This window comes from Tinamus guttatus, unplaced genomic scaffold, assembly GCF_059628265.1.
Source record: "Tinamus guttatus ecotype Peru unplaced genomic scaffold, ASM5962826v1 Tinamus_guttatus_pri_ptg000866l, whole genome shotgun sequence".
NCBI lineage: Eukaryota > Metazoa > Chordata > Aves > Tinamiformes > Tinamidae > Tinamus > Tinamus guttatus.
In genome coordinates, this window is record NW_028289400.1 from 630,976 (window position 1) to 697,320 (window position 66,345).

At 57.4% G+C, this 66,345-nt stretch overlaps 7 protein-coding genes across 7 annotated transcripts in view; 4 read left to right on the forward strand and 3 right to left on the reverse strand.

Annotated features, from left to right (window-relative positions):
* LOC148591301 (methylcytosine dioxygenase TET3-like) overlaps positions 1–1,411 on the forward strand; it is an 8,631-nt gene extending 7,220 nt beyond the window's left edge. Inside the window, exon 9 of the mRNA XM_088537858.1 lies at positions 255–1,411. Coding sequence (XP_088393984.1) covers positions 255–1,411 — 1,157 coding nt within the window. The remainder of the gene's footprint in view (positions 1–254) is intronic.
* A 7,097-nt stretch (positions 1,412–8,508) lies between these two features.
* Positions 8,509–10,201, forward strand: BOLA3 (bolA family member 3). Its single transcript, XM_088537823.1, has 4 exons — positions 8,509–8,541; positions 9,091–9,211; positions 9,898–9,986; positions 10,091–10,201. Exons 1-4 carry the CDS (start codon positions 8,509–8,511, stop codon positions 10,199–10,201), a joined length of 354 nt encoding a protein of 117 aa, XP_088393949.1.
* A 567-nt stretch (positions 10,202–10,768) lies between these two features.
* On the reverse strand, positions 10,769–15,400 carry MOB1A (MOB kinase activator 1A). The gene is made up of 6 exons (XM_088537815.1): positions 15,296–15,400; positions 13,214–13,380; positions 12,600–12,693; positions 11,557–11,690; positions 11,306–11,469; positions 10,769–10,871 (listed from the first exon to the last, which is right to left on the reverse strand). The coding sequence occupies exons 1-6, from the start codon at positions 15,307–15,309 to the stop codon at positions 10,794–10,796; spliced, it is 651 nt and encodes a 216-aa protein (XP_088393941.1). The 5' UTR covers positions 15,310–15,400; the 3' UTR covers positions 10,769–10,793.
* A 650-nt stretch (positions 15,401–16,050) lies between these two features.
* Positions 16,051–21,935, forward strand: MTHFD2 (methylenetetrahydrofolate dehydrogenase (NADP+ dependent) 2, methenyltetrahydrofolate cyclohydrolase). The gene is made up of 8 exons (XM_088537782.1): positions 16,051–16,171; positions 17,966–18,150; positions 18,732–18,854; positions 19,246–19,398; positions 19,471–19,578; positions 20,157–20,249; positions 21,253–21,378; positions 21,713–21,935. Exons 1-8 carry the CDS (start codon positions 16,077–16,079, stop codon positions 21,850–21,852), a joined length of 1,023 nt encoding a protein of 340 aa, XP_088393908.1. The 5' UTR covers positions 16,051–16,076; the 3' UTR covers positions 21,853–21,935.
* Positions 21,936–24,480: 2,545 nt separating this feature from the next.
* On the reverse strand, positions 24,481–42,424 carry SLC4A5 (solute carrier family 4 member 5). Its single transcript, XM_088537810.1, has 25 exons — positions 42,355–42,424; positions 42,087–42,272; positions 37,590–37,719; positions 36,578–36,738; positions 36,321–36,476; positions 35,181–35,276; positions 34,876–34,931; positions 33,556–33,713; positions 33,289–33,376; positions 32,948–33,116; positions 32,298–32,527; positions 31,884–32,017; positions 30,833–31,104; positions 28,602–28,663; positions 28,255–28,455; positions 27,506–27,619; positions 27,096–27,209; positions 26,755–26,916; positions 26,504–26,682; positions 26,352–26,424; positions 26,167–26,235; positions 25,880–26,053; positions 25,645–25,809; positions 24,782–24,849; positions 24,481–24,687 (listed from the first exon to the last, which is right to left on the reverse strand). Exons 1-25 carry the CDS (start codon positions 42,422–42,424, stop codon positions 24,522–24,524), a joined length of 3,453 nt encoding a protein of 1,150 aa, XP_088393936.1. The 3' UTR covers positions 24,481–24,521.
* Positions 42,425–45,598: 3,174 nt separating this feature from the next.
* LOC104570354 (tetraspanin-15) lies at positions 45,599–55,221 on the reverse strand. Its single transcript, XM_088537824.1, has 8 exons — positions 55,120–55,221; positions 54,064–54,249; positions 51,735–51,809; positions 51,468–51,563; positions 50,379–50,495; positions 49,146–49,196; positions 48,604–48,720; positions 45,599–45,832 (listed from the first exon to the last, which is right to left on the reverse strand). Exons 1-8 carry the CDS (start codon positions 55,204–55,206, stop codon positions 45,599–45,601), a joined length of 963 nt encoding a protein of 320 aa, XP_088393950.1. The 5' UTR covers positions 55,207–55,221.
* A 6,712-nt stretch (positions 55,222–61,933) lies between these two features.
* TACR1 (tachykinin receptor 1) overlaps positions 61,934–66,345 on the forward strand; it is a 7,004-nt gene continuing 2,592 nt past the window's right edge. Inside the window, exons 1-2 of the mRNA XM_088537771.1 lie at positions 61,934–62,329; positions 65,862–66,056. Coding sequence (XP_088393897.1) covers positions 61,959–62,329; positions 65,862–66,056 — 566 coding nt within the window. The 5' untranslated portion in view covers positions 61,934–61,958. The remainder of the gene's footprint in view (positions 62,330–65,861; positions 66,057–66,345) is intronic.

The window sequence follows — 66,345 nt, forward strand, 5'->3', positions numbered from 1 at the left end:
TGCTGCAGGGATGCACGGGAGCGGTGCCGGAGCGATGCAGGGCAGCGGCGCGGTGGCGGCAGGGATGCACGGTGCCGGTGCAGCAACCCCAGGGATGCACGCGGCCGGCACGGCTCCGGCAGCGATGCCTGGAGCCGCCGCGGCTCCGGCGGCCGTGCATGGAGCTGGTGCATCTCCAGCAGCCATGCATGGAGCTGGTGCATCTCCAGCAGCGATGCATGGAGCCGGAGCAGCTCCCACAGCCATGCACGGAGCCGGAGCAGCTCCTGCAGCCATGCATGGAGCCGGAGCGGCTCCCACCGCCATGCATGGAGCCGGAGCAGCTCCCGCAGCCGTGCACGGAGCCGGAGCGGCTCCTGCCGCCATGCATGGAGCTGGATCGGCTCCGGCATCCCTGCTCGGTGCCGGCACGTCTCCGGCATTGCTGCACGGAGCCGATGCAGCTCCAGCACTGATGCCCGGAGCTGGCACAGCTCTGTCAGCGATGCCCGGAGCCGGCACGGCTCCGACGCGGATGCACGGAGCTGATGCGGCTCCGGCGCCGATGCCCGCGGCCGGCGCCGCGGCGGCGCCGCTCCCCTGCTGCGGCGGCCGGGCCATCAAGCAGGAGCCGGTGGAGTCGCCGGTGGCCGCCGGCGTCCCCGTGGCCGCGCGCAACGGGGCGCCCGAGCCGCCCTGGGCTCCCCGCGCGCCGGCCTCGCCGCAGAGGACTAGCAGCGGGCGCGAGGCGGGCGAGCAGCGCTGGCGGCCGCGCGGCGCCGCGTGGAGCCCCGCGCTCGAGCCGTGGGCGTCCGCGCTGCCCGACAAGCCGTGGCCGAGCCCGGCGCCCTGGGAGCCCTTCGGCACCGCCGAGGAGCTGCCGGAGAAAGCGGCCAAGGCGGAGGAGGAGGAGGAGGAGGACGAGGAGGACGAGGAGGAGGAGGAGGAGGAGGAAGAGTGGTCGGACAGCGAGCACAACTTCCTGGACGAGAACATCGGCGGCGTGGCCGTGGCGCCGGCGCACGGCTCCATCCTCATCGAGTGCGCGCGCCGCGAGCTGCACGCCACGACGCCGCTCAAGAAGCCCAACCGCTGCCACCCGACCCGCATCTCCCTGGTCTTCTACCAGCACAAGAACCTCAACCAGCCCAACCACGGCCTGGCCCTGTGGGAGGCCAAGATGAAGCAGCTGGCGGAGCGGGCGCGCGCGCGCCAGGAGGAGGCCGCGCGACTCGGCCTCGGCGCCGACGCCGCCAAGGCCTTCGGCAAGAAGCGCAAATGGGGCGGGGGGCTCCTGGCCGAGCCGCCCCCCAAGGAGCGCCGGGACCAGGTCCCCACGCGGCAGGCGGTGGCGCTGCCCACGGACACGGCCATCACCGTCTCCTCCTACGCCTACACCAAGGTGACCGGTCCCTACAGCCGCTGGGTGTGACGGCCCGGCGGCCTCTTACCTCAACAGCCGGCGGCACCGCCGTGCCGCCCCCGTGGTGCTTTCTGCATGTAGGAGAAGAAGACGAACAGAAGAATATATATATAAATATATATACACACCTTAAAAAAAAACAAAAAAAAAAGAGAAAAAAATACCTTCCACTCGAGTGCAAAACCCTTGGGAAACGGAAAAAAAAAAAATCCTGCACTTTGCGAGTTTTAAAAAAAAAGCGAACTGAAAACTAGGGGGAAAAAAAGAAGAAAATTTTAAAAAATGGAACCACGCCGTTAAGGTTTTTTTTGGGTAATCGACTATTTATAATGACGCCGCGTTTTTTTAAACAGCGATCCTTGTACGTCGCGGGAGTGGAGAGAAGAGTTTATAACGTCCTTTCGCAACGGAGAGGTTTTTAATTCCATTTGCAAATGTGTATTTATTGGATTCTTCTTTTTTTGTGTTGTTTTTTGGGTTGTTTCGTTTTTCTTTTTTAACCATTCACGACAGCGGCGGAGCCGGAAGGGAGCGGAGGGGAAATCCCGCTGCCGACGGCGAGCGATCCGCGTTCCGCCTCCCGCACGGATGCCGTTATCCCGCTCATCTCATCCCGCGACGGGATTCCCTATGGTGCTTTTTATTCCGGAGCCGGGGCGGCCGGAAGCTGCAGGAAACGGGTGTGAGCGGCGGCGGGGACTGCGGGAAAACGCTGTGGGAAGCGGATCCGAGCAGCGACGGAAATCATGGGAAATGCCGTGGGATACGAGTCCAAACCGTGTCCAAGACCGCGGGAAACGCTGCAGGGAACGTTGTGGGAAATGGCTCCGAGCGGTGGTGGAAACGCTGCGGGAAGCGGATCCGAGCGGCAGCGGCGACGGCAGGAAACGCCGCAGGAAACGGCTCCGAGCGGCATCAGGGACCACGGGAAGCGCCGCGGATCCCGCCGCCCCGAACGCCCTCTTCTCCGGCGCCGCTTTTTCCCGGTGCTTCCGGCGCGGCAAGAAGAGGAGCGGAGGCGGCTCCGGCATCCGTGAGGAGCCGGGAAAACCCCGATTCCCCCCGTGCAAACTGTGAAGCGGCGCCAGGCTCCGCACGGCGCTCCGGCTGGTGCTCCCGGCATCCCGGGAACTTCCCCTCTCTCCGAGCAGCTCCGGGAAGAGCCGACCCGCTCGGCGCTCCCGTTTCCCCGAGGTGCACGCGCCGTGCAAAACCCTGGCCCCCGCGGGGCTTCCCGGTGCCATTCCCGATCCTCACCCGTTCCTCCTGCAAAAACAGGAAGCAAAAGAAGAAAAAATAGGAAAAAAAATGGTGCTTTTTAATGTTTTCCCCCCGCATTTTTCCCCATCCCACTGGATCTGCGAGCTCGCGGGGTGCCAGCGACCTCGGCCGTCGGTTTTTGCACTTTCCGGTGCCTTTCGGAACCTCCGCGAACCCCCCTGGACCTGCACCCCGGTCGGCTTTGGACCCCCCCACTGTAAATAGCGAAAAGATTTTGGGATTTTTTTTTTTAATTTTTAATTATTTCTTCGGTTTTTACAAGCACTTTCACCTAGATTTAACGAGGAAAAGACAAAAAAAAAAGAAAAATAAGAAGAAAAACCCCGGCGGCTTCCACGCGGCCCGTCGCAAAGCGGATCCATCGCGGGAGAACTGTAAATACGGCGGAATGATTCGCGCGCTTTGTCCGTCCTTCGTCTTACTCATTTTTCCCCCCTTTTTATCTTTTTTTTAATCTTTTTTATTCTGTTTTTCGCCCGCCGCTCGCTCTCTTTCCCGCGGGGCCTGGTGCCGCTTTCCCTTGGGATTTGCCCCGTTTTGGGAGCGGCGGATCCATCCCGCCGGCAACCGTGGAGCGCCGGAGCCTGGTTCGTTCTCCCTTGGGAAAGGGCGATATCGGGCGGCCTCATCCCAGCGAAACCCACGGCGGGGCCAAAATTGGGGGGGAAAAAAAAGGGGAAAAAACCCATGGAATGGCAGGGGGGGTGTTGGAAACGGTCGGCGCGTCCTGTCTGAGTCCTGCTTCCGCGGGGGGTTCCCGTGCCGGAGGGGACGCGGACGCGGCGCCGCCGTCCCCCCGCTCACACTACAGACGCCTGAAGCTACCTCAGCCCGCGGCCGCCGCGGGGGAATCTATGCACGGCCGCGCGGCCCTTGCTGCTCAGAGCCTGGCCCAGGGCTTCGGGGGGGGGAAATTGGCTTTTTTTGGGGGGGTTCGGTTGATTTCTGGGCGCTTTCGCCCCGTTTTCCAAGCGCGCCGCCCTCGGCGAGGCCCGCGGAGGCCGGAGCGGGCGGCGGCGTCCCTTGATATCACGGATTTTAAAAGCTTGCAATTGCAATTAAAATTTGCAATTGCAATCTGCAATTCTTGGGGGGGGCGGGATTTATGATGATGATTATAATTATTATTATTGTTGTTTCTGTGGTTTCGGCGCGGTGGACTCGCTCGCGGCAGGTATAACCCAACCATGGTGCTACAACAACACGCGGTGCAAACCCCTCTGGAGCGGAGGGACCTCGACGGGTTATTTGCAAAGAGTTTTCACTTTAAGGGTTGTTTTATTTTGGGTTATTTTTTTTTTGCTTTGCTCCCAGGAAATCTGTCTCACGGGGAAAAATGCAAATCCCCGGCTCGGTGCTCCCGGAGGCTCCCGTGTCCTCCCGGATTGCGGCTGCATCCCGGCGGCGGTGCAAAAATCCCCGAGGTGCCTCCACCCGCCGGGGGGTTCTTTTCCTTTGGATCCTGGAGGATTTGCTTGGCTCCCCAGGGAATTTTGGGAAATCTTCGGTGCTGGAGCGCGGCCTCGGCCCGGCTCCGTCCCGCCCCGGTGCTACTTGTGTCCGTAGGGACCCGCGGACGCTTCGGCGTTCGCTTTGCCATAACGGCGCGCGCGGCGGATCCGGTCGCGCTCCTGCAAACGGGAATCGGTGCTGGACCTCGGAACGCGCGACGGCTTCGCGCGGGGGCTCTTGCTGGTGCTGGGCCGCCGGTGCGGGGTGTGCAGGAAGGGTGTGTGTGCAAGGTGTGTGTGTGCATGGTGTGCATTGTGCGTGTGCAAGGTGTGCATGCATGGTGTGTCTGCATGGTCTGTGTGCAAGGTCTGTGCATGGTGTGTGTGCAAGGTGCACGTGCATGGTGTGCATTCTGTGCGTGCAAGGTGTGCGTGCATGGTGTGTGTGCAAGGTGCACGTGCATGGTGTGCATTCTGTGTGTGCAAGGTGTGCGTGCATGGTGTGTGTGCAAGGTGTGCGTGCAAGGTGTGCATGCATGGTGTGTGTGCAAGGTCTGTGCATGGTGTGTGTGCAAGGGGCACGTGCATGGTGTGCATTCTGTGCGTGCAAGGTGTGCGTGCATGGTGTGTGTGCAAGGTGTGCGTGCAAGGTGTGCATGCATGGTGTGTGTGCATGGTCTGTGTGCAAGGTCTGTGCATGGTGTGTGTGCAAGGTGCACGTGCATGGTGTGCATTCTGTGTGTGCAAGGTGTGCGTGCATGGTGTGTGTGCAAGGGGTGCGTGCAAGGTGTGCATGCATGGTGTGTGTGCATGGTCTGTGTGCAAGGTCTGTGCATGGTGTGTGTGCAAGGTGCACGTGCATGGTGTGCATTCTGTGCATGCAAGGTGTGCGTGCATGGTGTGTGTGCATGGTCTGTGTGCAAGGTGTGCATGCATGGCGTGCATGCAAGGTGTGTGTGCATGGTGCGTGCGTGGTGTGCGTGCATGGTGTGCGTGTGGGTGGTGCATGCAGGGTGTGCGTGCATGCTGTGGGGTGCATGGTGTGTGGATATGGAGCATGGAAACAATGCGCACATGGTGTGTGTGCACAGTGCGTGTGCATGGTGTACGTGCACGGTGTTCATGCATGGTGTGTGTGCAAGGTGCGTGTGCCTGGTATACGTGCAAGGTGTGCATGCAAGGTGTAGGTGCATGTTGTGCGCATGGTTTGTGCATGCATGGTGTGCATGCAGGGTGTGCGTGCACGCTATGGGGTGCACGGCGTGCGTGCAAGGTGCACAGAAAAAGTGTGCGTGCATGGTATGTGTGGGGAGGTTGTGCATGCACGCTGCGCGTGTGGGTTGTGTGTGCATGGTGTGCGTGCACGCTATGGGGTGCATGGTGTGTGTGGAGCATGGGAAGGTGTGCATGCCTGGTGTGCGTGCAAGGTGTGTGTGCATGCTACGGGGTGCATGGTGTGCATGGTGCTCAGGAAAGGTGTGTGTGCACAGTACGTGTGCTTGGAGTACCTGTGTGGTATGCGTGCGTGCTGTGCATGTACGCTGTGCATATGTGGTGTGCATGCACAGTGTGCATTCATGGTGCGCGTGCATGGTGCACAGGAAAGGTGTGCGTGCAGGGTTTGCAGATGTGGTGTGCATGCACGGTGCTCATGCACAGGACACGTGCATGGTGTGTGTGCATGGTGCACGGGAAGGGTGTGAGTGCAGGGTGAGTGTGCACGGTGCGTGTGCATGGTGTGTGCATGATGTCCAGAAAGGGTGTGTGTGCAGGGTCAGTTGCATCATGCATGCACACCGTGCATAGGTACCGCCTACACACGGTGTGCAGCACGGTGCATGCACACCCTGCAAAGACAAGGGGTATGGACACAGTGTGCGGCACGGTGTGTGCACACCATGCACAGGAAAGGTGTATGTGCACGGTGTGCGGGCACAGTGCACGGCACGGGGTTGCAGCACTCTGTGGAAGAACAGGGTGTGGACACAGTGCGTGGGAAGCGCGCATGCAGGGAGTGCGTGCACCAGATGCTCATGCAAGGTGCATGCATGGTGCATGCACTGCGTGCTCCTGCAAGGTGCTTGTACTCCGTGCTCGTGCAAGGTGCTTGCGTGGTGCATGCACCATGTGCCCATGCAAGGTGCTTGTACGGTGCATGCACCGCGTGCTCGTGCAAGGTGCTCGTGCGGTGCATGCACCACGTGCTCGTGCAAGGTGCTCATGCGGTGCATGCACCATGTGCTCATGCAAGGTGCTTGTACGGTGCATGCACCGCGTGCTCGTGCAAGGTGCTCGTGCGGTGCATGCACCATGTGCTCATGCAAGGTGCTTGTACGGTGCATGCACCGCATGCTCGTGCAAGGTGCTTTCACGGTGCATGCACCATGTGCTCATGCAAGGTGCTTGTACGGTGCATGCACCACGTGCTCGTGCAAGGTGCTCGTGCGGTGCATGCACCATGTGCTCATGCAAGGTGCTTGTGCGGTTCATGCACCGCGTGCTCGTGCACGGGCAGCGCGCAGCACGTTGCACACTGCAAACTCCACGCTCGCACCCCAGCATCATCATCCCCCCTTTTAATTTTTCTCCCACGGTTTTATGGGTGCTACTCACTCTCCTCGGGGTCCCTGTGCTCGGAGGCTGCTGGGGCGCTGTCAAAAAAGGCAAATACCTCAAAATCACGTAAAAAAAATCAGCGAATCCAACCCAGGAAGGGAGCGCGGCGGCGCCCGCGGGGCAGCGGGGACCCCCCGGCTCTGCCCTCAGGGATCCTTTTTTGGGGGGGGGGTTGATGCCCCGGGGTGGTGCTGGGGGCAGTATCAATATATACATTTAGATGTATATCTCTTTTGGGGTTTTTTGGTCCTTTTTCCGGGTTTCTGCCCTCCTTTCGCCCCCATCGTTCAGGGAGGGGGCGCCGCTGGCGGCCTCGCGGCGTCCGTCCGTCCGTCCAGCGCGGGGCGGCCGGCGGCTGCCGTGGCGCCGTTGTCCTGGCGTTCGGCGAGCGCGCTCGTCCGCCTGGCTTTGCCCCCTGCTTTCTTTTTTATTTTCTTTTATTTTCTTTTTTTCCTTTTTTTTTTTTGCTTTTCCTTTGCATTTCCTTTGTATTCCCCATGCATTTCTTTTGCATTTCATTTGCTATTCCCTTGCATTTCCTTTGCCTTTATTTTACTTTTCCTCTGCTTCTCTTTTGCTTTTCCTGTGCATTTCTTTTCCACTTCCTTTGTGCATCCTTTGCATTTTCTTTGCATTTCCTTTGCATTTCCTTTGCATTTTTTTGCATTTCCTTTGCATTCCCTTTCTTTTGCATTTCCTTTGCATTCCCTTTGCATTTTCTTTTGCATTTTCTTTGCATTCCCTTTGCATTCCCTTTGCATTTTCTTTTGCATTTTCTTTGCATTCCCTTTGCACTTCCTTTGCATTTCTTTTGCATTTCTTTACATTTGCTTTACATTTCTTTTGCATTTCATTGTTTTTTTTCTCTCCTTTTTTTTTCTTTTTGCTTTCTCTCTTTTTTCCCCATTTTGCAAGCCTCGTGGTGCGGAGGCCACCGTGGGACCCGGCTCTCTCGCCCCTCAACAGCGGCGACCTTGTGATTCACACTTGAAGATTTAACTTTTTTCTTTTCCTTTTTTTTTGTGTTTTTCCTTTTTTCCTTTAATTTCTCCTTATAATTCTCGTCGACTTGTGACTGTGGTTACTTGAAATGAAGTTTTCTCCGGGGGTTGAGTGACGGGCAGTAGATCTTTACAATGTCTCAAGGCAATAGGATTAATGTGTATTAAACTGTAGATACTACTAGTACAGTAAATTTATGCCGATAATTTTATTTTGTATAATTTCCCCCTTCTTTTGTTGGTGTTTTTATCTTACACTTTTTTCCCTCCCAACCCTTCCAGCGTTTCGGTAAATTTATTTTTAGGAGGCCTAAAAAAAAAAATTGCAAGTTTGGATCCTTCCCTCTCTTTATTATTATTTTTTTTTTAATTTGTATTTTATTCTGAGTTACACACCGCCAGCTGGTTGGTGAAATGTATTATTCCTGATATCTTTAAAATATTGTGGGTGTTTTAATAAATTTTATATTTATTTTTTGCACTCAAATTCAGCGGCTCTTTTTGGTTGCTGTTTCACGGGGGGGCGGGGTCTCCCGACCTGGGGGCGTGGCTTGAGTGTGGGCGTGGCCTGGCGGGGTGTGGGCGTGGCCTGGCGGGGTGTGGGCGTGGCCTGCCCGGTTCCGCCGCGCCGCCGGAGGGCGCCGCGCGCCGGGGACGCCCCGCCCCTCCCGTGACGTGGCGCGCGGCCATTGGGCGGGCGCCGTGTGACCCCGCGGGACGGCGCCGCGAGCGGCAGCGGGCGCGCGCGCCGCCCACCATGGCCGCCGCGGGGCTGCTGCGCCGCCCGCCCGTGAGTGTCCCCGTGTTTCCCCCCCCGTGTCCCCGCGTCTGTCCCCGTGTCCCCTCCCGTGTCCGTCCGTGTGTCACTGCCCCCCTCCCAGTCCAGGGGGCGGGGCGCTTTGTCCGTGTCCGAGACCCCCTTCCCTTATCCGGGGGTCTCCCCGTGTCTCCCTCTGTGTCTCCAACCCCCTCATCCCCGGTAACGGAGCCTCCTCGCTGCCTCCCGGTCGCGGTGACGGGGCCCTGCGGCCAAGCGGTGGCCGCTCCCCCTCAAGGGCACCTTCCCCCCCCCGGCCCCGCTGTTTAACGGCGACGACCCCGGCGAGGCCCCGGTAACGGCGACGGAACCGCCCCCCCCCCGCTTCCTGGGTTCCCGGTCCCGATAATGGTGACCGAGCCCCCTTCCCGGTCCGGTAACGCCCCCGGGGGGCGGTTCCTGGCAGCCCCCGAGCAGCCTTGTTGCCCCCCCCCCCCCCCCCGCCCCCGCGCGGTACCGGCGGAGGAGCCACCGCCGGTTCCGGTGCCGGTTCCGGGCGCTGAGCGGCGGCTCCGTGTCCAGCTGCTGCTCCGCGGCGCGTGGCGGCCGCTGTCGGCGCAGAGCGACGGCGAGGCCCGAGTGACCCGCGCGCTGCGCGAGCGCTTCCCGCGCGCCGCGGCCATCCGCGTGGTGGACATCTCGGGTGAGACGAGCGGCCCGCGCCCTTTCCCCGTCCTCCGGTTACCCCCTGCTTCCCCCCTCTTCCTCCGCTTCTTTTCTTCCTTCTTTTCTCCCCTTTTTCCTCTGCTTCTTTTCTCCCCTTTCCTTTTTTTCCCCCGCCTTTTCTCCCCTCTTCTCCCCTTTCCTTTTTTCCCCTGCTTCTTTTCTCCCCTTTCCTTTTCCCCCCGCTTCTTTTCTCCCCTTTCCTGTTTTTTTTGCCTCCTTTCTCCCTTCTGCTATTTTTATTCCCCCCTTCTTTTTCCTTTTTCCTCCCCGTGCCTTTTTCACCCCCTTTTCCACTTGCCTTTTTCTCATCCCTTTTCTCTCCTTGTCCCTTTTCCACCCCCTTCTCCCCTTTCTTCTGCCCCCCCGCCCATTTTTTCACCCCCTTCTCTCCTTGACTTTTTCCTCTTTTTTTTTAACTCCCTCTCCCTTTGCTGTTTTTTTCACCTGTTTTTTACCCCTTCCTGCCTGACTTCTTCCCCTCCATTCCTTGTCTCCCTCTTCCCTTTTATTCTTTTCACTTTTTTCTTTCCCAACTAGGCCACACATTTTGGAACAGGGAACTTGTCCTGTGTAACTTTACGCACACAGGATAGTTAAGGAGGGGACAGGGACATCTGCTGCCATCCAGCGTGTGACACGTTGGCGCCTCGATTTCCTTTGCAGGTGGCTGCGGGGCCATGTATGAAATCCACATTGAATCCGAGGAATTCCGGGAGAAGCGGATGGTGCAGCAGCACCAGATGGTGAATCAGGTGGGGGACAGAGCCCCACGTTTGAAGGGGGCTGCTGCTCTCGGAGCTTGGGGACTTTGGAGCCCCTTTTTTGGTGACCTGACCTGGTGCCTCTCTGCCCGCAGGCGCTGAGCGAGGAGATCAAGGCCATGCACGGCCTGCGCATCTTCACCTCCATCCCCAAGGAGCTGCCTCCGGCCAAGAGCTTGTGCCAGGAGCGGGAAAATGGGAAGTGACCTCAATAAAGCTGCTGTGTCCGTGTGTTGGGCTCAAGTGCTGCATTTCAAAGCTCAAACGCAGCCAGGGATACATGGAGGGTTTGGGGTGCAAACACAGAACACGAATGGGAAGGAGAAACTTTATTATTGCCTTTTTGAGGAGGAGGGTCCCTGCTCCCCCTTCCCAAGGTTGCACATAGAAAAGCTGCTGCTGGAGGCCCCTGCCCGGGCAGGGAGGCGGCCCCAGCACTGAGGCACTTTGTCCACCCGTGTCCCGCTCCCACCCCAAGCTGCCAGGAAGGGGCTTTAAGGCTCATTGTCAAGAAGCAGTTCGGATAAGCGAGGCTGCCGGCTCTTCCCGGGCACCCAGCGCCGGGCTTGGCTTCCGTGGCCGAGTCCAGAGGGAAATTGCAGCTGTTTTGCTCCAAAGTCACAGCTGCTTCCTTGGAAAGCTGCACGCTGAGCCCCGTTCTAGAGCAGGCTGGAATGACACAGCTGAACGGGACTCACTAGCTGCAGATTCTAGCGAGGTTTTGCCGAGGCCTCAAGTTGGGCTCTGCCGAGTGCCCTCCGGCTTCTCCGGGAGAGCGAAGCGGGAAGCGGCGCCGCGTTATCTGTCCTTGGAGCCCAGCTTCTCGATGAGCTCCTGCAGCGGGGCCAGCTCGCGCCTGTCGATCAGGTTGAACTCCTGGGGGAAACGGAGAAAGAGCTGCTGGAAAACGCCCAACTCGAGCTCCGGACGCTGCCTCCATCGTTCCGAGCGCTCCAGACACCGCGCTCCAGCTCCTTTCCCTACTGCCCATCAGCTTGGAGGGGAGAAAGGGGGGAAGAGAATAGAATGGGGGGGAAGAAAAAATAGAAAAAAATGGGAACAGAATAGAACGGAGAGGAAAAGAGTTAAAAAAGGGGAGAGAAAACAGTAAGAAATCAAGGGGGAAGGAAAAGAATAGAAAACAGGTGGAGAAAGGAAAATAGTAGAAAGAGCAGGGAAAGGAAAAGAGTCAAAAAAGAGAGGGGAAACAGGAAAAGAGTAAAAAAACAAGGAGGGGGGATAGACTAAAAAAAAAAGGGGCGGGGGGGAGAAAAGAGTAGAAAAGAGGGAAAGGAAAATCAGCTGCTGACCTGCACGAAGAAGATGAAGTGCTTGAAGGAGGTGTTGAGATGCGCCTCCTCCTGCAGCCGCATGACCGAGTCGAAGTGCTGGTGGTAGATGTGCGCGTAGACGCGGAACAGCCGCTTCAGGATCGTCTTGGCCACCGACATGAAGTTCTTGGGAAAAGGGACGCCTGGAAGCACCGAAAGGGCCGGCTGAGCATCGCGGCCGGCCGCGAAGCTGCCTCTGCGGATGGGCCCCTTCGCCCGAGGCGCGTTACCGATTTTGGAAGGGAAGAGGGTTTCGTCGTCCAGCTGGTCCTGGACCCACGTCATCAAGTAATCGATGTACTTGGGAGCCGAGCACTTAATGGGCTTCTTGATGTTGGTGCCGTCCGCCCAGTGGTACTCGTACCTGCGCGCGGAGGGAAGGAGCTGTGCGTGGGAGCGGGCACGGAGCCGCCGGAAAAGCCGCCGTCACGTCCCGGGCGAAGGACGACGCGGCCTCGGCAGGAAGCCGACAGCGGAAACGGCCCCAGAAACGGGAACTTTGCGGCTGCTTCGAGACACGGGCAGGATTCTACCCTGCAAATACAGCTGAGGGTGCCTGGCTCCTGATCATAGAATCATAGAATGCTTAGGGTTGGAAGGGACCTCTGGGGATCATCCAGTCCAACCCCTGCACACGCAGGGTCACCTAGAGCACGTGGCACAGGGCTGCGTCCAAGCGGGTTTGAAGATCTCCAGAGAAGGAGACTCCACAACCTCTCTGGGCAGCCTGTTCCAGGGCTCTGGCACCCTCACTGGGAAGGAATTTTTCCTTAAGTTCCTGTGGAACTTTCGGTGCTTCAGTTTCCGGCCATTTCCTCTAGTTCTATCAGTGGTCACCACTGAAAAGAGACCAGCACCAGATCCCTGTCCCAAATGGCAAGGAGGCTCCTCCAAGCGCACGAACAAGTTGTGCTGCTCCGCTCCACCAAGTAACGGGCTGAAATGTGAGGGAGGAAAAAGAATTTCCCTCCTGGGAAAAGATTTGGAGAAAAAATCTGCACATTTGGAGATTTTGGTGATAAATTGCTCTCTACGCACAAGAAAATGTGGGATAGGTGGGTCTGAATTTGGGATAAACTCTGCACGTCTGGCAAGTTAGCTCAGAGCCATCATCTCTGTTCGCTCCTTGTGCCCGTTCATAAAAACAGCCTCCTAAAAGAGCTCTGAAAACCGAGCGGGGCCTTCGTGCCGACCTAAACTGGTATCGGGACAGGGATATGGGTGAAGGAAAGGGATTTCCTGCGAGTTTAGAGGCAAAAGACAAACTCCCTACCTGGGTCCCGCAGACATCACGGGGCAGCTCGCCTCGGTGCAGAACTCCGTGATGGTCCCATAGAGCATGTTGATTTGGTTGAAGAAATCCACGGCTGGAAGGGGAAGCGCAGCCAGCTCAGCGCCGCGGAGCAACGCAGCCTTCCCGCCCCGCACGGCGCTGGGATATTGGGACAATCCGGGGATTTCTTGCTCCCTGAGCCCGCAACATGGTCTGCGGCTCACGCTGGGCGCAGCGTGGAAACTTAAATTACAAAAAATAACAGAGCAGGCGGTGCCTCCACCCTGGGAGCTTTGACAAGCACCAGAACTCATCTTTAACCTGAATCTTTGCAGCTTTCCCTCCTTTTGCTCAGAAACTGCTTTTTTTCCCCCATCCCTTTAACCTCTGGAGTTGAAGGCCAGGCCGAGCAACCACTAAGAGCAAATCGAGTTGCTTTGTGCAGCTGCCAGAATTAACGCTGGATTTTTTACGTGCAACAACAAAACGAAAACGGGGGGGGATAAAACACCTTTCTAAGCTGCGAGCACAAAAGTAGTTTGATTTAGGGGCTTCTTTCTCTTAAGGACGAGGAGCAGAGTGTGTCTGTGCTCGAGCTCCCCGCCAGGACTCACTGTTGACGGCGATCCACTCGTTGAGGTCCTCGCCCTCGGGCAGCATCACGGCCTGCCGCAGGTTGCCGCTGCCCAGCGTGGCCTCGGCGTGTTTGAGCAGCTCGTACTGGTGGGAGCCCTCGGGGATGTTCTTCTTGGGCTTGAAGGTTTTCGAAGAGCGGCTGCCACTGGCGGAGAGAGATTATCGGAAAATAAGAGGCTGAAATGATTAATTCCTGCTGTGTTTGGCCCTTGCTGGGTGACTTTTACCAGGCCTTCCTTCCCCTCGGCCTCTCGTCATCGTTTTGGAGAGGATGGAGCACAAACCACAACCGTTTTGGTGGCTTCGCAAGAAGACAAGACCCCAGCCACCTGCTGCAGATTTAGCAGGAGAAATCCCGACTGCAGATGGGCAAGGAAATCAGCATTGGTGGGACCTGCAATCTGGGGAATTGGCCCTCCACAAGACCCTGCTCGCACAAGTCCCATGAGGGAATCACATCCACACAAGAACTACCCTGTATTTGAGAAAACACCACGACTTATTCACTTATTTTACGTTCAATTAGCACTTATGGCTCTTTTTAGGCAGGGAAAGTGCTGTGCTCTGAGGTGGGACCTTATGGCCACGTTATCTACAGAAAAAACAAGCCTGGAAACGTGACAGGAGGGGACTACAGGCCTCAACCAACCGCTATCACCCCCATTCTCGGGGAGAACAGAGAGAAACGTCACCTAAAACCTCCTTGCTCAGCCCTCGCTGCCCAAACACAGATGAACACGCAGAGGAAACGGCGTTTTCCCACCTCGGGCACACAGCCCACCAGGTGTTTGAGCACAAATATCACTAGGGCCAGCGCGGAAACCTTCGACTCATTTCAGGAGCCGGGCACTGCGCGCAGGACGTGGGCAGACTTCTCTTTTCCGCATCCTTTTTACGGCATCTCAAGCAACACTCGGTGCAAAGACCCAGAACGCCAATTAGCAGGGGTTGAATTAAGCGATAGCAGTGGCCAGGGCAACAAAAAGAGGGGAAGCAGCACCTTAGTCGACCGCAAAAGCCCCAAACTCAGCGGCTGCTGCTACGTGGGTTTTACTGGGGTCAAAAGTAGCAGCTTCGGGCTCAAACTGCAGCACAAACTGCCGCCATGACCGCAGGTCCCCTTGGCAACTTGGAGACTCTGTTCCTGGAGCCCCCGGCCCCAAATGGGCCCTTCCTCTTCACGCAGGGGCCCTGAAAAGCATCTGGGCCAAGGGAGAAAAGCTGGGTGGCTTCAGCATCCGCCCCGGGGCCTCCGCGCGTGGTTTCGGGTGGCAGGAGCGATAGGAAAGGGGCGACGCTCCCTGGGTTTATCTCCTGCGCACAGCGGCCGCCCCTTCCTGCGGTGCAAAGGGAGGGCCGGCTGCGCCGGGCTCGCTCCGGAGCCGACCCTGCCTCCCGCTCCCTGAGGAGGCTCCCGGCCTCTTCCCGCTGCAGCCCGTGCGCCCCTCGCGAAAACGGGGCCCGAGCCCTCCCCGCTGCCGCGGGTCATTCCCGTGTGCTCCAGAATCCTGCCCAGCAGGAAGCCCCTGGAACAAGGGTCGGCTCTTCCCAGCCTCATCCCGCTCTTCCCGTGCTCAAAACCCCCATCCCGAGCTCCGCAGAACCTTCTGGCTGCCCTAAAGCCCAGTCCAGAGCTTGTTCCTCCTGGGCCCCCCTGCCCTCCCTCCCGGGAGCACCGGCGCCCCCAGGGCTCCTCCACAGCCCCCAAGGCCTCCCCCGAGGCTCCCCCCGCCCCGCAGCCTCCAGCCCCCCGGGGGCCTCTGCGCGTCAAACGCCCCCGACGGGCGGCTCTGGCCTCCCCTCGAGGCCCCCGTTCCCCCCAGGGCTCCCCCCAACCCCTCTCTGGAGCCCCCCAGTATTCCGGGGCCTCCTCAGGCCCCTACGGCCCCCCCGGGGCCTCCGCAAACACCCGCCGCGGCCTCCCGGAAGCGTCGCAGAGCCCGAGGCCTCCCCGCTCCCCCTTGGGGCCTCTCAGAGGCTTCACGGCCCCCCAGAGCCCCCCATCCCCTCGGCCTCCCCTCATCCCGGGTACCACCCCTCCCCAGGACGCCGGCGCTCACAAGAGGAAGCTCATGGCGAGGCCCGGGGCCGGGCCGGGCCGAGCCCGGTCCCGGTTCCGGTCGAGGCGAGGCGCGCGGGCCCAGCTGCCTCCGGGCCGCGCCCGGCCGCTCGCGCCGCTCTCGCGAGAGCTCCCGCGAGACTGCACGGGGAGGGGGGCGGGGGGGGCAGCGCCGCGGGGTTGTGAACAGCGCGAGGGGGCGGGGCCGCCCGGCGAGGGGGCGGGGCTACGATGGAGGCCCCGCCAGGGGGCAGGGCCAAGGCGGCTCGTCGCCATGGCAACCGCCCCGCCCGGCAGCCGCTCTCGGGGCACCTATGGGCCTGGGGCTCCCCTATAGGGCAGGGTCTCCCTATAGCGCTGGGACTCCCCTATGGGGGAATGACCTCCATATAGGGTCAGGGCTTCCCTATAGGCCTAGCCCCGCCTCCTCCATTGGGTACTACTACAGCCGTGACCTCAGCCCCTATTGTAACCTCCCCCCTTCCCCAGCGCAGCCAATCAGCGCCGCCGTGCCCATCTACGGAGCACGGGCCCCGCCCGCCGCCACCAATCAAAGCCCCTCCGCTCCCTCTCGGCCCGCCCACCGCGTCTCCCGAGCGCCTCGCGCCCTCGCACCCAATGGCCGCGCGGCGTCGCCGGCTCCGCCCCGCCCCCTCGCGCGGCGCCGCCAATCAGCGCCCACCGCCTCCTCGCCCGCGCTGCTATATAAACCTGGCGGCGGGGTCCTCGCGCGTCCCCCGCAGTGTGACCCTCTGTGCCCGCCGTCCCCGCGCCGCGTCGCCATGGCAACCGCGCTGCGCCCGCTCCGCGCCCTGGGCCGCGCCGCGCCAGGCCCCGCCGGGCCGCGGAGCCGCCGCCTGCACCTCACGGCGCCCAGGTAGGGGCCGTGGGAGCGCTTAAAGAGCCGGGGAGGGGCGGGGCTTACCGGAAAGGGGCGGGGCTCACCGGAGGGAGCGGGGCTCACCGGCGCCGGGGCACCGGGCCCGGTATCTTCCTACCCCCTCCCATTCCAGTTGTGGAGCCCGTTGGGTGCGGGGCGGTTGGGGGGGAGGCTGCGAGGGACGAGGCTTATGCACCTCCAGCACCGACCCCGGTGCCCGAGCCCCTTCCTCGCCTCCCCGTGAGCCCCGGGGCCGCCGCCGGTACCGGGAACGCAGGAGCGGCCCCCAGCGGCCGCCGCGGGCGCTGCCGGCTGATGAAATCCCGCTCCCGCCTTGCGTGTGGAGCCCGCGCTGTTCCCCGGCCGCGTTACCGGGGGGCTCCGTCCAGGGAACTGCTGCAGTTGGGCTGGAACCTCCGTTTTTTCCCATTTTTGGGAATGGGCACTCGCTGTTTCCCTAAGTATCCCCTACTCCTTAAAAACGTGTTAAGCATAAGGGGTGTCTCACCTGCCGGTGGCTCCGTGCAGGACCAGACACTGCCCAGACTGCAGGGTGAGGCTTGTGCTGTTACCCTTGGAGAAAGCTGGAAAAGTGCTGAGATTGCGAGGGATCTTGGAGAGATCCCTTGGGAACCTGCAGCGCAGGTGGCTGCTCCAGGGTGGGATGTTTTTGTGGAGAAACTGCAGCAATGGATAGTCCTGGGGGTGGGTGGCAAGGGCAGTTCCATGGCTCTGTGCTTCCCTACGGCACCGCTCGCATCCTGGATTTCCCTAAAGGATCCGGTAGGTTCTCGGGCTGTTGGAGCTTTGCTTGGCTCCAGGAATTGCCCTGTCTCTGTGGTTTGGGAAGGGGGCCCCTATGGAGCATCCCCACCTGCTTGGGGTGAGGATTGCGGGAATATCTGGGAATATCCAGGGCCATATCTAGCCTTGGGCACTAAGATCTCCTGGAGCTGGAGGTCTGGCAGGAAAACGGCGCTCGGAGGGGGCAGACAGGAGACGTGCGAGGAACGAGCGCGACTTCCATGTGCAGATGGAGCTGAAACGTGCGGCCGAACGGAGGTGAACGGCCTGTGCGCAATCCCCGGGCAGCTGCGCCCGCCTCGGCTCCGCTTCCCGCGAGCCTTTCTATATCCCGCCGGGTGTCCAGTTGCCTGGAATGCTCTTGGCACTGCCTGTGCGTTCCCGTTACCGATTTAGCCTGGAAACGTGAGCGAGGAGCCGTTCCCTGCGGTGGCAAATCCGTCCTGTCCGGCTCTGGGAGAAGGTTGGAGACCCTCAAGCCTGGCAGGGGGGTGGAACCAGGTGTCCCTGGAGCTCTGAGGGCCTGGGAAGGTCCTGGATGAGCCTCTCCCTTCCCGAGGGATCCGTGGGAGGCGTGATCCCTGGTTGCTCAATAGGCCCTTCCAGGTGGAAACTTGGCTGCGTGGGACGACCCTTTGTAGTGGAGCAGCCGTGCGGCCAGCGGGGCCGGGCGACCGGCTCGCTGGAAACGGGAACGAGCAGCAAACCCGCAACGTGCCGGAGAAGAGACCGCTGCCGCCTTACCCTTCCAGAGGATATGCTTTTCTTCCCCCCAGGCTTTTTCAGCTTGCACAAATGAATTGGCCTCTCCAACAGCTTCATTGCCCAGTGTCCAATTTTCAAGCCACAAAGTTATACCTAAATGGTTGAAACCTTTCCTGCTCATTTTTGCCAGTTATGTTTGCCCCTTTTCCTGGGGGGCGGTTGCCCGCAGCTTTGGTGCTATCGGAGGTGTTTTTGGCTTCGCTGACGCTCTCTTTCCCGCAGCAACGACGCGGTCGTCATCTCCGGGAGGAAGCTGGCCCGGCAGATCCGGCAGGAAGCCCGGCACGAGGTGGAGCAGTGGGTGGCAGCCGGGAACAAGAGGCCTCATCTGAGCGTCGTGCTTGTGGGCGAGAACCCGGCCAGTCACTCCTATGTCCTCAACAAAACCAAGGCAGCGGCTGACGTAGGTGGGTCCTGGCCATGGAAAGAGGGGGCGAGGGGCTGGTGAATGTCCCACTTTGGCTGGGGGAAGCGCTCAGGGTGGCAGGTCCTCTCCAGTCAGCATTTACCCCGGCAGCTGCCCCCATAGCATTGCTGGGGTGTAACGGATGTGGTTTGCATGTGCCCTGGAAAAATATTAAAATACTAAAAAAATAATGCAACATCAAGCTCTTTCTGGAGTGTGGTCCCCACACACGTTGAGCATGGGGAGCTCTGATTGCTGCCTTTGCTCAGCTGCTCAGGGTGCAGTCCTGGTCCAGCGTGTTGCTGTGACTCTATCCACACTTGGGAGCCCAAATCCTGCTCCTTCAGCTGCCCTACGGTGCCCCGAGTTTGCCAAGGGGGGTTGTGGCACCGCGTGATCCGATCCCAGACCCCCGGGAGGGTCTCTGGGAATGTGCAGCTGCGTCTTCACCCCACCACCCCCTTCCCAAAGGCTCCGCGTGCTCGGGAGGACCCTGGTGTTTTTGGATGGTCCTCCCGCAGTGCCGCTGCTTGGGGCGGTGAGGGATGAGGCGCTAACGCCGCGCTCTGCCCGACCGCGCAGGCATCAGCAGCGAAACCATCCTCAAGCCAGCGTCCGTCACGGAGGAGGAGCTCCTGGACCTCATCAGCAGGCTAAATAACGACACCAACGTGGATGGCCTCTTGGTGCAGCTTCCTCTGCCCGGTGAGTAGCCAGGCTTCCGTCTTTCCTGCCTCTTGGGAAGAGCTGGGAAGCATCTGTGTGTGCCAGCTGGGGCGAAGCATGGGAATCACCCCATGGCAGGAGAGCTGCCGTCTGCCCTGCTGCAGCCCAAAGGAGTGGCCTGAGCAGCTCCACGGGGCAGCTGCTCTCTGCATTTCACTGCGGGGACTTGCAGGAGTGGCTGGTGTCACCTTCCGAAGTCAGAGCTCAAACTTGGTTGTGACACTTGGGGCCACCTAAAATAGCCCTGAAGAGGCTGCTGTCCCGTGGGCCTCCAGCCCCTTCTGGTGGGAGCAGTTGGCTCTGACCTTGTTGGAAGTTTTCAGCAGCTTCCAGAGGAAAGAGCTGCAGCTGTAGCACTGCTTCATTTCAGAGCACATCGACGAGCGCAGGATTTGCAACGCCGTGACGCCGGACAAGGACGTCGACGGCTTCCACGTCATCAACGTGGGGCGCATGTGCCTGGACCAGGACTCCATGCTGCCGGCCACCCCCTGGGGCGTGTGGGAGATCATCAAGAGGACAGGTAGGTGGCCGTGGCCCTGGGGCTCATGCTGAGGCTGGCGCTCGCCCTGACACCGGTTCTCACATGCCACAGGCATCCCAACGCTGGGCAGGAACGTGGTGGTGGCCGGCAGGTCCAAGAACGTGGGGATGCCCATCGCCATGCTGCTGCACACGGACGGCCGGCACGAGCGCCCGGGAGGTAGGGAGGAGCCCTCGGTGTCCCCGCGGGGCCCTGCTGTCGTCGGGACGGTGACAGCTGCTTGGGGCCTTTGTGGCTGAGGGGCTTGCTCTGCCCCAGGTGGCCTTCAAAGGCTTCGTGGCCCCCTCCAGAAGTCCTTGTCCTCTGTTGGCTGTAAATACCTGAGGGAGAGCGTAAGGAGATGGGGCCAAGCTCTTCTCGGTGGTGACAGGACAAGGGGTGATGGGTACAAATGGAAACCCAGGAAGCTCCATCTCCATGTGAGGAGGAATTTCTTTTCTGTGAGGGAACAGAGCCCTGGCACAGGCTGCCCAGAGGCCGTGGAAGCTCCTTCTCTGGAGATCTTCAACCCACCTGGATGGATCCTGTGCTCTGGGTGTCCCTGCTGGAGCAGGGGGTTGGACCGGATCCCTAGAGACCCCTTCCAACCTCAGCCCTTCTGGGATTCTCCCTGTGATGGATCATCAAGATCTTGATGTTCCTGCGAGATGCCAAGACGCTCTTGAGGACAGAGCGATGGGAATGGCGGGGGTCAGGCGGTAGCGGTGGTGACACGGTGTTGGTGGCCGCTCTTGCAGGTGACGCCACGGTGACAATATCCCACCGCTACACCCCCAAGGAGCAGCTGAAGCAGCACACGATCCGCGCCGACATCGTGGTGGCGGCGGCAGGTAAGACCCGACTGCCACGGAGCAGCCCTGGGACACGGGGGACCCTGCGCTGCCACCTCCTTTGGGAATCTCTGCCGAGGTGACAGTCAGTCGGTGCCAAGTGTCCTCTCACCTGAGCAGCTTTGGTAGCCCAGAAGTGTCTGGCTCTTCCGTGGCTGTTGGCAGCTGCTGTGGGCAGGGCTGGGAAGGTGGGTGAGGAGCCGTTGGAGCCCGAGATGAGCTTAGCCCCATGGTCCATCCTGCCAGCAGAGCTGCCTGCAGCTCTCTGCGTGTCTTTGGAATGGAAAGGAACATCTGGCAGGGTGACTTGTGCTCCCGAGCACCGCGTGAGAGCCCCGAACAGCCCTGGCAGCCTCCTGAACACCTGGGTAGCTCCATGGGAAGTGCAAAGATGGGATTTGCTCACCCAGAGGCAATGGAGATGCCCAAGGATGACTTCAGCTCCATACCTGGAGCCCCAGGAACTGCTCAAGCTGCTGGGTTCTGCCCGAGGGCTGGAGATGCTTGAGCTGGAGGACTCTACTCCTCTGCAGAAGTGTTTTGCTGATCAGGGGTGTCCGTGCTTGGCGTGAGCCTGCAGGGAGGGCAGAATGAAACACAGTTTGGAGAGAAGGTAGAAAGAACCGGGATCCTGAGAGGATTAAAGTGCTGGGGGGGGGGAAGGTGGAGCTGCTGGCAACTGAGGAGAGGCAGCAGAAGCTGCAGAAACACCCAGAAAGGGTTAGCGAGGCAGGAGGCACCCAAGAGTTTACTGCAGGAGCTGCAGTTCCTCCCTCTGCAGTATCTGGGGGGACCTGGAGCTGCTGCTCCCTCCCCGTCCCCCTGCTTTGCTGGGGTCTTTGGGTGACGCCGCTGCCTCCCCGGTGCAGGAGGGTCCCCCAGCTGCTCGGGGCCTCGTGCAGGAGCGTCGCCGCGTGCCGGGTTGGGATGGGCTAAGGAAACGCAGCGGGGTGCCGTGGCTGCAGCAAACACAGCTCCAGCAGCCCCGTTTCCTTCGGTCCAGGCATCCCCAACCTCATCACCGCTGACATGATCAAAGAAGGAGCCGCGGTTATCGACGTGGGCATCACCAGGGTGCAGGATCCCGTCACTGCCAAACCCAGGCTGGTCGGAGACGTGGATTTTGAAGGTAAAAAAGGCTCTGGCATCTGGGGCTCTGGGCATTTAAGAAGCGCTGAGAAGTGGGGGAGAAGGTTAAGGGCGGTGGGATGGAGCAGATGCAGCTGGTGTCCAGCAGTGGATGTCCCACCATAATTACTAGATGGGGCTTTTCCCCTGACTTGGGCTCAGCCAGCAGCAGGGATGGCCCAGGGGACATCTCCAGAGGACAGAGGTGTCTCCAGGTTGAACCCTGGCAGCCTGAGGAAGTTGAGCTCATGAGCGATGCTGCCGGTGGCACCTCCAGCTGGCAGCGAGCGCTGGTGCCGCTGCCGAATCGCCGAGCACTGCCTCTCCTCCCACAGAGGTGAAGAAGAAGGCCAGCTTCATCACGCCGGTGCCCGGCGGCGTGGGGCCCATGACGGTGGCCATGCTCATGAAGAACACCATCATCGCTGCCAAGAAGCTGCTGCGGCCCAAAGAGCTCAAAGCGCTGAGCGCGTAACGCGGGGACTCTGCGGAGCACCGAGAGCAACATTCCAGATCGACTCCCAAGCAGGCCGATAGAAAATGCAATATTATTTTTTTATTTATTGTCTGGAAATGGATTTCCTCTCCTGAGGTCATAGGTATTTATTCGAAGCTGAACTCTACATGCGTTTAGTTCCGTCGTGGCTCTGTGCCCACAAATGCCCCGTCGGGGCGGACTCACTCCAAACTCGTTTACTCAACTCTCTCTTAGTTTAAGCTATTCTTTTTTTGTAGAAGTTACTTGAAACAAGCCATATGCCTGTGCTCAGCCTCTCCGTGTCCCTGAGCAGCGGTAGAGCAGGTGAGGTGTGTTCTAGTGTGCAGCTAGGCTGGGATTTGCTAGTTGGATGGTGACTGTTAAAACTCCTTTCTCCCCTCTAACCAAAGAGCAACGTGGGGGCTGGTGGTGACTGCACCACACACAGGGCTTCCCTGGACTGTCTTGGGAACCCTGCGAGAGTCTGGTGAATTATCCAGGCTAACCAAATAAAAGTGAGAGAGGGGGAAAAAAAAGTGTGTCTTGGAGTTATTTCCAAGCAAACCAGACTGCCTGGGGAGTTTGCACTTGGGGTGTTTGCACAAAAAAGGAAAGAACCCCTTAGCTGAGGCAAATCTTGGCTGCCTTGCAGCAGGGCAGGGTCTGGCTTTGCCCCGAGTTTGGCCAAACACAAATTCTGTGCACACTTTGCTCAGCATCAAGCAGACACCTCCCCTTAGTCTGAACAAACCCTTGAAGATGTTTCCCTTTGTCCCCAACAGCTGCTCCTCTGCTGTAATTATAGAAGAAGAAAATAAGAGAACCTAACCTAACCTTCCTCTGCCCCCCAGGCCTGCGAGCTAGGATTAAGCATTGAAAAATCAACCTTACCTGGTGGTGTCACGTCTGCAGAAGCCCCGGCCTGTTGTGTGCAGCCCTGCTCACGTAGGCTCCAGTCTCGTGGCTGCTTCCTAGGGGAGAGGAGGCCGGTAGGTAACAGCCTGGAGAAAAATCCGGGGCTCGGTGGGGTCTGACAGCACCTTTCTGCAAACAGAAAGGGGGGTTTGAAGCTCAATTGCTGTTATCAGGCTCAAGCTGGGGGCACGGGTGAGGCATTGCTGACCCCACCAGCAGAAACCTCCACAGCTCCTTCCTGCAATGGAAGTGCTGATAATTCAAGGCGAGGAGCAGAGCAAACTGGCGCCAGAAACACACCGAGAGCGGGGGCTAATTTCAACTGAGATTTATTGGGTTGTAGTAATGACAAATACAAAATGGCTAAAGTGGTCGTGTGATGGATGCAGGTTTGCTACACTCCAGTGCTGCCTTATACAAAAAAGTAGAAACAACATGTGAAACTGCAAAAAAAAAAAAAAAAAATCACAGGTTTGGTTGGAACAAGCCGTGCTCTAGGCAACGTCTAGGGGAGCCCATTGAGGCCTTCCGCGGGCGCTGGAAAGCGGGAGGGACCGGCACGAGGGAGCGAGCGCCTTCCAAAGCCATTGCAATCCTCAGCCTATGCGCAGGGATGAGGGGGAGAGGCCAGCAGAGACACACGAGGGGTTAATGGAAGTGAATTTTGCTTCAACAGCAGTTGCAGTAACCCCCAAACCTGCCATAAATAGGAAGGGGCAGCTCTGTTGCCTCTGCTCAACTATTTACAAAAACCAACGGGGTCGGTTCCGCGCGCAGGCTCAGCCCCTCTGCAAGGCTGAAGTCCCCCCAAAAGCCCCGTGCGGCAGCTTTGAGCCTGGGCACGGGGGAAAGGGGGCTCTGTGGAGCTTCCAAAGGGAGGGAAATGCAGCTAGAGAGCAAAGAGAAACGGGGGAAAAGCAGCTCTGAGAGGGCTGCTGAGAGCAGCGCGGTGGGAAGAGCCGAAAGCAGCACCCAGAGCAAACTCAGTGCAAAAAACATGCGTCTATCCTGCAAAAAAACAATCCTGGCTCTCTTCAGGAATCATTCCTGATTCCCTGCAGCAACCATTTGGATTCCCTGTGGGAATCGTTCTTGATTCCATTCAAAAAACATTCCCCATTCCTTGCAAAAAACATTCAGATTCCCTGCAGAAAATCCCTGCAAGATTCATTTGTCATTCCTTGCAAAAGCCATTCCCGAGTCCCTGCCAGAACCGTTTCTGAGTCCATGCAAAAAACATTCCTGATTCCTTGCAAAAAGCACACCTCCAAAAAAAAAAAAAAAAAAAAAAAAAAAAAGAAAAAGAAAAATACTGATTCCTTGCAGAAACCACCACTCCGGATTCCCTGCTCCGGGCTGCTGTTGCCCTCAAGCGGCCAAACCGGAGCCGCCTTCCCCCCGGGCCCCGCAGCGCTCCAGGCCACATCCCGGCGCTCCAGCTCCCTCCGACTTCTCCATCCCAGCGGGATGTTCCGCGGCCGGCAGCCCGTGGGCTCCAAAAGTCCCATTTTCCGCCTTTTCCACCTCATTCTGGAGCCGGCGGCGACGCTTTCATCCAGCGGAAAGGGAGGAGAGTCAACAGCTGCTTGCGCTAAAACTACCGGAGAAGCGGAGCCTCCGGGGCCGCGGGTCTCCTCAGTCCGTCCCGTAGAAAAAAGAAGCCCCCTTTGCTTTTTACATATATATATATATATATAAATATCTAGATATCGATATATATATATAAGTGGCCGCGGAAGCGCCGCGCGGGACTATAGCGTGGTCTCGCTGCCCATGTCCCGCGGCTGCTTCTCCGTGTCCGTGTCCTCGTAGTCCGACTCCATCTCTATCTTCACCTGCGGCACGGCGCAGAGCGGGCTGCGCGAGTAGTTGAAGGCGGGAGACGACGGGCAGGAGATCTTCAGGTGCAGCGTGATGCTGAGGAGGAGGAGGAGGATGAAGGAAAGGGGCTTTTTTCCCAGCGAAAGGCCGTCGGGATGGGGCTCGGAGCCTCCTTTTCCGTGCCCGTTACCTGCGATCCAGGTCTGAGCCGTTGGGAGAGGAATCGGAACGCAGAGCTCCCGGCGGAGGGCCTCTTTCCTAAGGGGGGGAAGGACAGACAGACGGACAGGCGTGAAACGCTTCCCGGGAAGCCCCGGCAATTCCCAAACTCCGCTCATTCATTCCCGACCTCAGCCCCGAATGCTCTGCACCTTCCTGCATCCTTGCCTGCGTTATCCATAGGAAAGAACAACGGCTCCTGTTTTCCTTTAGGATTTGTGGGATTAGCGTGATTGGCACCCGGGCAGAGCCGAGTTTTCCGGAAAGGGCATTAGGAAGCAGGAGGGAGTGATGGGAAAGGAAAGGAGGTGGGAACAGGGGAAGAAAGCAGGGAAAGGCAGTGAGCACAGTGCCAGGAGCTGCTCCGAGGAGCCCGGATCCAGAGATTCCTCCCCCTAGATGCCAAATGCTCCTTATTGGAGCTGCCAGGAGGTCGGTGCATGAGAATGAGGGGGCTCTGCCTTCCTCTGAGTGCAGATCCCGGCACATCCTTGCCTCCATGGCCTGTTTTGCATGGCTTTTCTCCAGGAAAACCCTATGGCAGCAGCACCCTGCAGCCTCACGGGGCCCTGTCCTCATCCCTGCCTCTTCCCGCCTTTTTCCATTGCCATTTTCCTCTCGCTGGGATTTTCTGGCTATCACGGAACACTGAGGACGCTCCATCCTCAAATCCACTGGCCCAACAGGAACGCCGCAGTGTATCAAATCTATGGCATTCCGAAGCCCAGGAAGCTCGGCCATTCCCAGGTTTTGACAGGTTTCCAGACACATCCGTCCCCAAAATCCGCAGGTCCCGGTGGTGCGAGGAGCCCCCCCGACCTGCGGCGCCCACACCTCCTCGTCGCTGCTGCTGTCGCCCTTGTTGCCCTTCTTCTTCTTCTTCTTCTTGTCGTCCTCCTTCTTCTTCTCCTTCTCGGGGATGATGTTATCGATCCAGGCCAGGTCGTGTTGGGAAAAGACGAAGTCCAGCAGCTTCCGCACCAGGATGAGGGCTAAAATCTAGGCGGGAAGAAAGGGAGGTGACGGAGCCGGCGGAGCGTCGCGGCGCCCCGGCGGCGCCGGGCCTCACCATGACGGGGAAGATGATGGCCGCCACGGTGGACTTGAGGATCCAGAGCACGGCCAGGCAGACGATCTGCACCAGGGTGAAGAGGTGGATGCGCCGCAGCGGCACGTGCCGCAGGAACACGTAGTCGGGCTGGTGCTTGGCCGGCATGAGGAAGAGCTTGCAGCGGTCCCAGAACTGCGGAGCCGGCGCGTCAGGGTGACGCCGGGTGACGCCGCGCGGCGGGAAGAGCCGCCCTGACGCCCGGCACGGGGTGACACTGGGGGCTCTGCCCCATGGGGACAGCTCACCTGGATGCCGTTGAGCGACGCGACGCCCATGTAGAGGAAGACGCCGTAGAGCACGGGCATGGGGATGTACTGCGGGCACACGGAGAGGCGTGTGGGAAAACGGTGGGAAAAATCAAGCCCCAATGGGATTTCAGCCGCCTCCCTGCATTGCTCCAGCAGGACAAGCAGGATTTTTTTGGTTTTACCTTCAGGATGGGGGCCAGGAAGACCGAGATGCCCGTCAGCACGAAGACGATGATGCCCGTCACCCTCTGCTCCCTGCCAAGGGGAGGACACGGGCTGACCCTGCGCTTCGCCGGGAGCGCCCCGAGGAAGAGCGCGGCCGCTCCTTCCTCACCTCACGCCCAGGAACTGGGGCTGCTCGCCGGGCGCGCTGGTCTCCGTCTCCATCTTGAGGCTGTCGATGTGGGCGATGGAGATGACGGTGGCCGCCACGTACCAGGGCAGCCCCATGAAGGAGCACACGGCCATGAGGATGCCCACCCAGAAGAGGTCCAGGTGGTAGCCGGCCGCTTTCTGCAAGGCAGCGCCCGGCGCGTCAGCGTCCGCGCGGCGTCGCGCCGCCGCGGCGCCGGCCCCGGCGCTCACCCGCAGCTTGTGCTCCTTGCGGTTCACGATGACGGCCGTGATCTGCTGGTCCATGAAGATGAGGATGGTGACGAGCAGGGCCGGCAGCGCGCTCGCCAGGTAAACCCACCACGGGTTCTTGCCGAAGGGGAACACGAACCAGCCGCGGTCCAGCCGGGTGGGCTGCGGGGGACGCAGGAGAGCGCGGTGGTTTCACCAATCCCAACAAAACCTTCCCAAACTCCCCACTGGAAGCTTGAGCACTCCGCAACAGTTCCCCCCTCATCACGCAACAGCTGTACCCGCTTCAGGATACAGATGTTCTGGGCAACGCTGCCGGAAAGGGATTTAGTTGCTTTTACCTTGAAGTCAGTAGGCACTTGGAGCTTTGGGGTGTTGAGTCCAAAGAGCACATCCAGCCCCACAAACATTAGTATGGACATAAAGATAGAGAAATCGCTAATAAGCTTGCGCAGCTGCAGCGAGCGAGAGAAAGGAAAGAAAAGGAGGTGGGAAGAAATAGAAGGGGAAGGGAAGGAAGAGAAGTCACAGAGTTAGAATATTCCCGTTGAAAGGAGGAGAGCAAAGCGCCGTTTCCCAGCGCGGCGGAGACGGCGGCCGCAGCGCCATGCGGAGCGCCCTGGGCCGAGGGCGCCGGTGGCATCGGGGTGTCCCGAGCCCGACTCCGGGGGGCTTTTCCCGGCCGCCACAGGGTGCTCGGGAAGCAGCTGGAAGAAAGCGGAGCAGAGAGGCAGGGCCGCCGCGTGCCGACCTTGATGATACTGGGGATGTGCAGCTTGGGGGTGTCCAGTCCGAAGCAGGCGTCTACGCCGCAGAAGAGCAGGATGGAGAAGACATTGGAAAAGTCGGCAATGAAGGCCCTGACCTGGAGGCAGAGGGGGAAGCGGAGGGGAAAAGGAGGTTACAGGGGCGCAGGGAAGGCAGCACCGGGCTCCGGAACGGCGGCACAACCGGGGGACATCGGTACAACCAGGGGACCGGGATGCGGCTCCCGCTGCCCGCGACGCTTCCGGCTGTCCTGGCGGTGAGTGCCCGAGGTCTGGGAATGCAGCTCTAGAGAGCGGGAAGGCTCTTGGCTTCCTTCGGACACGGCGATGCGTTACACGACGTGCAAGGAGCAAATCATCGCTGCAAACCTCAAGGAGGGTTTTCCTCATTGCTCCCAATTCCAATCAGGAATGATCCCCGTTGATCGCAGTTCCAATTAGAAGTTATCCCAATACGAACACACTCACTGATCTCGATGCCGATCCTCATTGATTCCCATGCCAATCATAGATGATCCCAATTCCAATCCTTAAGTGATCCCAATCTCAATCCCCACTGATCCCAATGCCAAACATCTTCTTTTCTAGCAGGCAAGGTAAATCCCGAGGCAGCACACGGAAATACCGACCCTTTTCCGCTTAGCTCCTGGCTTCCACGTTCTCCCGCAGCCACGAGGACGGCTTTTCCCACGGAAAAGAGACGGAAGCCGGCGGCACCCGGCGCTTTTCTTACCTTGGTGGGAAAATAGCGGCTGAACTTGAACTTTTTCAACGTCAGGGTCATGGAGTAGGTGCCGAAGAAGAGGATGAAGGACATGAGGGCCAGGTCCGGCACGAATTTGCAGGATTTGCCCACGAGGCTGCCGCCGTATTTCAGGCACTCCTTCTTGCTCAGCTGCGTCCAGTCCAGAGCTGTGAGGTTAATAGCATTGTACTGCGGAGAAAAGAGCCCGAAGAGCCACATTAGCCCCTTCCAATGTGAGTTTTTTTGTCCCAAAGCAGCCCCAGCCCCTGCGGCGGGGAAATCCCCCCCGGATCCGCCCTCCGCGGCCGCGATTCCCGGCGCGCGGAGCCACTCACCACAGAAACGTTAGTGGCGTTCGGTGCCACCGGCGCTGGAGCATCGAACAGCGTCGCGTTGGCTGCGGAAAGGAGGGCTCCCGTGAAGGGGCGGCCGCGCGCGGGGCGCCCGGCCCCTTCGCGCCCCGCAGCCGCTGCTCCCTCATCGACCCACGGTGACACGATCGGGGGCACTTTCCCTGCCCGGGGATGATTTTCCCATTTTGGGGGCTGCTTTTTTTTTTTTTTTGGCCCCGTTTGGGGCTCGCTTTCCCACTGCAGCAGCTCCCGGAGCAGCTCCGGTCGGCAGGAGCATCCCGGCTCGCGCCGGGACCCGCCTTTAAAACCAGGGAGAAAATGGGAGAAAAGGAAGAAAAAATCCCATTTTGGGGGCAGAGATGTGCATTTTTTGGCTTCTCATCCCTCCCAATAAAAAAAAAAAAAACAGAAGAAATCCCCCCCCAAACCAACTTCTCTGGGGTCTTCGGGTGCCGCCGGCCCATTCTCCGCTGCTCCGTGGGCATCGTGGCCCCAATCCATTGGGTTTTTCCCAACCTTTTTATCCCCCCAGTGGAGAATTAATGAAGGAGAAGCGACTGCGGGGTTCGAATCAGCTGCCCAGGCGAAATCACACTCTTTTCCTTCCGATCACCTGTTGGCTTTTCCAAAAATCCTACCCCGACTCTGGACTTTCTACCTCTAAACGGCTCCTCGGCCGCCTTAACGCGTTGGCGTCGGGGTTTTAGGATACTCGACGCAAACGCTGCTATCGGCGCGGAGAGAAGAGTGGATTGCACGGAAGAAAAAAACACAAAAAACACCAAAATCCCCTCCCCGAGGGGGGAAGAGTATCAAATATTAAACAATCTTAATATTCAGAAGGCGATACTCACTTGAGATTGAAATCGGCCCAAATTGGTGTGTGCAGCAGAGACAAATATGGGACAAATCAGTTATAATAATCAAAAATCAGAACTAAAGTCATAAAAATAAGGAAAAAAAAATAAGAAGAAAAAAAGAAGTAGGACGTAGAAGGGGGAAGAAACGCAACAGCTAAAGGGGGAAAAATCCCGCTCCGACGCCGAGGTCCTGGAGCAGCGAGGGAAGGCGGTGGCTTTCGGAGCGTGGAGCCACACAGTTCCTCAGCCCCACAGAGGGAATTGAGATCCACAAAAGCCAAAAAGCACCCCAAAAAAGGGCCGAAAGGTTGTTTTCCTGGTGGCAGGTGGGAATGCGTCCCCCAGCGATGGACTCCTGGGTTTACGCCACAAGCCGGGTCTTGGATGTATTTCTAAGGGTAACGTTTTCTGCTCGCTCCCGATATATCCAGAAATTGTTCGGATCTTGACTACATCAGCTAATCCAAGAGAAAACGCTGGAATAATCCCCAAAATGAAGGTCTGCGTTCCCTTCTCGGCTCCAGGAGGTGGTGGGAGCATCCAAGCCAGGCGGTTTGAATCCTCGATCACTTAGTGAAGGTATCCGAGAGCAAGCACGGATATCGGAGATAAAATTCCAAGCCTTTGGCGCAGGCACAGGTCCACATTCAGCTGTCTTTGATCCAGCTGTTGGCCGGGAAAAGCACGTCCCGGTTCCGGGAAAAGCAGAGCTTTGCCTCCCCTGGGCAAGGGTTTGCTTTAATCGGGGATTACGGCTTTTTCGCTTTTGTCCATAGTAGAAATTGGATCAAAATCAGGAAACTTGGTGTCTGCTCAAAGGCTGGTCACGTCTCCTTCTCCAAAAGGATGAATGCAGTTGGGAAAACCAGTCTGTGGATGTGGGAATCTCCGCTTGGACATCCTGGGATGTCCTCTCCTCTGACACTGCCGCAGACCAAATCCTCCCCGTGTATTTTCTTGGGAAATGGATATTTTCTTGGGGAACAGATCAGAAGGTTGGAATGACGATGGAAAAAGCCTTTTTTTCCATCCCTCCTTTTCATGGCTCCAGGTCTGGCCGTGGGCAGGGAGGAGGCTCCGACTCTCCTGCCCTGGCATCGCTCTCTCCGAGGGGGCAGCTTTGCTTTACAGGGGGAAACCAGACACCACCCGGTGCGTGCCGAGGGTCCTGATCCCAAAAAATCCACGAGCCCGGTGCCGCTTTTCGGCATCGGCGGCCATCGACGTGCTGGGCTGCAGTGGGCAGGCGGAAACCGAGAGGTTTCGCCCCAAATTACCCTACGAGGATGAGAACCGGGGCGCGGGTCTGGTCACCCCGCTCCCTGCGCCGAGGAGGGGACGTCTCGCACTCACCTGGGTCGGGCGCGACGCACTCGCACTTGTACATGGTCACGTAGTCGGGCTTGAAGTCCGAGTTGATGGGGTAGTACTTGAAGGCGCCGATCATCTTCTTGATGGCGTCGTAGATGAAGATGAAGCTGATGAGGGTGGAGAAGCCTTCCTCCGTGAAGCGCGTGATGTACTTGATGATGAAGCTGGCGTCGGTGGCCACCAGGATAAGGCACTGGAGGGCAGAGTGCAGGCCGATCCAGAGGCGGAACTCCATGTAGTCGATGCCGTTGCCTCTGGAAGGGGGCACAAGGAGAGGGTGGCCAGGTGAGGCTCTGGACAGCACTAGGTGCTCATGGACATTGCTGGGTGCTCCTGGACATCACCAGGTGCTCATGGACTTCACCAGGTGCCCCTGGACATTGCTGGGTGCTAGTGGGCATCATTGGGTGCCCCGGACATCACTGGGTATCCCAGGACATAGCTGGATCCTCATGGACATCACCAGGTGCCCCTGGACATCACTGGATGCCCCTGGACATCACTGGGTGCACCTAGACATCACTGGGTGCTCATGGACATCACTGGGTATCCCAGGACATAGCTGGATCCTCATGGACATCACCAGGTGCCCCTGGACATCACTGGATGCCCCTGGACATCACTGGGTGCTCATGGACATCACTGAGTATCCCAGGACATAGCTGGATCCTCATGGACATCACCGGCTACCCCTGGACGTGACTGGGTGCTCATGGACATCACCGGGTGCTCATGGACATCATTGGGTGCCCCTGGACATCACTGGGTATCCCAGGACATAGCTGGATCCTCATGGACATCACCAGGTGCCCCTGGACATCACTGGGTATCCCAGGATATAGCTGGATCCCCATGGACATCACCGGGTAACCCTGGACATCACTGGGTGCCCCTGGACATCACCGGGTGCTCATGGACATCATTGGGTGCCCCTGGACATCATCGGGTGCCCCTGGACATCACTGGGAGCTCATGGGCATCACTGGTGCCCCAGGGCGTTGTTGGCCGCCCCCACCTGCTGAGGGCCACCTACTTGCTGAAGTCGAAGAGCAGCTTCTCGAAGATGAGGATGGGCCCGGTGCTGCTCAGGATGATGAGCGGCTGCCCGGCAAAGAGGCAGAACATGGAGCCCGCCATGGCGGTGCCGAGGAAGCTCTCCATGACGCCCTGCGGATGGACGAGACGGATAAAGGATCAGCGCTCAGGGAAGTGAGGAGACCCGAGGCTGGAGCTGTGGTGGACGCGGTGGGACCCATGGTCAACAAAAGGGTTACAGGGAAGCCCTCGGCAATGAGCTTTCCCAGCCCCACAGGTCTCCATCCACGGCTGCTCTTGCTTGGGGATGAATTTCCATCCCCAGCAAAGACTCCCGCTTCTCAGGGGAGGTAGGACCCGCCGCAGGGGACCCCCACGCGCCAGGCCACCCATCCCCTTCCGCTGGCTCCACCTGGTAGTTGTCGGTAGCGTCCCCGAGCAGCCCCCCGAACGTGATGGCGTTGGTGATGCAGCCCAGGTAGATGAAGAGGATGGCAGAGATGGACTGGATATGAAAACCCTCATAGAAATCGCTCGGGAACCAGGGCAGCTTCCTCTTGATGTCCAAGCAGAGACCCCCGCAGAACCTGTGGAGACGCCGGAGAGGAGGGCGGTCACCCGGGGTCTCAGAAGCCCCCGGTGCTTTTTGGGCGGCCGCGCTGCTCACCGGCCGGTCCACGCGAGCTCCTCGCCAATCTCGTGCACTTCGGGCATCTCCCCGTCATCGCTGCCGCCGCCGCCGCTGCCGGCGGCCGCCCCGCCGGCCGTGCCGTTCATCTGCCCCGCTTCGCTCAGCGAGAACACGGATTTCCTGCGGGAGAGACGGCGGTGGCCTTGGTCACTGGCGCTGGGGACACGTTTGGAGGTGCCACGAGCCAAGGCTGGGTGCGTTCCATGCCAAGGGGCTGGTGCACAACAAGAGGAGCACAAACGGAGCAGGGATTGGGGAAAAGCTCCGGAGAGGACACCCAGGGAGAAGGGGAAACCCATCACGCTCTCCACCATCTCCAAAACAGAGGGAAATTGGGCAAATAAATTCCTGGCAGGAAATCCAAGTGTCACCCTCGGGCACCCACCTCTTCTCAGCCGAGGGCACTTTCTTGGGCGGCTCTATCCGGATGGTGGGATCCCACTCGCCGGGCGGCAGGACGATGACTTCGTCCAGGAACTCGTCTATGCCGGCGATGAGGTCTTCCCTGTCGCGGGCTTTGTAGGCGACGTCGCTGAAGAGCTGGGAATGGAGAGCCAAGAGGCATCATCTGGGATGCACTCCCACACGGATGGCTTATTCATCCCGGCATTTCCCCGTAGGACAAATACTGGTGTTTTTCCTGGCAAGCTTTGAGCAAAGGGAGCTGCTGGGGATGGAGGGGAGCAGCCAGGCAGGGTTTGCATCCACTCACATCGTCCACCATGAGGGTCGCGATGGCTCTGCCGATCTCGTTGTAGGACTTGGCTTTTCCCGTGGGGCCCAGGAGGATGAAGAGGAACCTGGGAAGAGCAAAGAGCTGCTGGCTGCAACCCGGAGCACATTGGGTGCAACCCTTGGCGTGTTGGATGCCACCCAGAGCGAAGCCACCCAACATCAGAGCTGGCATCGTGGGATGCGTTAGCGTTCCCGACCCCCTGAGCATCGTTTTGGGGCTCAGCGCTCGCTCTGCCGGCCTCACCTCGTGGGGACGGGCACCTCCGTCATCCCGCCCAGCATGGTGGCCTGGAGCAGGCGCACGAAGGCCACGAAGGGCTTGTCGAGGAAGTCCACCTCGCCCACCAGCACGTTGGAGGCCTCGGCGTCTTTGGGGATCTTCTTGATGAACTTGTTCTTCAGCTGGCGGAAAGACAAGGCCGGCAAGGGAGAATTTTCTCCTGTCTGGCTCTTCCCTGTCCCGGGATATTTTTCATGGCTTGTTCCTCTACACCCTGAACTCAAAACCTCATTTATTTTTGCCCAGCCAGATCGTGGCTGTCACCGTGTGCCAAAACCTCTCACCCCAGGGGCTCAAACCTGACGTCCTCCCACGCGCCCGCGGCCAACGCAGCGGGAACAAAACCGTGACAATCCCCAACACCAAATTTCCTCATTATTCCACCATTAAGCCCGAGATTAATTGAAATTACACGCTCAGGGGGGAGGCCCAACGCAAACACCCGATGCTCAAAAGGCGCTTTGCTGGGGTCTAAACCGAAAGAACGCGCGGGGGGACCTCGCGCTCACGTTTTGGAGCTTATCCTGCCCTGTTCCTTCCTCCGGGCAGGAATAAATGACGGAGGAGGAAGGCGTGTGCGTGGATTTAGCCCCAGGACTCTTCTCCCCCGCGGCTCGTTCATTATTAGTCTCAATAAGTTCAATGCCAACCCGGGCCGGGTGTTATTCTAATCTATACGGCAGCGTGAGGGGAGGCATGTGAGCCAGGCAGCAAGCGCTCCCTAGTCTGCTAATCTTTTAAACCCAAATGGAAAAAAAAAAATCATCATAATAAACCAGCTCTTCCCATTCAGCTCGGAATAAGCAAGAGCAGGAGTTAACGAGGGCTAAGCTGTGTGTAACACTTAAAAAGTCCCTTTGTAGTGGGCCTAATAGGGTGATTAAAAGCAGCATTCTTGGGTGCTGAATGCTCTGCATATTTGGGGATTAACCCTCTGCACCCTGTTGCTGGAGTCGGGTGTCCGGGTTTCCTCGCTGGGCACGCACCTAAGGGCAGCTCTTTCCAGCACGTTTCTTTTCCTACCACTAGGTTTCCAGGATGTTTTCCCTCTCCCAAGGATGCTGCCTCCAGATGCTTCCTGTGTATCCCTGATTCTGCTCACGACTTGCTGGTCCCCGCTCCAGCCCAGACACCACCTCTAGGACCAGCACCAACAAGTTATCAAGGATCAACACAAGCCCCTGGATGACGAGGAACAGCATGGATTTTCCTTTCTGGAGATATTAGCCCGTAAACCCTCATGATTTTCCAAGGGGGAAACAAAACCGGGTCATTTCTGCCTACCTGGTCGGTGCTCGGCGTGTCCGAGATGTCGTTCATGCTGCGACTCTGCGCGTGGCCTGCGCGGGACGAGGCGGAGAAGCCGTGAGGAAAACACGATCCCGCTCTTCCTTGCAAAGCTCCCAGGGCATCCAACCCACCCAGGCCGTGCACCTCAAACGGGGGCTCCAGGCGCTGCAAATGGCTTTGGAGCGATAAACGCAACAAACGCAGCGCGATTCCAACAGCAAACGCAGCCCAAATTGCCCCGCCGCGGATTGCAACCCCGTTTTCCAACCCCGCTGCCCCACGGAGCCGCCCCGGCTTACGCAGGCGGCCGTAGCTCGCGCTCTGCCGCATCCGCAGGTCCTCGTTGGAGCGGTGGAAGCTGGCGCCGGCCGCCGGGCTCCGCACGGGGCTGCGCGCTGCGGGAAAACGGGCGTTAGAGGGGATGCCAATTCCCAGCAAATCCCTGGAAACGCAGGCTTGGGAACGGCCGCCCCAGCGCCGAGAGCATCGCGGAGCCGATGCACCCGCAGTTTGTGTTTGCACCCGCTCTCATGTGCGTTTTTCTCCCCCTGCCAGTGGTTTTTCTGGTAGCAGGGAAGTGTTTTTCCTACCCTGGCCTTTGGCAGAGGTTATTTAGCAAAAGGCTGTGCCAGGCCGAGCAACGCTCTGTTATTTAAATATAAAGCAAATTTCACGCCTAGCTTTTGACCCATGGGTTTCCTACATCAACCCCAGCATTTTTGCAGGAAACCTGAGCTCGCAGGGCTGTGTTTTCCGTGGAAAAAAAGCCATCTTGACAACTGAGCTGCTCTACATCTCTCCAACTCCCCTCCTTCTCTTTGCATGAAATCCTCTGGGAAAACAAGGACAGAATTCCCAGTGCTTTGACACAGGGATACTCATGGACATCCCTTTAGCTCAGTAGCTCGGGCATCTCTCGCTCGATCCCTGGATTCCACGTCCCCATTTGCAACCTCAAAGCGATACCGTCATCTCCACGAGGCACCGAGGGAAAGATGCCCTCGATTTATTTCCGAAGGTCGATTAGATGATGAGCCGAGCTCCATTTTGAGAACTCCTGAGTAAATTCTAGCACAAAACCCTCCCTCCTCCGCCAGTTTGGAAATCCGGCCATGGGAATATCGCCCGGTGACGTCGGCCGGAGGGCTCCGGCGCCGCCGTTGGACCCGCTGCCGCCCGGCAAATCTGGGGCTCCACCGAATGACCTCCGCTTCAACCCAAATAATAATCCTCAAGCCCAGCAACCAAATCCCCTTTTATAAAGGCTCAAAAATAGGAAGGGCCGGCGGCCGCGCCGGGAGGATTTGCTCGCAGACGGCTCCCGGTGACCCGGCGGCGGCCGAGTTTTGGGGTCTTTGCTCCGTGGGCAAACGCTGGGATTTTCCCTCCTCCCGCTCCGGGATGCTGCCCGGAGATGCCAGGATGCCCCGGGCGCTCACTGGTGTTGGAGGAGACGGATTTGCCGATGTCGGCCAGGGAGCGGTGGATGGGCTTCTTGGTCTGGTGGCGGTGGCGCCGCAGCAGCACGTAGCTGAGCTTCTCCCGCAGCTCAGCCTTGAGCAGCCCGTCCTCGATCTGCTTCTCCACCACGTCATCTGCGGGGGAGAATCAGCTAACGGGGCCCCCAAAACCGCCCTGCACGCGGCGCGGGTCGGTTCGGCACCCAAGGGTGCTGAAAGCCGCCCCGGGCTCCTACCGATGATCTGGGGCAAGGAGTAGCCGTCCAGGTCGAGCAGCACCGTGCCCGTCTGCAGGCACGTCCGCAGCTCGAAGAGGCTGTGCAGGGACAGCGTGGACACGTGGGGCTTGCTCCACCTCTCGCCTCCCTCTTCCACCTTCTCCTCAAACTTTATCCACCTGCGGGAAGGAGCAGACGGCTCGGGCCGGATCCGCACGCGCCGCCGCGTTGCCAACCCGGATTAGCTCTGCTCGGGCTTCGCCTTGGGCTTGTTTAGCACCTGGAAAGAAGCCCTTCTCCCTCTAGCCCTTATTTTTGAAAACCAAATGTGTGATGGAGAACATCTGGGAAGAGGCCGGCGGCACGGATTTTGGGAAGCGAGCCGCTTTTCCTTTAAGGGAAGCTTGCAGGCTCCGCGGATTAGCCTTCCCCGGGGCTTAACCTGGCAACTTTTAACTGGTACGACCTGGATTTGGGCTCCTGCGGGCACAGACGGAGGAAACACTGGGCAGAGGGAGCTGGGATTATACAGGTTACTGTATAACCTGTATGTATAAACTGTATGTTGCGGGCTGGGCGTCCCCTCTCCCAGCCGGGAGATGAAGGATGTGAACACTGGGACAACCAAAACCTGCTGGAAAGCCCTATAAAAATCCCAGGAAACCTCATGCAGGGACAAAAATCAAAGCGTCCTGCAGGACAGATTGGGGCCCCAGCATCGTCTGGGACCGCGGCGCCTGCGCCCAATGATGACTCTGAAGGTTCCTGCCTGGATTTCTTTGGCTAAAACCATTTACTTTCTGCTCGGTGACGTTTCCCCTCGGGCTGCCAAGGGGTTTATTGGCAGGTAGAGCTAGTGCCACCAAGGAGCTGCTCTCCCGCGGCCAAAGAGGCCGAGGGGGAGCGGAAATCTGGGAATCAAGAAACCTCCAGCCAAGTCCGTGGCCGAAATCCCCGTGCAAACCCCACGGGGGGCATTTGGGCCACATCCCCGAAATGCTGATCCAAACCCTGGGAGAAGGAGCCTCACCTGGCCGCCTCCTTCCACTCCATGTCGTCGCCGTCGCGCTGCAGCGTGTCCATCTCCGTGAAGAGCGTGGGGTTGGGCGGCTCGTCCTCCTCGCCCAGGATGTAGCGCAGGCGCTCGGCCGCCGGCGACACTGCGGGGAGGAGGAGGGGACATTCGGGAAGCGCTCGGAGCAAAGCCGGCACCCACGGAGCCGATCCCATCCCAGCAAGGACAAGGCAAAACCGGGTGATGTCTTGCTGGGACAACGCTTGGGGAGAAGACACAAGATCTTCGCCCAGCGCCAGCTAAGAGACCTCAAGCGTTTTTTCCTGGCATTTCCTTTTTCCTTTTGTGATCCATCTGCACGGGAAGAAGATAAAACGGATAAATCCCTTGGGAAGCAAGAACAATTTGGTTTTCAGCCTGGAGGGATCATAGAATCACAGAGTGCTGAAGGTTGGAAGGGACCTCTAGGGATCATCTAGTCCAACCCCTGCACACGCAGGGTCACCTAGAGCACGTGGCACAGGGCTGCGTCCAAGGGGGTTTGAAGATCTCCAGAGAAGGAGACTCCACAACCTCTCTGGGCAGCCTGTTCCAGGGCTCTGGCACCCTCACTGGGAAGAAATTTTTCCTTAAGTTCCTGTGGAACTTTTGGTGCTTCAGTTTGTGGCCATTTCCTCTAGTTTTGTTGGTGGCCACCAGTGAAAAGAGGCCGGCCCCATCCTCCTCACTGCCTCCAGATCTGTCCCACCCTACGTAGAAAGACAAGCAGAAGGACAAAGAGGGACTTGCAGAGCGTGGGGTGAAAAAGGAGGACCCGAGAAAGGAGGTGCTGGAGGCAGCAACCTGCTGGGAGACCACGAGTGCACAGGGGAGGCTGGGAATGATGGATATTAGGCCTGCGTCAGGAATCACAGAAGGATGAAGGTTGGAAGAGACCTTTGCAGCTCATCCAGCCCAACCCCCTGCACCAGCGGGGTCACCTAGAGCAGTTGCACAGCGCCGTGTCCGGGCGGATTGGGATAGCTCCAGGAGGAGACTCCGTTGTCCTTATGTTTGGATGGACCCACTTGTGTTTCAGTTTGTGTCCGTTGCCCCTCGTCCTACAGCCGACCACCGTGACAAGAGCCTAGGCCTGGTCTCCTCACGCCCTCCCTTTGGATAGTTAAACACGTTGCTAAGTCCAGGCTTCTCCAGGCCCAGCTCCCTCAGCCTTTCCTCCTAGGAGAGATGCTCCAGGCCCTTCATCATCTCGGCAGCCCTTCACGCACCTCCACGTCCCTCTTGTCCTGGGGACCCCAACACTGGACACGTCACTCTAGATGTGGCCCCACCAGGGCTGAGCACAGGGGCAAGATCCCCTCCATGGACCTCTTGCCAAGGCTCTTCCTAACATCCCAAGCCACCACAGGCCTCGGTGGCCACCAAGGCCCATGGCCGCCTTGGTGTCTCTCACCATGAATCACAACCCTCTGAGCTCCGCCGTTCCCAAGCCACCATCCGCTCATCCCGCCCGCGATTCCCGAGTTTCCCAAGAGGACGTTACGGGAGACAGTGCCAAAGAGCTTGCTGACATCAAGGTGGCCATGTCCACTGCTCTCCCCCCATGTCACCAGCCCGTCACCCCATCGCAGAAGGCCACCAGGTTGGTCACCCCATGGCTGAGCCCACCTCCCCTCTGCCCGCTGGTTATTCCGTAAGAATTTAAGCAGCATATTAAGAATTTAACGTGTGGCGTATTTTCATTGAAACCTTGGCTGTTTCCTAAGACGGCAGGAAGATCCCAGATCCAAGGAGGCTTCTGCGGCAGCCGGGAATGTTGCCTTTTCCTACTGCCAAACCACCCGGCGCCAAATCCCACTGCCATAAAAAGCAGATAAAAAGCAGGATATCTGGAGCACATAGCTTGACCTGCTCAACCACCTAAGCCACAAGGACCACAGCTCTTACCGCACTTGGTGCCATTATTACTAATATTCCTCTTATTTAATAACTGGGCTCCGTGCCTGGAGGCCTTAAAGATGAAAAAAAAGAGGCATTGGGGGTTTTTTCCTCCATTTTTCCCTTTTTCTCCCCCAGTTTGAGGCACAAGCCGGGCCTCCCTGGTTTTCCTGCCGGGCTTGCTGAGCCGGACAGAAGCGCCGGCTCCTAAACCAACAGCTCCGGACTCGAGCGAGCAGCCGGGCCGGGAGAATTCCTGGGATTTAGCCACCCGGAGGACCCTTTCGTGCCCAAGGGCGGCCCGGCCGTACGGATACGGCGGAGCTCTCGGGCCCTTCTTCTTCTCCTCCTGGAAAGTTAATCCGGCGCTGGATTCCAGCCCGGAAAGCACCGGTTCTTCCCTGGGGACGACACACCGAGCGGCAGCGTTTTTCCAAGGAAGCACCAACGAGTTTTGACACCAGTTTTACACCGCGGAAGCCCCCGTGACGGCTCCGCTGCCGCTTTCCCCCCGTTAAACCTCCAGCCCTTTAAGCCAGAGGGGATCCGAATGCAGCCCAGGACCTCCCGAGCTGCGGGATTAGCATTAATGCGAGTGATCGTATAGGATCATTATGCATAGAAAAGAGCTTACATTTCCATGGGCAATTGGGCAGAGCGGCGGCGCTTTGTGCGCCCACCTCCTCGAGGCGCGTCCCTTATCCGCCCGCCCGGGGCCGGATCGCCGGGAAAACCCAGCGCCTCGTCCCCACCGCTATAAATTTGGGGCCAGCTTTAAGGCTTGGTGTGCCCACAGAAGCCAAAACGCTCCATTTTGGCCCCAAAAAGGGGGCTTTTATTCGGCCGAATAGGCCATTTCAGTGCGGCGGGCTCAAGCCGAGCCGCTTTCGCTAGGAAGGAGCAAAGCCGGAAAGAAAAATCAATAGGAAAAAAGGGGGAAAGAAAGAAAAAAGGAGGATTTCTCCCCGCTCCCACCATGAGAAAGCCGGCGGGAACCGCGTGCCCGACAGCCTCCTACCTGCCGGCGTCTCCAGCTTTTCCCCCATTTCTCCCCGGCGGAGCCGAGCGTTCGCCGCGCGCTGCAGGCCGAAAAAAAACCGCCCAAACCCCCCAAAAACTTTCCTGCTTTATCCACTGCGGCTTGCTAAACTCCCAGGCTTAAGGAGCAGATTACAGAGCCTCTAAAGCACTTTCCTCTCCCTCGGGCTGGCACGCCGCGGCCGTGCCAAATCGGACGAGGTGCGGAACAGAGGTGAGCGCTCCGGGCACGCGTGGCGGAAGGAGGGAGCGAGGAAGGGGAGGGAGGCAGAGGAAGGTGGGGAGACAGCGGGAGACCTTGAGCTGTTTGCTTTCATTTTTAGAGGGTTTTGCTTCCCCGAATCCCCCGGTTTTAGCCCCGCCGGCCTCAGGCTTTGCCCCCAGGGCTGCGCGCAGTGGTTTTCCCTCGGGATAAACCTCCTGCTTGAGGAACGCCGGGAGTTAGGCCTTGGAATGGGAATTGCCGGGCACAAGCAAACACATCCCTGGCCCTTTCCAAGGAGACTCCCGGCGGATGCTTTTCCCGCGGGAGCTGCAGGTTGTCGGCACCGCAAGAAACACTCGCTGGGAGTTTTCCCGTGCAAAAATGGGAAAAAAAATCCCTTTTGCTCTGCAGGGAGAAGCAAGGGGCGCCCGCCCGCCCCGGCTCCGCCGTCTGCTTTACGCCCCGGGCGGACGGGGTTTTGCTGTGCAAAATGTTAATCTGCGCTAAGGAGATTTAACGGAAGCGGCCGAAGGCCGGGATAAGAGCCTGCCAGGAACAAGGTGTGATGCCCGGAGGCGCATGCTCCCCGCCTGCAATTTGGGTGCCAAACTCTGCAATTTGGGTGCCAAATGCCGCAATTTGGGTGCCAAATGCCACAATTCGGGTGCAAATTCTGCAATTTGGGTGCCAAATGCCGCAATTTGGGTGCAAAATGCTGTAATTTGGGTGCCAAACTCTGCAATTTGGGTGCTGAATGCCACAATTTGGGTGCAAAATGCTGCAATTTAGGTGCCAAACTCTGCGGTTTGGGTGCCGAATGCTGCAATTTGCATGCCAAGTGCCGCAATTTGGGTACAAAATTCTGCAATTTGGGTGCCAAACTCCGCAATTTGGGTGCCAAATGCCACAATTTGGGTGCAAAATGCTGCAATTTGGGTGCCAAACTCTGCGATTTGGGTGCCGAATGCTGCAATTTGGGTGCCAAGTGCTGCAATTTGGGTGCAAAATACTGCAATTTGGGTGCCAAACTCTGCAATTTGGGTGCCAAATGCCACAATTTGGGTGCAAAATGCTGCAATTTGAGTGCCAAACTCTGCGATTTGGGTGCAAAATACTGCAATTTGGGTGCCAAACTCCACGATTTGGGTGCCGAATGCCACAATTTGGATGCAAAATGCTGCAATTTGAGTGCTGAACGCCACAATTTGGGTGCCAAACTCCACAATTTGGGTGCCAAATGCCACAATTTGGGTGCCAAATGCCGCAATTTGGGTGCAAAACGCCCAAATCCCCTTTTTTCCCAGCCATGGCAGTGGCAGAGGGGCACTCACTGGTCCTGCTGGCGTTGTCGTTGCCGCTCTCGTAGCAGAGGTGGCCGCCGCCGTCGTCCGTGTCGGAGCGCTCCGGCCGCTCGTAGGGCCGCTCGGCGCCGTCCCGGCTCGACGCGGAGCGGCGGCGCCGCCGCTTCCTCCGGTAGCCCCGGGGCACCGGCACGCCGATGTAGATGGAGTGGTAATCTGGGAGAGGGAAAGAATTCCCGCTGGAATTCGGCTCCGGGAAGCCGAGCACGGCCGCGGCCAAGGCCGGGGCTTCGCTCACCTTCCTCATCCTCGTAGCGCCGCCGGGAGCCGCCGAGGCCCCTCTCGCTCATCACATCCTCGTCCTCCATGAGGCCGGGAGAGGCGCCGGCAGGGAGGGAAAACGAGGGAAAAGCCGATTTGGACAGAAATCGCTTCTTTTTACGTCCCAAATGTAACAAAACTGGCGATATCCCGCACTATTCCCTCCAACGCGCCGGCGAAGGGGATGGATCCCGGGATTGTGGCGTTTGCAATCGCTTCCCGCTGCCGGCTCCGGCTCTCTGGCTGCTAATTAGGCGCCTAACGAGCTGCCCCGCGGCCCTTGTCTTTCACACTCCACTGGGGCGGCAGGACGGGCGCCGCTGGCGGCGGCCCCGGTCGATGGCGCCCAAAGTCACTTTGGCCCCGGCTTGTCCATCAGCTTGAAGATAGGAAACCAAAGGGTATTTTAAAAGGAAAATCATTATATTAACCCGAATGACCCGGCTGGTGGGATTTATGGGCACCAGCAAGAAGGAGCAGAGCTCCTGGGCTTTGGTTTTGCTATTAAAGCGGCTAAAGTCTCCACCAAAAAAGCCAGGCAGCATCTAAGGCAGGAGTTAGGAAGGCAGCATGGGAAAAGCCTGCAGAAAAAGCAACAAAGCACATCAAAATAAGACAGAAACAGCACTCCCTGTTTTCCTCACCCCAGAAACACAATAAATACCTTAGAAACAACCTGTATAATAGGCAAAACGCCACGTATCCCCCCCAAAACTTCACTAGGGATGTGGTTTTGCCCTTCAGGACATTGCAAGGCCTGCAAAACCCCCGGACTTTTAGGCAGAAGTCAAACGGCCAGAGCCAACACCAGCTGCAAATTAAAGCGGAGACGACGGCCCCAGCAATAAAGTGGGGGACATGCAGGTCTAATAACTCACCCCTGACTTGTTCTGCCATAGGGACACCCTATTTCTTTCCTTTTTTTTGCATTTTTTCCCTTGGATTGCCCACGATTCGGGGAGGGCAAATGGCTTTTGCGTCATGCGTTCTGCAGCATCGTTTGCAGCCGGAGCTGAGCAAACCTCTCCAGCCCTAACGAACGCGCTAATATTATTTAGGCGGCTCCGGGAAAGCATCAGCATCCATCAAAAAGCTCCTGGGGTCCTTAGAGAGCCAGGTCGCCGCCCGGCGGGCACCGATCGCCTTTCAACAAGGGCTTCACCCTGTTTATCATACGTTTTCCCCTAAATATTGTGCATTTTCCCCTAAATATGGTGCATTTTGCCCCTAAAGGAAGCATCATAGACCAGCCTTCAGCTGCATGTGCTGCAGCGTGCGGTCCGGTTGCTTCCATAGGGCTGGTTTCAGCCTGCAAAACAGATGGGAAAACACAGGAATCAGCCTTAAAAACATAGGAATCAGCCTTAAAAACATAGGAATCAGCCTTAAAAACATAGGAATCAGCCTTAAAAGCAGCCCTTGCTGCTGCTGCTGCCCCGGGCCCATGCGGGCGGCCGCGCTCCGGCTTTCCCGGTTGTCCAAGTCCATTTCACGCCCGGCCGGCACCGGAGCCGCTTCTCCTTTTAGCAGGAGCGGTCGATACGTCGGCGTCAAAGCGGCAGTTCCCGGCGGCCGGGCGAAAAGGGGAAGCCGGATTTCTCACGTTAAAGCAATCGGGAAAGATTATTTTATAGATCATATAAGAATTTTAATGCTTTGAATTCCCAGCCCCTGTTTGGAGCATTTTTCTCCCAGGGTTGGAGTGAGATGCAGTGATTCCCGGTGCAATTTAGAGCAATTTGCTGCTGCCAGTGGGATCCCCTTGGCATCCCCTTGCATTTTACCCCCTCATTCGAAGGAAATGGGAGAAAAAAAGCCGTTTTGGAGGACACGGGAGACTTGCTCATGCACTTAGTGCTGGCATTTACATCCGTACATCGCTGATCTGTGCCAGTGTTGGCAAAACAGCTACAGGACGTGTTTTTTGGGATTGTATCCCCTCCAATTCCATCCAGTTTGGCACAAGAGCCCTCGAGAGCACACGGATGCTGGATTTCTAATGCCAGGATGCCAGCATGGCCACGTGCCCACAGGATGGCAGTAAATCCACGCTGTTTCCCCTTGCGGATCCGGCGCTGATTTTAGCTTTCCCGGTTTTCCAGGTGTTTGCAGAATAATGTCCTGGGGTCAGGGCAGCCGAGTGGTCTCGCATTGCCCTTTGCCATTGCTACCTGCCAAAAAACATGACAAAACCTGCGAAGAAACATGCTCTGCATGGAACAGAAAACGGATTAGTAGCAGCAGCTGCTTGCATTGTAATGAAGGGAAGGGAAAATAGTAGAAAACACCGTTTTTCCCTCCAAGAATGGAGGGATGTACCTGTGAGGAGCAGGCAGAAATTATCAGGCAGAAATTTACAATCGATAAATTGTATTTATTAAAGTTTTTTTAACCAAATACCTCCTGTAAAAGCAAAAGCAGATCTTTAATGACTGCAATCAGCTGGTTTCCCCAGGCTGGAGCTCTTGTCCTTCTCCCCCTGCCACAGAAGAGCCCCTGATCCCACCGGTTCGGGGCGCGTGGCGGGTTCATATCCTGCATTTTCCAGCCCAAACTGGGGATCACTCCTCATCTGTGCCCAAAAACCCCTCCGAGGTGGTCGGAAGAGGGAGACAGAGCCCACAGTCCTGCCTTGCGCCGCGTGCCGCGCTCCCAAATCCCTGCATCCTGCGGCCGGGCGGGAATCCGGCGCATCCAGAGGTTTTATCCCGCCCGGTTTTCTTTCCTTTTTGTATTTTAACAAAAGCACGCGTGTGTTGTCGCATGCCGCCCGCCCGAGGCTTCCCGAAGCCGCTTCCCAACGCGGAGCGGCCTCGGCAAGCCCAATCCTTTGGCGCCAGCAGGGAATCCTGCCTCCAGGATCCCCTTCCACGTTATTGTGCAGAAAAACCAAGTTTGCAGCCCGTTAAATTCCCCTTCTTATCTGGCAGGCGGAAGGCGGCATCTTAGTGCTCCAGGGTTTGCAAAAGTCACATTTATTGCATTAAAAAAAATAAAATAAGGAGTCACAGACCACTTCAAGGTGCCGAGGGTGCCAAGGACCCCACGGAGCCCTGTGCCTGTGCAGGGGCTTTTTTGCTTTAATATCCCCCTGCTGAGTTGCTTTTCCCCATGGAATCTTGAGGAATCTGGGTGATTTTCCCAGCATTTCCCCCGAGGCATCGCGTGAACCTGAGCAAATCCCGCTGCGTCCGGCAGCTCCCGGCCGCCTCTTCCGCGGCTCACACCTTCATCCCGGCGCCTTCCTCCTCCTCCTCCTCCTTGTCCTCCTCGCTCCCGACGGGAACGTAGCCGCCTTCCCGGGGGAGGCACCAGCACCAGCCGGCGCCCGTGAGGTCCAGGGTGGCCACGCTCAGATCCCGCAGCTCCAGCCGCTTAAAATCCACCGTGTCCCATTGGGAAAAGATCTCATTGAGCTTCTGCCAGTAGAGCCAGGCCATGACGAGGCCGAGGACCTAAAAACACATATAGGCAAGAGAGGCGGTGCATATAGGCAAGGCCTATAGGCAAGGCAGGTTGCTCATCAAGCAGCGCTTTCCTTGGAAATAAGGGTTATTCCCAATGAGTGAATCCCAGGTGCTCTCCCATACTCCTGCCTTGCAACAAGGTGGGTTGAACCGCGGCGGTTTTGATGCGCGGTGCTGGCATGGACCGTTTTGGGGGCGTTTCTGCTTATTTTGTGCTTGCTCTAAACTCCCAGCTTTTCAGCAGGACGTTGCTTATAGCAAATCCGCATCATCCCTATAGCTGGAACCCGCCGTGGAAGCAGCAACGCGTTGCTTTGGGAGCTGGAAAACGTCATTAGCGACGTCCTGAGCCATCAAATAACCTGCAAAACGGGGCCGAAGCGCAAACGGCCCCGATGCATCCCAACATAGGGACCGTTTTGTCCTCAAAGGGGATGGAAAACCAGGCTTTAGCCTTGGGAAAAATGCAGATCCGGGGGAAGAGCACCCAGTCCCTCTGGCTCTGCCCCTCCATTGGCCGCCGCGACGTAAATCAGGGCCTGGATGCGGCAAATAAGATTGGGCCGTATTAAACGGCCGTGCTTTTAAGCAATTAAATATATATATATATATTGTTTTTCTTTTAAATAGCCTTTAGATTCGCAGTTTGGTGACGTTTAACGCCAACAGGTCCCACTTCAGAGGAAAGCGGCAGCTTTGGGAAAACAAGGAATATCCCACCGGGAGCATCCCGCCACAATAAACCTCTCTGTGCTGCTTTCCTCCTCCCGATGCCTTTTTCCTGCTTAATGAAAATCTAAGCCGGCTGTCAGGAATATGGATGCCTTCAATATCGCTGGGTCCCAAACAGGATCCGAAATCCCGCTGGGAAGCGGGGAGAAGCGCCGTTCCGAAGCTCCCGCTCGCTGGATGCCGTAAAGCTGCCGGTTCGCTCCAGGCAGCGCCCACTGCCCTCTTCCCTGCTGTTTTCCAGCCCTTTTTCCTGGGATTTAAATGCACGGTAGGGAAAATTTTGTCCAGGAGGTGCAGAAACCCAGGGATTGCAGGAATAGCTGCCTCCCTAAAATGGATTCAAGGGCCTTTCTATCCCTATGGATGTGAATAATGGCACCCGGGTGCATCCCACCGCTGCGCCCAGCTCCTCGTGTTGGGAGCTGATAAATCCATAGCGCAGCCGGCCGAGCAAGGGCGATTTAAGGGAAGATTTGGGCTTCCCATAGACAGGAAAAATCAGTTTATTCGCTGCTATTGCTCTAATGCAGTAACGGCGAGTTGATATTTTAGGACGGGGTGAATGTTTTTAGGCTCAGACCCAAATTGTGCCAAAGGAGAGAGGCAACTTCAAGCTCAGAGTCATCCAGCGGCCTCGACTGCTGTTTGGGATGAAACGTTCCTAAAGGGAAATGCGTTTTGGAAGGGTGGGAGAGGTGAGATCCAAAGAGCCCGATGCTCCCTTCGGTCCCGGCACTGACCTCCTTTCTTGCAGAAAATGCCAAGGCTGGGAAGGAGGGAATGCGTGGAGAAAAAGTAATAATAATAACTAAAAAAAGCATTTCCAAACAGAATTGCCATTGAGGCAACGCGCGCCCCAGCGTCTTACACGTTGGGGTGTCCACAACGTGGGGTCGTGCAAAGAGGAATTGCTGAAGAGTTTCCAGCTTTCCCGGAGCTAATCGAGTAAAAGACAAGCATTTATCTCGTATTGGCTCTTCCTCCCGCAAATTGAGATTTATAGGCCGGGCTCTTCGCAGAGGTCACCAAGTGCAAATGGAAAAATCCCTTCGATCTGCCCGCTCCGCCTGCGTTTGAGAGCGCAAACGGAAGCGCCAAGATGTTGAAGAGCAGCGAAATCACCAGCTCCGCTCTGCAAAAAGGGACATTTGGGCACTGGGGTCTCCGCATGGGCAAGGGTTGAGGTTGCCCAGAACTAGAGGGGCCGGCACAAAACGCTGCGTTTCCCAGGGTCGAAGCGTTCGAGCTGCTGGACTCATGTTCTTGGGGCCAATGTATCCACACTGGTGACCACGAGGAGCTCTGGAGATCGATGGAATTGCGTATGGAATTGCGGAGTCTGCAGCTCCACGTCAATAGACGTCAGGCCCCGGAGGCAGCGTCTGAAGGAGCCTCCTGTTCTCCGGGTGTCCCTGCTGGAGCAGGGATTGGACTGGATGATCCCTAAAGGTCCCTTCCATTCCATGGTTCTGTGTGTGATTCCTTTATCCCGACGTGTGATGCTGTCGGCTTCTTCAGGATGGATAAAGGGGCCTGAGAAGCTCATTCACACCCTGGTTTCTACCTCATCATGGCAACCAGCTCGAGTGAGATCTTCATCTCGCCAATGACCACGAAAGGTCCCCAGCAACCAGCCACACGGCACTGGAACCCTTGGAGATGCTTCGGTGCCCGTGTCCCTGGCTAACGATCCAAGGGAAGGATCTCATCCCATTGGAAGACATTCCTAAAGATGGATGGGAAAGGGAGCTTTGCTTCCAGGCGCTGCTGCCTGCTCGATAACGGAGCCTTGCAAGGACACCGGACCTCGAGATGCAGCGAAACGCCCTGCGAAAAACGTGCTGCGAAAACTGGGGAAATCGGGAAAGCCCTGCTAGAGATTTTTGCTCACGATTTTTGCTTCCTTGCAACACGCACGAATTGTCCAAGCAAAAAAGCAGCAACGGGTGGTTTCTTCCACCCATCCCGGATGCAAAAGCAGGGGGAATCTCCCCCAAATGACCCCCCTGCGCCTTGGCCAAGCTCACCTGGGGCAGCAGCAGGGCGCAGAGCATGGCCAGCGTGGTGGCCGCGTTGTCCCGCAGCCACAGCCCCACGGCGTGGATGCAGCCCCGCACGTGGATCACCTCGAGCAGCTCCAGGCGCTGCGGAAAATCAGCGGAAAGAGGGGAAAAAATTAATGAGCCCAACGGGTCCCCGGCCGCCTGCAGTGTGTTTGGGGGCCGTGTCGCCGAATTGGGCTGGAAAAGAGCAAATCGGTGCCATGGAGCAAGGAATGACCCGGCTTGGAGAGATCAAGATACTCATTTATATGACACACACATATCTCAATCTGATTTTCGATATCATTTTTGATAAAGATATTGATATAGATGTGGATGCAGGTAAAAGGTCTCCCCAGCATGCCAGCCCTCTGGTTGTAGGCGACGCGATAGGAAAAAGTAATGGGAAAGAACATGGAAAAATTGCCCCCCCAAAATCCTGGCGTGTTAGTAGGATCGAATAAAGATAAAAAGCAGGAGGGATTTGCAGGCAGAGACGTTGCACGGGGGAAACACACACAAATTACCTCTTTATCGAGGGTCCGGTATCCGCACAGGGTGTTTGGGACCTCGCCGGGCTCCTGCCAAGACAGAAGCGTCTCAGACTCAGGGAACTGCAGCAAAATGCAAGTTGGCCCTCGATTTTCCCCGTGTTTTTTTGGAAAGGGAAGCCCTGGTTTTCTCGGCTCGTTGAAGGGATCAAAGAGCAGTTTCAGTAACCCCAGGGGCTGTTGAAGGGGCCTCGAGGCTGCATCCCACTTTTGCCAGGGTTGTGCATAGGGGCAGGATGAACCAATATTGCAAAACCATGCAGAAGCTTTGGCTCTTCCAGAAGAAATTTTGGTACTTTTACATATATAGATATTTTCATTTTAATGCCTGTTTTGCATATGCTGCAATCAGGTTGCAACCTCTCTTTTTTTTATATATAATATATCTCCTTATCTCAGTGAGAATATAAAGCAACAGGGCTGGGAGAGCTGTATATAACATCATGGAGATGTTTTCCTCTTTCCGCAGGAAAAAACAGGCAAAACTGTTGGAAAAGCAAAAAAAAAGGACAGAGGAGAAAGGCCAGATCTTGGCCACATCCCCTTGAACCACAGAGCTGCTCCTGTCTGCCAGGCAGCGCTGCTTCATTTGCTGACTTTATCATCCCAAACCACGGGGCAGCAGGGGGGAAAAATGCTGGAAAAATAAAGCACTTCCCTCTCTGGAGCATCCTCGCTGGGATAAAAAAGGGCAAACACGTGAATTCCTAATGCTGTCCTCGAGAGCCAGCAAAGGGCCTTAATCAGCACTGATTAGAGGCAAGAAATGGTTCTGTGGCTGATTTGCACGTCAGGCTCCCACTTGTGATTAACACTGCTCATATTTCCCCCCTTTTTAAAAAAAACAACAACAGAATTAAACAATGCTAAATTTAAAGTCTTTTTTTTCCCACGTGACTTCAGGGCTCTGGGTGATTTCTGCCTGCAAACCCCGCTTTTCCTGCAAAGTTTTACCAGCTGCAGTTAACAAATGCAAATTTGTTAACTGCATATTGCATATTAATTGCATATTGCATATTAATTGCAATTGCATATTAATTGCAATATTGCAAAATGCAATACCGAATGCAATTAGCAGCGCCTTACTGGGATTCCTTTGCTCCATGGAAAAGGCAGAGCCGAATAATCCGTACTGCTGCTTGCACCTATTTCCTGCACTTTTTTTTGGCCTTTTCCAGGGATTCTGCCCCCGAATCCGCGCTCCGGTGCTACCTTGCGGACGCAGCACGTGTAGGGCACCCCGCAGGCCAGCGGGCCGCTGCCGTTGCACGCGTGGTACAGGTTCACCCGCCAGTCGCTGTACTCGTCACCACCACAGCAGGAAAACTGGGGGAAAAAAATGGGAAATAAATGCAATAAGGAAAACCGAGCGTTTCCAACCCTCTGGCAGATCCACTCTTGCTAATCCAGTCCCTGTTAGTGCCTTTAATGAATATATTTCTTGGCTCCTTCAGGCTAAGGAAGACGCCGCGAGGAGAGCGGGGGTTTCTCTCGACGTCTCGTTAAATTAGAGCTGGAGCGGCTGCGAAGCTGCTTTTTAGCCTGGGTTCAGGGAAAGGAAGGAGGGAAGAAAACGGCTTTAATGAAAGAGCCGTTTTCTGATCCTGCAGGATAAAAGCCGGGTTTTTATCCGGGCTGTCATCGCTCCTCTCCGTAAACAAGGTTGTGGCTCTGTGTCTTGGGTATAAAAGCCTCCCTGCAGCAGGCGGGAGAGGTTTGTGCTTGATGGTAACCTCCTTTACGATGCACTTACACATATATATACACTCATATATCTATATACCTACCTATTGACTAACCAAGCATCTAGAGTAGGCGCCTAGGGGCAAACCTGAATAATTTGGGCTATAAAGCAAAATAGCCCTGCCTGGTGCTTTAAAGCATTTCTCATATGCAGCAAAGAACCCGTTATTGCACCTGGTTTTTGCTATGGTTTAAAGCACTGATTTACACGGAGGCAGCTCAGTCTTGTCTAAAGCAGCGCTCGGTTTAGGGCTCTGATGGACCCTGCAACTCTCACGGTGACAAAACTGGGCTCTGCAAAGGAGAAAACCCTGGTTTAAACACCCGAGGTCGGCTTGGAAAGCAAAATGGCCCGTGCAAAAAGAACCCGGGGAGTTGAACGGGAGCACCTTGATGTTTAATCCAGCTGCAGCGAGGCTCGACTGCAATCCTTGCATCTTAGAATAAATATATATATATATATACACACATGCACATATATATATGTTAGTCTTTGAGATATATATGGATATCCTAAGATATCTAAAGCATAGGCCTCCCAGCATAAGCGCTGACCTTTTCTTGCACAAAATCCAAGATGTTCTTGAAGTCGAGGTCATCGTAATAGTGTCTAATGCCCTCTTGGATATTGGAGTGGAAAACTGCGTTCATCTGCACAGGAGGGAAAAAAGAGCAGGAATTATTTTTCCTATGACAGGGCGAGAATTCCCGTGTTAGGCCAGAGGGAGAATCCAAGCACTCGCAACCCTGTTTCTTGGCCCGCAAGGTTTGATGCTTCCTATCCCGGTCCTTTCCCACCCGGAATCGCGGAATCGCGCTCACCTTGTTCTCAAAGATGATCTCGGCGAGGATGAGGAGCAGCTGCGCGATGAAGAGCGCCAGGAGGATGCAGAAAAACTGCGTGGGAACGACGAGGGGTTAGAGCAAAGCGTCGCCGCTATAAAAATACTATAAAAATACTATAAAAACTATAAGGACACTGTCATATGATTCAGGCTGCGCTGCCTGTGTTGGCATTGGGCTCTGTGCTGGAATCCCGCTTTGCAAACGAGTGTAAATCCGTGGGATTTCGGCACGCTGCGTCGCAGCGGGTCTCCTGGCTCTGTGCTGGATCCCTCATCGGCTTCCATGGGGAAACACGGAAGGATGGGCCACGCATTTGGCTCTCCAAATCTCATCCGAAGCCAAAGTGAGCGCGGGAGAGAAGCACCGGAGCAGGCGGAGCCGCAGCCCGGCAAGCCCCGATAAAACCGGCTTGCTCCAAGACACCTGGATCCCGACCCAAACCACGGCTGGGAATCACCCCGGATCCCCTGGCAGTCTATAGGATACACGTTATATAGATGCATGGATAACTATAGACATGTGCACGCTGGATGCGCCCTATATGCGGCTATGTGCTGACGTAGGTGCTGTGCTTTGCACAGCAGAAACGTTTCTCCTCTTTTTTTCCCCATTTTCAGGCGATTTAGCCGCCCTGGGAAGAATCAGGGGCACCAAGATGGCAGGAGGGGAATAAATCAGCCGGTTTGGGGGCGTTTTGGGGAATAAATCAGCCAGTTTGGGGGCGTTTTGGGGACAATTTGCACCGCGAGCCGAGCTTTGCAAACCGCTATGGGCGAGAACGCTTCCGAACGGATTCCCCGGCCAAAATCCCCTCAGCGACCGATTAAACCGAGCTCCGGAACGCGGATTAAACGCACTCCGAGCCCAAACCCCGAGCTCCGCTCTCACGTTCCTCTTCCTAATAAATCCGCACCGAGAGCGGCGAGCAGGTGGGAATTGTATCGGAACGGCCGCACGTCGGATATTAGACAAGTAATTAAAGCAGCGCGAGCCCGCGGGCCAGCGCGGGCCAATTAGCCCGACGGCTCGGGAGGCTCCGGAGAGACGTGGAAAAGATTAAAACCAAAATGCAATTTTGGCTCCGGCATCTTGCAGGGCCGATATTGGAATAATAGATCACGCGGCAGATTGAGGGGTCGGCGCCTCCCGTGACTGCTTTGCCTTCCCGAATCCCGGCAAAAGGAGGGGAAAAAATAAAAGGCATCAGCCGGCACTAAATGAAGGGGATGGAAGAACTGAACAGGCGCCTACGCCTCCACCCACGACATCTTCTCCAGCTGGTTATTAACGCCAAGTGCCATCGCAGGAGCTGATTTAAGGCCTGGAAATGTTTTTCTTTGGAGGCACAGGGCTTTATCCAATGTAATTTTCTATCCTGTGCAGTTTTTAGATGCAGAGATGTTGCAGCATGGATTGGGGAGCTGCAGCTGGGGAGGAGGATGCTCCTCCTTGGCTCGGGCTGCCCGAGGGTGCAACGGGCAGAGGCTGCACCGGGAAAATCCCACTACGCGGATCCCGCTCTTATTGCAAAACTCATGCACTAAAATGGCCCTTCCAAGAGGTTTTTCCCAGTAAATTCAACAGGAAGCGACTTTTTCCAGTCAGAGCACCCCAAGTTTCATGCATGCAAGAAAAAACAGGGATGCAGCGCCAGGAGCCAACATCCTGCAGCTGGATACCCCTTGGAATGGGAATAAAAATCCCACTGGGCACTGCGGGACAAGGACCAGGTTCCCCTTCCAGCACATGTTGATTTTCTACGGTTGTACTTGAGCCAGATTGGGGAAAAGAGAGGATTAGAGGAGAATCACGAGTACCAGCATGGAAAGAATAAAGGTAGGGGGAGAAATAAGATGATATTTGAAATAATTATCCCTCTCCTGAATAATCCTAGGCGGAACGAACGCGATGCTGCAGAGCTTCGGGAGCACACAAAGAAAGAGATGAAGGGTGCTCTAGCAGCAATATAATTGCAGCTTTGGCAGGGGAAAAAATGTTTTCCCAGGCTTTATCCTGGAGGAAAAATAGCGTTTTCACAGCTGGTTTGAAGGAGAGAATAAAGGAGGGACCCCGAGAGCAAAACAGCTTGGCACCTGAGGAGAAGGTGATGGATAGGGAATTGGGCTGCATGGGATGCGGTGGCGGGGAAGGTGCCGTGACCACTTGATGGATGCAAAAGCAACGGGTGAAAACGCAGTGAAAGCGGCCGGGAACAACCCGTGGATGGTGCATTAGGGTGCGTGCACCCTCCTGGAGGTGACAGCTCCCCAAAACCCCCCGAAACCCCCCAAAACGGCGGCCTCACCGCCTTGAGCAGCGCGCGGTTGTCGCGGAGGCTGCCCACGGTGCCCACGAAGGAGACGCTGAACATGGTGGCTCCGAGCAGCAGCAGGAGCACGGCCGGCGCCACGAAGATGCCCTCGAGCGTCTTGTGCCTCTGCCGCTCCACCTCGGCGTAGACGCCCACGCACAGGATGGCCAGGCCCAGCAGCTGCAAAAATAAGCCCAAAACGCGCCGAGAAATTAAGGAACGGGGGGAAAAAGCTGGAGAGCGACAGCCCGTGCAGCCCAATTCCCACCCTGGAGCGGGGGGGATGTTCCCAGCTGCCGAGGAAGGTCCGGAAAAGGCAGGATTTCACCCCAATCCCATCGCGATGGCACGGATCGCACGTCCGCTTTTCCAGGCCGGAGGAGGGATTTGCAGGCCGGGCGGTCCGGGAGTTTCTTGCTTTTCCCCCTGCAAAGGCTTCACCTTCCCAAATGCTTTCCCGTCTCCAGCATCCCCACGGATTTGCTCAAACCCTCCAACTCTGCTAACTCCATCCTTGATTTCCATGCAGAATCCTGGTTGTTTTTTTATTCTTTTTCTTTCCTGCCACGTTGGGAGGCTATTTCTGGAGCACGATTAGCAGGCAGCTCGTTGCCCATCAATCAGCATGTGCTTCCCAGCTCCATCATTTCCAAAGAAATCCAGACATCCCAAAAAAATGAAGCTGAGCCATTTTACAGGCAGTTTAGCTATTTGCAACCCAAGCAGCAGGTCTGTGGCTAATAATGAGCTTTGTAATAGCTGTCACAACTTGATCTTGAGCTCCGCACACCAGGATTAGGCCCAATCCAATGTTTTCCAATGCAGCATCCTGGGAAGCACCTCGGGATACCACAGCAGCAGGGGGGGACGTTAATGCAGCTCCACATGGTCCCCCTGAACGTTGTGCTAATCAGGAGGACCCACTTCTTTTAATTAATTAATGCAGAACCGGCTCAAGGGCTGCGGGCTCCCACATTGCAGCAAATTTACCAAACGCTCCTTCCATCGCAGAGGAGCTTTTAAAGGGTGTTTTTAAGGGGCAGCACCTACCGAGAAGAGGGTGGCGTAGGCGGACAGGGCGAATTTGATGCCGTAGTAGTAGAGGGGGGAATCTCTGCAGCCGCCGTCCCGGATCATGTTGGCAGCGGGGATAAAAACGGAGGTCGAGCGGCGCTGCCGGAACGAGGAAACGCGGGCGAAAGGGTGTCCCGGCTCTGCCTCTGCACAAATGCACAGCTAGCATGCAGAAATTATACATATATATATATATAAAGAGTTTGAAAGCAAACCAGGAGTGCCAGGAGCACGTGCAAGGCTGCGGAGGGGATTATCCGGAGGCGGAACGAGGAAGAAGGGCCGGTTCCCGGCGGAAGGCTGCGACCGAAGGAGGAAAACCCCTAGGAACTAGTGCCAAAGAGGGGGAAAATAAACCCCACATATTCACGCAGCTGCATTGGCCCAAGGGGAAGAAGCAAAACGGGAAGAAAAAGCGACGCTTTCTGCGCCGCCGCTTTTAATCATTAACAGCCGACGGGCAACGAGCCCTCGGCAATCATTAACCCGGGCCTTCGGCCTCGCCACCTTCACCGCCAGGAGGGTTTTCCTGCTGCTTTCCTGCCATGCGTGGATGGCCTGGATGAGCATCCGGAAAGGGGAAAAAAATGGGATTTGAAGTTTTTGTCCAGGCTGCCTGGTCCGAAAGCGCTGGGAGAGGTGGAAGGGGCTCCGGAGCGGCCCGGGAGAAGCGGCGCTCGCTCCGGTTCTGCTCTGGGGTTTCCCGTCATGGAAAAGCCTCGTCCGTGAGGTTTTCCCATGGGATCTTGCCGCAATTCCCTAGAGCAAAGCAGCAGCTGGGAAAACTGCTGGGATGCTCAGGGCCGTGCATGTGGATGCGACCTTCCCTATGGAGCCGCACAGGGCCCCCGGCCGGACCCCGCGGGGCTGCCGAGCAGGGAAAAATCCCAAATGTGCCTGTTGTCATGGGGATGTCGATGGAGAGATGAAGGAGCAGCAGTTTGTGCGCCGGGTCCCCTCCGTTTCCTCACCAGTCACTGGCGTTTCAAGCTGTCCCTGTTGCTCCTCTCCTCCAGCTTGGCCTCCTGCACCGACAGCTCCGTTCGCATAAAATCCCTGCAGAGACAAGACAGAGAATTTAGCCCGTGCCTTTTTCCCCCTCCCAGCTCAACGATGCTCCAAAATGCACCCAAATTCTTCCCCAAACCAGGCGAACACGCTCACGTTTGCACCTCTCCCAGCACGGGCTCGGGCAGCTGCTGCTTCATCCTATCTCTGCTTGCAATTTAGGTGGGTGCGTGCCAAAAAGCGCCCGCAAAAACAGGTTTTGCCAGGCAGCGTGTTTATAATTGCAAATTAAGGCTCAGAACAGAAGCTCCTCCGCTCTCGCTGCTCCCAGCCTCCTGTTTGTCCTTATTTATTTGTTCATCGTGGCAGGATTGGCGGGATCTGATCCCCGTTTGGCGCCGGGAAGCCACGACCCCGAAGACAGAAGTTGTCACCCTTCATCTTAAATAACCTGCAGTAAATCCCGGCACCTCCTTGCACCTTTCCCATCCCGCAGGGAAAAGCATCCCGCCGTTCCCGATGCCGCGGGGTCCAAACCGCCGGGATGGGGATTCCGATGGGGATAACGCGCGTCCCGCTCTTACACCCCTCCTTTGCAGGCATCGATATTTAATCCATGGTACCTGCCTCCCATATGCTAAATAATTAATAAATCTACAGGGCTGCAGAAATCCCGCAGCTCAGGAGGGAAAATCCAGCCCTCAAAGGGAGCCTGAGAAATTTATTTACCCTCAGGACATTTTGAGGCCGTTTTTCCCCTTTTCCCCCAATACAATAAGTTTTTAAGCCATTTTTTCCCCCCCTGCCCCTAGCCCAAAACTCCCGACCGCAGGGCCAAGGCAAAACCAGGCTGCAATCAGCCCCCCGCCGGCTGCTTATGCCTGGAAATGGTGTTTTTTCCTGGGAAATTAAAAGCTTTTGCACCTCAGGAAGCCAAAAAAACGGAGCAGGGAGGAAGCCCCTGGCCTTGCAGGTCCCTCTTGCACCAGATGCTCTAGTGCACGTTGGGGGAAGCTGCCATCAAACGTGACTAAGGGAGGGGGGAAATTTTAAAGAAAAAGCAAAAACAGCCCCTTTGCTACCCTAAAAAGGCCGATTTTGGCTCGGGAAGGCAACGTAACCTTCTGCATCCTCTGTGGTAGCACCCAGCCTGCACCGTGGTCAGGAAAAACCATCATCCGACAAGGAAAAATAACCCCAGGCACGAGTGGGATGGTGACGTTTGGGTGGGTGGGAAATGGTCCAAGCCACGAGCCAGAGCGGATCCCGGATTCCGGACAGAATTCCTGCAGGCCACGGAGCTGTGGAGCAAAGAGCAGGGAGATGAGCAAGGGACATTCCCGGTCCCTTCCCTCCAACAACCTGATTTCAGGGGAGAACAAGGAATTTGGATCCTGTTTGGAAAGAAAATAAGAACAATAATAATATTGCATGTAAAGCAGGGAGAGGGAACGTCTCACCGGGCGGATAGAGGAGAGGGGGCAGCAAGGCACAAACCCTTCCTCCAAGCCCAGGATTCCCTGAATTTCGTCCTGCAGGTCGGATTAAACCAAATTTATGCATCCAAGAGTGCCCGAGCTTCGGGCACGCTCCGAAATCCAAGGAAAGGAGGAGACGGGCGGAGCGACGCGCTCGGAGCTGAGCGGAAAACGCTGCTCTTTGATATCTAAGAGGGGCAAGACGCAGGTTGGGGAGGAAAAGAATTAAACAGCCTCAAATTCCTGCCGCATCCTGCAAAGAATAATCAAATAATGATAAAAAGGATGGAGGCAGCAGAAGAAAACCTCCTTTTGAAGCCTCCTCGTGCGCTGGCATTAATTACACCCTCCCCGTCTCCTTCCCTTAAATCATTATCCGTCACAGCAGCCTTTCCCGCGCGGAAAATGGGGGGAGATAATAAAGGTCTTTTCTATCTCCTGGCTCCGGGAGCTTGATCCGTGCTGACAGTTGTTGGAGCTGCTGCTGATGCAATTATCTAATCAGGCCCTTCCTCCGGCCGCCAGCGCATCCCGAGGAAGAGGAGGAGGAGGCAGCTCATCCCGCCCCGACCCGGCGGCAAAATAACTCAAAGGAGTGAAAAGAGGGATGGATTCCGGAGTCCGGCTTTCCCGGGACGAGCGCTGTGATTCCCTGTGAGGCTGGGATGCGAAGGCAAAGGGCGGCTCCGGCATCGCTGCTGGCCTTCATCCTGCAGCCGGTGTCTCCTGCAGATCCTAGATTTCTTTGCTCCCTGTTGGAGCTTTTTTGGGGGAATAAACCCCCAAAAAGCAACTTTTAAGAGTCACTAGAGCCCGGAAAAGCGTCGCTTCCACTTTTGGAAGAGCAACCTGCCATGTTCGGGGCAGGACGAGGATCCAGCACCGAGCAAAAACGCCGGCCAAGCTCCGCTCCTCATGGAAAACGCCGTCACCATTGGGATTTACGGAGCGGAGAGAGGCCGGCACGCGGAAAGCAGCGGCGAGCGGGAGCGGAGGCTGCACGAATGTTGTTCCGGGGGGATAGCGGAGCCTGGAAAGATTTTGTAGGAAACTTGGGAGCACCAGGTCGGAAACGGGGTGTTCTGCGCATCCCAAAACAGGCGTTTTCCCAATATGTTCCGATATGTTCGCTTCGTTCGCTGCATCGCCTGCTCGTCATTCCCTTCCAGGGAGAAATAATAAATAAAAAAAGGAAAATGAAGTAAATACCCATTAGGTTTAAAATAAAAATGAAATAAATGCCTGTTAGGTTTAAAAAAAAATAAAAAAAATAAAAATAAATAAATAAAATAAATAAAATAAATACCTTCCAAGACAGAAAATACAAATCTCAGCTTCTCCCTGCTCCGCTGTGCCCGGCAATGCTCCAAGATCCCGGAATGCGCCCGATGCCTTCGCCTCACGCGAGAGCCCTGGTGGAAAACAAAAGGGGATGAAAAGCTGCTCAGCGACTGGAATTTGGCCTCGAATTGCTGCTGCACATTCCCAAATCCATGGAGAAGGGGGGAGCGGAGGACCTGTCCCGAGGATACCTGCAAGACAGGGAAAACCGAGCAAGGCATTTGCAAAACCACCTCTTTCCCACTTAAGAAGCTGGAAGTGGGACTGTCATGGATAAACAAAACTGAGGTCCGGAGTGACTCCGGATTGCGGCAGCACATGGGGAGCAGCCGCCTTCGCTCCCTGTTCCCGATGCTCCCGAGGGTCGCTTTGCGCCTTTGGTTGAACCACAGGGAGCCACATGCCGTCCTGCTCCGGTAATTCCCTGTGACATCCAACCTTTTTTCCTGCCCGGACACGACCTCGATTTCCTGCCCGGCTTCTCCAGAAAAATGGTTCTGCAAAAGGGAAAAAATCAAAAGGGGGAAATAAAAAAGCCACAATTTCATTTCCAGCAGCAAGAGGCCACTCGAGCTCCCTGCTTGAGTTGCTGCTGCGCCCTGTGGCGGCTCCCGGGATAAATCCTCAACTTGCCCATTCCTGGCTGCTTTTTTGGGGGGAAAGAGGAGAAATCCAGAGGGCACAAGGGAGGGGGGAGCTTGCAGAGGTCCCATTTCTGTGGCTCGTAGAGATATTTTATCCCTAGATTAATTGCAAGCAGGAGCTTGGGAAAAAACTTCCCCGGGGGTCTTTGCAGGAAAACTCTGTGGACCGTTTCCAATTCCCAACATCTGGAACCATGGACAGATGTTGCCCTGGGCATCCAGCGGTGCTGGTGCCCTTGCACGGGGGCAAAGCCACGTAAATCCCACACAAAAGCCGTGCGAAATCCCTGTGCCGAGGGCAAGGCCCGGCCTTTGCTCCCCAAGGGCGCTCGGCGCTGCCGGGAAGCGGCTCCGCGGCGTCCCGGATAACGCGACGGGAAGACACAAGGTTAGCGGCCTCTGTGCCCCTTCCAATGCCTTTTCCTTTACTTCCCGTGAGCTGCTGAGAGGCACGGAGAGAGGAAGGAAGGGCTTTGGCTGGGGGAGCCCGTCACTATTCCCACACCTGGAAAAACACCCCCTTTGGGATACAATTCCCTCCGGAATAGAGAGGCTGGAGCAGCCGAAAGCCTGGAGATCCCCCTATTCCCTCCACTGCTGGCTACTTTATTTCGGGCATCAGTTTCAATTCCTTGTGTGGCCGCTGCCAGGCTCTCCAACACGGCCTGCTTTATCCGACCAGGAATACCAAGGCAGGACACCCTGGCACCGCCGGGTCCCCTCCGGAGCCGTTGCCAGTCCCAGCTGCCGTCGCCTGGGCAGATTTTAAGGCGATGCTGCCATCGAGTGGTCCAGGAGCATCCGCGCCACGGAGCGGGATGCGGGAAGCGCTCCGGCACCTTCGGGAGCCTTCGCTCCTTATTCACCCAGGATGAAAACGCTCCGGCTGCTTTGCCGCCGAGCCAGGGCGCAATCCAACCCGGGCCTGGCCATGGAGCTGGAATACCGGGAAGCGGAGCTGTCGCCACCAGCTCAGCCCTCGTCTCCCCATTTCGGAGCCTGCCTCCCGGGAAGATAATTCCGGAGCCGTTTTGCAGCATCCTTCCAGCAAGCCGGTGGTAGAGGCTCGTTTTTAAGAGGACGCCGCTTCTTTTTTAACCCTTTCCCGGCCGCCGGGGTGGGAAAGGTCGATGCGGGTTTTACAGCGTCGCCGTTGGCGCAAACATCCCGTTTTCCATCCCTTTGCCCCCAGCGCCGCTCCGGCTCCCGGAGCGGAGCCCGGGCGGAGCGGATCAATCCCGGCCGATGCTTTGGAGCCGGGATGGAACCGGGAGCGGGTCCCGCTCGCGGGGGGCGGCGGCCACCGGGGCCCCCCCGGGATGGGGGGGAGGATCCGGCGGCGGCTCCGCCCGCGCCGCTACAAAAGGCGCCGCCGCGGAGCCCCCCCCCGCCGCAACCGGCTCCGCTCCGCGGGGACGGCGGCACCGAACCGACCCGAACCGACCCGAACCGACCCGAACCGGGCGGGAGCCGCGTCCCGACCCCGGAGGCGGCTGCGCCGCGATCCGCGAGGGAGCCGCGTCCCCCGGCGGCAGAGCCGAACCGGGAGGGAACCGCATCCCGAACCGGGAAGGAGCCGAACCGGGAGGGAACCGAGCCAGGAGGGAGCCGCATTCCGAGCCGGGAGGGAACCGAGCCGGGAGGGAGCTGCATCCCGAAACGGAAAGGAGAAGAACCAGGAGGGAGCTGCATCCCTAGTCGGGAAGGAGCCAAGCCGGGAGGGAGCCGCATCTCGAACCGGGAAGGAGTCAGGAAGGAGCCGGATCCCGAACCGGGAGGGAACCGAGCCGGGAGGGAGCCACATCCCGAGCCGGGAAGGAGCCGAACCTGCAAGGAGCCGAGCCGGGAGGGAACGAGCCAGGAGGGAGCCGCATCCTGAGCCGGGAGGCAACCGAGCTGGGAAGGAGTCACTTTCCGAGTCAGCTCCAACCCGGCACCAGGAGGGTCCCCGAACCCCCTGCAACCGGCACCAAGAGGGATCTGCACCTGGATCTGTGAGATACCTGACCCAGGCACCCGCATCCTGAACCGGGAGGGATCTGCGCCTGGATCCAGGAGGGGCCCAACGGAACAACCCACATCCCAAAAAAGGATCAATCCCGGCCGATCCACCTGGATCTGGGAGGGACCTGGCCCTGAGCTGAGAGGTCTCCGCATCCCAAACCAGGAGGGATCTGATCCCCACACCCTCTGCAACCCAGTCCAGGAGCAACCTGACCGGGGCAGGACCGGCCGCATCCCAGCCCGGCCGCATCCCAGCCCGGCCGCATCCCAACCCAAGAGGACCCGGCCCGCAGCAGCTCCCGCAGCCGCATCCCGCGGATGCGCTGATCCCGGCGGCTCCATGGGCGACGCGGTGCCGCCCAACGCGTCGCTCAACGCCTCGGCCGCCAACCAGTTCGTGCAGCCGCCGTGGCAGGTGGCCCTGTGGGCCGCCGCGTACGCGCTGGTGGTGGCCGTGGCCGTGGTGGGCAACGCGGTGGTGATGTGGATCATCCTGGCGCACAAGCGCATGCGCACGGTCACCAACTACTTCCTGGTGAACCTGGCCTTCGCCGAGGCCTCCATGGCCGCCTTCAACACTGTGGTGAACTTCACCTACGCCGTGCACAACGAGTGGTACTACGGGCTGCTCTACTGCAAGTTCCACAACTTCTTCCCCATCGCCGCCGTCTTCGCCAGCATCTACTCCATGACGGCCATCGCCCTGGACAGGTGAGTGCCGAGCGGGGGGACGGCGGCGCGCGGGGTCTCACCGGGCGCTCCGCTTGCCCATGGAGGGGTTTTGGGGAGGTGGTGTTGGATGCATCCCGCTCCGCGGCATTCCGGGCACCTGCTTCCTCCCCGGTGAGTGGGAATTCGCTTGCCCTCCTGCTCCTCCAAGAGCAAAATCTGGGCTTGGTATAAAAATAAAATCGTAGGGCCATTATGGTTGCAAAAGGGCTTGGAGATCAGGCAGGCTCCCAAATGCTTCTGCCATTCCTGGCATTCCCTATGCAACGTATTTTGGGATGACAGCCGAGCTGGGAGAACGTTCCCGCCGGTCCCTCATCCCCAGGTGAAACGTGGGCCAGGGATGCGGGTGGGTTTGGGCCACCCTATGGGGGCCCGTCTTGATCCGAAGTAACGGCACGAGCCGGTGCGGATACAGCTCGGGGGGGACATCACAGCTCGGGGGGACATCACGGGGCTCGGAGATTTGTGACGCTCGAGCCAGGAGAAATTCCGAGCCGGCAAAGCCGGTCCCGGCACCCTGCGGCTGCGATAAATAAATCGCCTGTAACGGAGCTCCCGTGCAGGGAGCATCCTGATGGCATCGCCGGCTCCGCTCCAGGAGCTTTTCGAGGATGCCAGGAGGAAAAAGGCTCTTCAGGGATACGAGTTGTTACGGAGCTGCTGCTCTGCTCCCTGCCTTTCAGGGTAGGAAGCTGGGAAAACGCGTGCGGTGCCGAGCTGGCAAAGCGCCCGCGCACCCGGCCTCGCGAGCCGATAGCGCCTGCGGGCGTTAAATCCGGGAATGCGGCGGGAAGGCCGGGATGAGCAGAGCCCGGCTGCGTGCCCAGGTCGGCGAGGGGAACAAAGCCCCAAACCACCTTTGCTTCCTGCAAACGGCTCCCGTGCCGGCCTGGAAGAGAGAAAACCGCTTGGAAAAGCTGGGAAAAGTCCTCGGAAGAACCAGCGGTTCCCAAATCCCGTGTTCATTCACAGGCGCTCACGCTCCTCCCTTGGGACCGATTTCAACCCAGGCTTAGACTCACTGCAAATATAAGTTTTGTTTATTTTTCCTTGGAATTTGGGACAATAGCGGGAAGTTTTGGCATCAAGGCTAGGAACACCCACTCCGGAAGCTTCAATGCTGCTGCTCCGCATCCTGGATGAGAAGCTCCTTGGCACTGGCAAAATGGGCCGGATCCTTCATTTTTAGGGACATTCGGGACCGCTGGTGCCGCATTCCCAGGATGCTGTTAGCGATGGACCATTCCCAGCCAGTTGGGAATACGGCGCAAGGTTCGGATCTATCGGAAGCAGTTGGACAGTTGGGAAAAATCACGGCTGAGCTGAAGGAGCCCAAAGGGAGCTGCCTCCATCCCAATTAGCAGTAATTAAAGCAGCTTTTTGCCCACCTTGGGAATATCAGGTCTCGAGGGAGGCAACTGAAAGCTGCTAAATCCGTCTCTTCTTCCTCACCTTCCTCTCCTTCCCTTGCATCTGGCCCCCTGGAAAAGGAGTCAAACGAGTCCCTGGATGAGCTGCAAGAACCAGGGAATTTGCCAGGGAATTACGGATGTTTGGAAAGTGCCGGGAGCAGGGAGAGCAAATCCACCTAACGGGAGCGCCGGGGCCGTTCGCGGTGTGGAACGGGAGCCGCGAAACCCGTTCGCTGCCTTCGGAGGGGCCGTTTGCCATGGATGGGCTCCCCGGAGGAGCGTTTTCTGGAGCTCTTTTTTGCCCCAAAACGCAATTTGGGGCAAAATGGAGCCAACTCCCCAGCTGGCTTCACTGGTGGCCACTAGCGGCTGCCAAGAGGCGACAGAAAGAAAGGAAAAAGGAAGAAAACGACCCCAAAATGCAGACGTGGGAATACGTAACTACAGCACTGCAGAAGGCCCGGCTGGCTGCCGTGGCAATGAGAGGGATCCAAAGGGGCCGGATCCAGCGCCGGAGAGGGAAAACAGGCCGGGAAAGGCGCTTGTATCCCCGCATCCCGCGCTGGGAAGGGAAACCTCATGGAGAAGCCGGCGCTGGAAGCGGCCGCCGAGCTCCTCCGCTGCCCCCGTTTCGGTTTGGCCTGGAACCTCCTGGAGGAGGGAAAAAAAGGAGGAAAGGAAAACCAGCAACCCCGAAAAGGAAGCGGTTATTAAAATGTTACAACAATTTTCGCCTTAATGATACAATTACTGGGTAATTAGACGATATTTTCATAGGAAATAATGGCTAAATTATTTTCAGGATATGTTGCTGCATTTCCACCCATCTCCAGCGTTTTTATGGGCTCTGTTAGCAGCCCAGATGCTTTTGATTACATTTTTTTATCCTGGCACAGCCCCTGGTGGGGGGAATGGTCGTTATTCCCATTTTTATTCCCGCCCGGTGGCCGAGCGTCTTTTGGAGGCCAAACAACACCGGTGGTTTGGGAAGAGCCCCAAAATGGGATTCAGGGCTGGTTTTATCCCTACCTCATCCCATCCCAGTGCCGGCAGGAGGATGTTTTTAAGACCTTGTCCAGCTACTGCGTTTTTCTCCCTCCATTTTCCTCATTGGAGCAGTTGCCATATTCATCTCAGTCGCTTGTTCCCATCCGGAGCGGCGGGCGACTCCGTGGCAATGGGAGAGGATTCGGGAAGGAGATTTGGTGGGATTTTATTGCATTGCAACGACGCTGATTTTGCCAAGCTCCCATGGATGCAAGGAGATGAGTTCCCCACCAGGAATTCGATCCGAGATGGAAAACCAGGCTCTGGCTCCAGCTTGCAGCCTGAGCCCCCTTTACCAGCTCCATTTTTCACCAGCACTGCTCCAATTTTCCTGGAAATAGCCTCGTTTTCCACTCCTTACCTGCTCGAGCTGCCGGTTCCAGCATCGCTGGCCACTCGAGGGGGATAATTAGCAAGCAGCTTGGCTGGATTTTCCTTTGCACAGGCTGATAAGGGCTGGCATCCCCTTAGTGTGATCCCCTCCCATGCATTTCTGCATAAAATCATCTCTTTTGACGTTTGCCCCTGCAAATGCAAAGAAAAAGGTGGCACGGAGCACGTTTTCCATGCTCGGCGTGGAGATGCCGCCTGGGGATGCAGAGAACCGGGGGCATCTCGAGCACTGCGGGGTCTCGGGAAACGCTTCCCATGGGAAAAGGAGCCTCCTGGGAATGCCGCCCCACTCCGGGGCGGCGGGTTAAGAGCTGGAGAAGGGCGAGGGGGGATCACGTAGCTGTTCCTGCTCCGCGGCTGCTTCCAGCTCCGTTTGCAGCAGGAAGACGGTGCCGGCTGCTCTGGAAGCTGCTTTGCAGCCGAGTCAGCAGGCGCCTTGCAGGGGGCTCAGCCCTCCAGGGTACATCTCGGTAGGGCATTTCTTGGGGATTCCTGCAAAAAATAAACGGGTAAAAATAAAGAAAATCGATGCATTTTGCATTGCACCAAGTGGGGCGATCCACCAAGAAGCTGTTTTCGAGCAGCAGGATGGGCCTCAAGGGGGGCGAGCCGGGCGATTCCCACGGATCCGCCGCGCTGAGCCGTGCATCCCGCTGCAGGTACATGGCCATCATCCACCCGCTGCGGCCCCGGCTCTCGGCCACCGCCACCAAGGTGGTCATCGGCATCATCTGGCTCCTGGCCTTCCTGCTGGCCTTCCCCCAGGGCTACTACTCGGTGACGGAGGAGCTGCCGGGCCGCCTCGTGTGCCTGGTGGAGTGGCCGGAACACGACACCAACGTCTACGGAAAAACGTGAGTGGGAGCCGGGACGGGGCGCCGGGAGCCCAGGCGGGAAGAGCCGGATGCCGGCGTGGGAAAGGAGGCGGTTGAAGGACTTGCCGAGCCCAGATGTGTCCCCCAAAATATCTATTTATTTAGCAGCTGAAAAGCTGCAGGAGGCAGCACGGGAATGGCTCCCTGCCTCTTAATGATCTCCGGGTTTTCAAACGGCTCCGGGCGGCCCCGCTGCTCCCACCTGGAGGCCGGAGAATCCGGCTGTTCCTTCCAAGGCGGCCACGCGGTGACTTAAATGTCACGAGCT

Coding starts and splice junctions, on each gene's coding strand:
- MTHFD2 (XM_088537782.1), top strand. CDS start 16,077: ATGGCAACCGCGCTGCGCCCGCTCCGCGCCCTGGGCCGCGCCGCGCCA. Junction 19,399..19,470: donor GGAGATCATCAAGAGGACAG/GTAGGTGGCCGT, acceptor CACATGCCACAG/GCATCCCAACGCTGGGCAGG. Junction 20,250..21,252: donor CATCGTGGTGGCGGCGGCAG/GTAAGACCCGAC, acceptor CCTTCGGTCCAG/GCATCCCCAACCTCATCACC.
- MOB1A (XM_088537815.1), bottom strand. Junction 11,691..12,599: donor GTGATGTCTGCGGGACCCAG/GTAGGGAGTTTG, acceptor CTCCGCGCGCAG/GTACGAGTACCACTGGGCGG. Junction 11,470..11,556: donor CCTCTTCCCTTCCAAAATCG/GTAACGCGCCTC, acceptor CGGTGCTTCCAG/GCGTCCCTTTTCCCAAGAAC.
- BOLA3 (XM_088537823.1), top strand. CDS start 8,509: ATGGCCGCCGCGGGGCTGCTGCGCCGCCCGCCC. Junction 9,212..9,897: donor CCGCGTGGTGGACATCTCGG/GTGAGACGAGCG, acceptor TTTCCTTTGCAG/GTGGCTGCGGGGCCATGTAT. Junction 9,987..10,090: donor AGCACCAGATGGTGAATCAG/GTGGGGGACAGA, acceptor CTCTGCCCGCAG/GCGCTGAGCGAGGAGATCAA.
- SLC4A5 (XM_088537810.1), bottom strand. CDS start 42,424: ATGGAGGACGAGGATGTGATGAGCGAGAGGGGCCTCGGCGGCTCCCGG. Junction 27,210..27,505: donor ACATCCCCAGTATCATCAAG/GTCGGCACGCGG, acceptor CGCTCGCTGCAG/CTGCGCAAGCTTATTAGCGA. Junction 26,917..27,095: donor AAGTGCCTACTGACTTCAAG/GTAAAAGCAACT, acceptor CGTCCCCCGCAG/CCCACCCGGCTGGACCGCGG.
- LOC104570354 (XM_088537824.1), bottom strand. CDS start 55,206: ATGATCCGGGACGGCGGCTGCAGAGATTCCCCCCTCTACTACTACGGC. Junction 51,564..51,734: donor AGATCATCTTTGAGAACAAG/GTGAGCGCGATT, acceptor CCTCCTGTGCAG/ATGAACGCAGTTTTCCACTC. Junction 49,197..50,378: donor CGTGCTGCGTCCGCAAGGTA/GCACCGGAGCGC, acceptor TCTTGGCAGGAG/CCCGGCGAGGTCCCAAACAC.